This window comes from Saccostrea echinata, unplaced genomic scaffold, assembly GCF_033153115.1.
Source record: "Saccostrea echinata isolate AGI-Se365-2 ecotype Australia unplaced genomic scaffold, CSIRO_AGI_Sech_v1 ptg000033l, whole genome shotgun sequence".
Lineage (NCBI taxonomy): Eukaryota > Metazoa > Mollusca > Bivalvia > Ostreida > Ostreidae > Saccostrea > Saccostrea echinata.
In genome coordinates, this window is record NW_026889782.1 from 16,792,861 (window position 1) to 16,864,949 (window position 72,089).

Below are 72,089 nucleotides of genomic sequence, written 5' to 3' on the forward strand. Positions count from 1 at the left end.
AGGACAAACACTTATGAGATCTTTACCATTTTTAGAATATACATAAGGGAATGTTCCTTAACTTGAAAAGTGCTGTTGCTTTAATGAAAATGAGGGCATTACTACATAAATACATTAAATACTTTGTAAAGGTTACACATATTTCAATTTGAGCCCAATTACTTGAAACCTACACTAATAAAATGAGAATTCTATTTAAAGCAGCAGCACTTTCCAGAAACTACAAGAAACATAGAAACATTTTATCACTCAAATCTTTGATATGAAATTTGGTATGCTCTGGCGATATTGAAACTCCAAAGAACTGGAGAATATAAATTTTCAAAACCTTTTAAACATCAATTGCATCAAAGCATATGACTTTTGTACGCTTTATATAAATATTCTTAACGATAAATTGAAGAGTAGGCTCTTTGACAACACATATAACTACTCTCTTTGTAAAAGTAGAACACTACAAGTATTTTTTTAAATATCTTTTGACTGGTTACCTTGAAAAATACTTTGTTAAAAATCATCCTGAATCCACAAACAAGTCTCTGAAGCTGGCATTAAAAAGGATGCTGGAGATATTCATTGCCAATAACTACGTATATATAGTTTTAGAGAGCACACTAATGCCTGCCACATCTGTTTCATATTTGGATTTTTTACTTACCATAAAATAAAGACGGTTAACTTATAACTAAAATGTATGACAAACAGGATGAATTCAATTTTTAATATCGGGACTCTTCCTTGGGGATGCTCACTCCTCCATGGCACCTGAACTGTTGTAAACATTGGGTAAAGTGAAATATTATTCAGTTGCCTATTAGAAAAGGTAAAAAAAATAAAATTTAAAGATGTCATTAAAAATATTTAAAGTATTTAAAATCAATTAATTTTTTTTTTTTATAGTTTTTCATCAGAATTAAGTATAAATTATCTGAAAAGACTCTCTATCTACCGATTCAGATTTTAGGCTGTTGCAGGAAACAAACAAAATAAATATATAAATTGTTTAAATAATCTATGTACCAAATATAAATTAGTACGGAAATACAACAAAATAATTTATTTTGATTGTTTTCAATAAATTCAAGAATATAAATTCAATAAATTTTGCCTGCAATATATAGTAGTAATTATATCTCATAATGTTGCTGGACGAGTCCACCTATAAATAATTATTCGATTTATGTTTTAGTGCTTCAGCTACAGAAGAAGGACGTTTACGCAATGACAGGGAAACATCAGGACGTTATCCTTGTTTAGCATCCCATGGGGCGAATATGTAAGAATGCACATATTTTTATTGAAATCTTTCAGCGCTAAAAAATACCCATTATGATTGCTAATTTATCATACCAAAACATAAATAAATACATCTCACAAAATTGTTAAAATCATTGACTTGTGACACTTACAATGTTTTTGAAACTTTTAAGCATATCAAATTTCCTTGAATGGAATGTTATTTTGATAATTTAGGATAGTAAATAACGTGTATTTTTTTCCCATTTTTTAAGGATATTTCATTCGATATTAAGTTACAGTTTTTAATTCCATTTTCAAAATATATATAAGTATGCAGATCAGTAAAAAAAAAAAGCAAGCAAGCAAACAAACAAACATTTAGTTTCCTCTCTATCTTTAATATATGTATGGAAGGCAAATTGAATGACCCTCGGGAACACAAGGATATGTTTATAAAACTTGTGTTAATCAGATGCGCCGAAGTGGTTTATGTGAAATACTTCAGGAAATTGTAATTGACTGTCAACCGTCACGTGATCAATAAGTCATGTGATATCTTACCGAACACGTTTATATAAAGCTGAGAGAATCCTCGATCTAAATTGGCTATTCTTAGGTATATTTCTTATAAGTTAATAACAAAACTGACCTCGAAATGAAATATTATGTTTTAAACTTATTTTAAAGCTTCGGAAAGCCTTAACATTGCTGCGTTGTCATAATCATTGACTTGTGAAACTTACAATATTTTGAAACTTTTAAGCATATTAAACTTCCTTGATCTAATGTTATTTGCATATTAAGGATAGTAAATAATGTGTAATTATACATATTTTTAGGATATTTTATGCAAAATTTAGTTGCAATTTTTAATTCCATTTTCAAAATATTTGATCTAGAATATTAGTATGCAGATTAATAAAAAAAGCAAGCAAACAGATATTTAGTTTTCTCTCTATCCTTAATACATTCATTGAAGGCGAATTAGACGTCCCTCCATACAATCTAGACCTTAAAATTATCTGTTAATATTTAAATTTCTGAAAATATTGTTTTAGTTAATGACCACTGTATACATTTCAGTTTCTTCTATCATTTTTACTATATTTAAACAATTCTAAAATACATAAATAAAAAAAAATTTAAACAAGCCTATTTAATATCTTTTTTTCTCGTAGAAAATATATTCAATACTGCATTTGTTCAGAAAAGAAAAAAATGTACTATTTATCAACAAGACGGAGGGAGTTACTAAATAGAAAAAGTGAATGAAGATTTACGACGTACTAGATTAGAATGCACAACGTCTGTAAATTATGAAGCTTTTTGGTGAACTATGCCTGCGTGAGGCGTGGTAGTTCATGACCGCATCAATCACTAAAACGATTTTCCCCCCTAATTGAACATTTTTGCTTATCTACACTCTTAATTTCGAACAAAAAAAATAAAGTTCACAAGAGAAAGACCAAATTGCTCCTCGAACATTTGTGCTTTGTGTTTAGAAACAAAAACTTAAAATCGAAATAAAAATTACCAGACCACGATAAATGATTATATACTATGTGTGGTATTGCCTTACGGCACATGCATGATAACGTCAAAATGTCTAAAGCGACGTCACATTTTATCTTTGCTTCAAATGGTTAGTTAAGCCCACTTAAATTACGGAAATTGATCTGAAGCGTACACAAAAGTTTCCCTTTATTCCTCCCTAAACGGTCGAGGGACCAATCTTGCAAACATATAAGACCGAATGAAAACTTGAACATACATATAGTAAGTTATGAAAGACCTCTCGCTTTCACTGAACAAAATAAGCAGTCTTTTTATCGCCTGTCTGCAATGATAGCTTCTTTGTTATTGCAAACAACTTAAAAAAAATCTGATATATTTGTAACTTAAAAAAAAAAAAATTAAAAAAAAGAAAGAAAGAGAAAAGGGAAAATTTCGGAAATTTTTGTTTGCGTTTGCCCCTTCTGGAAATCACATTGTAGAATTCCAAATTAAGTCTTTTAAAAGACGTAATATTTTTGAAAATGTCCCAAAAACTATGCATCCGGTATATGTTCCTCATATTTTGCATGTACACTGATGTTAATGTAGGCTACACAATGGGATAAAACTACACAATTTCTGTCATATATTTTTTACAAAAAAAAGTGGTTTCTTTATAAACATCATCACATATTTTAAAACATGCATCTTCACTAAGGAACAATGATCACATAAATCATATCATTTCATGCAAATAATTCTTCGATTCATGTTTTAGTACCGCAGCTACAGAAGAAGGACATTTACGCAATGACAGGGAAACATCAGGACTTTATCCTTGTTTAGCATCTCATGGGGCGAATATGTAAGAATGCAGATATTTTCATTAAAACCTTTCAGCGCTTAAAATACCCATTCTGATATAAAATTTATCACACCACATCATAACTCAATGCATCTCTCAAAATTGACCAATCATTGACTTTTAATGTGACTTACAATGTTTCTGAAACTTTTTGGCATATTAAAGTATCTTGAGTACAATGTTATTTGCATAATTTAAGATTGTAAATAGTATGTTATTATACACATTTTTAAGATATCTTATGCGACTGTTAGTTGCAGTTTTTAATTTCATTTTTAAAATATTTCATCTAGAATATAAGTTTACAGATTAGTAAAATAACAAACAAACAAACAGACACACATTTAGGTTCCTCTCTACTTTCGGACCAATACAGACCTTAAAATTGTCTGTTTATGTTCAAATTTCTTAAAATATCATTCTACTTTATGACTTATATATACGTTTTATTTTATTTTTATCATTTTTCACTAGATTCAAGAAATCATTAAATAAATAAATAAAGAAAGTAAAAACAAGTCTTCTTTATATCACATTTTTCATTAAAAAGTTTAGATAAGCCCTACCCAAATTCCGGAAATTTTAATGACGCACCAACTTTTTATTCCTCCATAAGTCGAATGACCAATCCTGCAAACTTATGGAACCTTATGAAAACTTGTATTTATAAGTTACGTTAGGTACTCTCGCATTCACTGAACTAAATAGGCAGTGTTTTGTCGACAGTCTGCAACGATTTTTTTATTATTGCAAATAGCTGTTTGTCTGTATGTTTTGATCTACGGGGGGAATCGAACAAAGAGCTTCCGCTTAAAATGATATCAATTCCATTTGTATTGTAATGTTTATTTATGTTTTTACAGTTTGTTATCTTTTGTTACTATTTACAATTTCTTAAGGCATCATTACTCAATTAACATAATGCTCTCCGGTGTTTTGTAACGTCATCAAACGTCGCCATTTCTGGTGTTTTGCGTTACCACATTTCCATTTCAAAATTGGAAAACTGCCAAAAGATAAACAAATTCAGGAAATTTTCTAAATGACAACACAATACGTACTGATTTAAAATATGATAATTTCTTATCCCAAACTTTTCTATGTAACACATTTATTTCGAAACAATACTCGCATATTCCCTGATAAAGCCGCGATTTTTTGGTTGTGCGCTGTACCCGCCTGATGCACATTCAAGTATGATAAAATCCTTATTTTATCTTATTATTTATTAAAATTATTCAGATGTATTTTAATATGATAAATAAACATTTTCTGAAAATTTCAGTTCACTGAGTGCATTCTTTTTTGATAAAAATGTGACATAACTATTTTACCGGACAAACCCCTTGTAAGTCTACATTTCTCAAATTTGTATTTTAAACCTAACATTTATTATTTGTTTCTTTGAAAGTTACTTCCGAAGTTGGCTAAAACAACATTTTGTCTGTTGAAGTACCGATTCTTCCATGAATTTTGACCTAGAAGTCCTTAAGACAGGCATGCTTAAAATAAAATAACAATATTTTGAAAGGTTGTGATGTAAGAAATAATTTAAGATGGATTTCTCCACGGGCACCCCTGCTATAGGGTCGAAAATTACCAAAAAAAATTAAGAAGAAGAATATATGCTTTTGACAACTTGGTTTACTCGATACAGGTATTTTTGCCTGCAATGAGCTGCGATTGATTTCTATATATTGTATATATTCCTTAGAATTCAATAAATTTGGTGTATTACAATTTGGATTCATTCCGTCTTTGCCACCAGTATTTGTCTGGGTTATAACGCTGGAAAGTAAACGAATTATCTATATTAATTGAACTTAATAAATTTAGAATTGCATGCATAAACTTTTTATTCAATGTTCTAAATTCAGATCTCGAGTTTTGATTCAGCAGGGCTACACATCATTAACTGCAATTCCTAGGATTTGATTTATAAAATTTGTATACAATGCCATACTTTATCATATCCACGAAAATGTGTTGTAAATTAAAAAAAAAAACACATTAAGAAAAGAATACACACCATTGATATTACATTTATGTACACTGAAAAGTGGAGAAAATATCAAATAGCATTTTCAAGATAGCAAACTTAATCTGCGTTGACAATATTATGCTACAAAGTCATTACCTATGAAATCGAATCCCCAAATTTTTCATGCTTTAATAAAATGACTTAGGAGAGACAAATTACTGAATGAATGAAGCCTTAAGTCATTGATCGGAACAGAAATTGCCAAGCATTTTACACGTACAGTCCTAGAAACGTTCTGTTTTCCGATGAGCACGATGAGCAAATGCTGAGCAAAAGCTGCGCAGCACAGTTAAGGCTACAAAAAGGGGGTGGAGCCTAATTTGTACGGGAAATGTTAACTTTGACATCATAAAAATCAAAATTTCTTTAAATACTATAAAATGAAATAATTTGCTATTTGAAACTATCGGAGCCCATCAAACTATATCAATACTTACTATAACACACTGTTTGTCGTTAGTTAAATCCCACATAGCAAGGTATAAACAAATCACTGATCGCGATGCACTTGTCGATGTGACGTCATTTCGTAAAACTTGACGCAGTTTGTATGCAGTGAGAGGCAGATCAAGTAATATTTTCACAACGAAAAATGTATTCCATTATTAAATAAAATATTATTTGAAAATATTTAAGAGGCCATTAACTTGGATGCAATGTCGTCTTTATGATTTTATTCATATATATTCCGTACATTTCCTATATAATTGATACTGCCGTATATTTGTATGCAAGTACATCGGAGGGTAATGTAAGGGTCATAATAAACCGATCTAGTGCAAGGGCATACACTCAATTGATCTCAGTAAGCTTTTACATATAGACTTTAGAAGTATTTAGGTATCCGAAAAGTGCTACGATCCTGGTGAAATCTTGAAAATGAATTAATTATATCTATATTTAATGCCGTTGACCAGCAAAAAATACAGCATGCAGTCATACAAATATGATTTTAACAGTAAAATATCTGAATCTATAGAGGATCGCAGCACTTTTCAGAAACTACAATGTGTGTTGAAAATATCTATACATTAAATTTAGAATTTTAACTTGATTATGCCCTTGCACTAGTGAAATTTATTGGTGACCTCGATACTACAAGTATATGTGCTATATCACGTGACTGCCGCATCGAGTGACAAGTCTAAATATAAAATCTTATCGTCCTCAATATGTAGTTATTAACTATAATTACATTTGTCCAATATTAATAAAGTACCTAAAAGAATCGCCATCCTGATTAAGAATATATTTTTTATCACAAAAAAGTGCCGATATTTCCATTGCGCACCTTAACTGTACTGCGTGAACGAACGCAGAGCGAACGATGATTGAACGGTGTGTGAACGCTTAGCACAACTTCATGCACGGTTAGTGAACGCTGAACGGCGAGCGAGCACAGAATGGGAACGGAACGCAAACGCAAGTGAACGGTAAACGCAAGGTGAACAATTTTCCTTATATTGTACATATTATATTCTATCCTATTTCCAAATGAATAAGTATTAAATATAAAATCTTATAAATAAATTAATTGTGTAGTGTCGATGTACTTAACTACATTAAAATTGTTTTCTCTTAAATATCATAATAATTTTTTCCATGCACACTTCCAGATCAAATAATAAATATAGATTCTCGCAATATCATGAGAAAGACGATGTATATATATTTGAACATGTATATATAGAGGTATGTTAAGGTTGCACCCAGATATTTTACTTGCCTATACAATATGACGTCATAGTAAGCTTATGGCGTGAATTATAGATAGCGATTTCTTAATATCTTTATCTGAAGTTTAATTTCAGGTCCTAGAAATGACTGGAAACATATAAAACATAATAGGAACAAAATCTTTCCTTTTTTGATGGTATAAATAGCTAAGTAATTGTCACCGGGTTGAATACTGAACGAGTGACGTCATAACTGTTGATCAAAAAAATGAAAACTAAAAAGAATTCATGTAAACAAATGTATGAAATTGGAGCTTAAAAGTATATCATGTTTGATACATAAGGAATAAAAGATTAAAAATCAGGTACGTTAATTTATTCTTACCATTTCTGTCTTATAATGAAGGAAATGCCGATCAGTCCTTCATCTGTCGTTTTCTTAAGCAAAGATGCAAAAGTTCAACAATATGTGACATTCTTTGATACATAATTTGAAGGTCACCTGAGTCACTCAGGTGACCTATTACTATCCATTTTTGTCTGTATTTGTGTGTGCGTTTACATTTGAACTTTTTCAGCTTCTTCTCTGAAACCTCTGGACCAAATTCAACCACTTTTGGCATGTACACGGATGTTAGTGTAGGCTACACAATGGGATAAAACTATTCAATTTTTGTCTTTTTTTAATATAAAAAGCATCACATGTCTTAAAACTTTATCTTCATTAAGGAACAATGATCACATAAATCATATCGTTGACATTATTTCTTTCATGCAAATAATTCTTTGATTCATGTTTTAGTACCGTGACAACTGAAGAAGGACCTTTACGCAATGGCAAGAAAACATCAGGACTTTATTCTCGTTTAGCATCCCATATGTGAGAATGCAATTATTTTCATTTTTTCTATTATTTTTCAAAGTAAAATTAATTGCATCTTCAATCATTGTGCTAATGATTGACTTTAAAGACATATGTGATACTTTCAATGTTTTTGAAACATTTTGGCATATCAAACTACCTTGAATCCATTGGTATATGCATAATTTAAGATACTAAATCATGTGTAATAATTATTTTATATATATTTAGGATATTTTATGCGACATCAAGTTGGTATTTTAAATTCCATTTTCAAAATATTTTACCTCGAATATTAGTAGGCAGATCAGTAACAAGAAAATAAAATTTACGCAGGTGTGTTAAGAAAACTCTCAGATATTATGACTTGACTAAATAAATCATCAAACTGTAATTTCTTTAAAAATTCTAAATTTCCTAGATATGATATGAATGCTTCCTTATTTCTGAAAATGTCGCTTAAGTTAATGCCCGCTGTATAATTTTTTTTTTTGGGATGATGTTTCACTAGATTAAAGCAATGCCTAAATAAATATCAAAAAAAAGCCCGTTTAATAACGTTTTATCGCTGAAAATATAATCAATACTACACTAATTCAGAATACAAGAATTTGTACTATTTATCAGCAAGAAGGAGGTTCTTCATGGAATAGTTTCAGTTGAGATTTACGAGGTCTTTCTCAAGAATGCATAATACTGTATATCATAACATTTTTTCTTCTTCTTTGTAGCTCTTCTCTTGAAAAAAAGGAACCCAGCATCAAAATGGTCCATGACATTTTCAATCGAGTAGAAAATCTTCTCCGTTCAAGGGAATTTCAACCTTTTGCTTCTGAAATATTTAAATACTCCCCAAATTTAATGCATGAGCTTCAAAAACGCCGACTGGACTTAAAAAAAGAACTGTGTATAATCATTGCAGGTACAAAATGCATTCTGGGGAGGGGGTATCATAATTTATCTTTAATATCAATTATATAATTAACGAATTTGTTGTAAATTTGTATATAATGTTACATATTTATGACATCAAACTACATACGGATGTTTAAAAAAATTGCTGTGATGTCATTCTTGTGTTCCTGCAGTCTCAAAATTTACCGTTTGGCAGTCCGATATTAGTAAGCAGTCTGTTGTTAAGTTTAATATCAGACTGTGTCAATACTGATATCCCTCAAAATTGGACTGTTACTGAACAAAAGAAATTCAAGTGCGATTATTTAGCAAATACCACTGTTTGATCTTAGTTATGTGTACATACTTTTTTTAAACAGAGAGTTATTTACTGATCATAAAGAATTCGAAAACTAAAAAAAAAAGACTCATTCTGAATTAGGAGGGGATAAAAGAAGATTCAAACACGATCTCTCTGAACTCTTAATAAACATGTTTGATTTCAAGTGATGTTTTCATCCAGTGTTAAAAATTCAGAAATTCTCTTATTCTGGGTTGAAACCAATGAATATTTATTTTTATACAACAGAGTTGACTGGTAAATCTCTCATTTTAATTATAGAAGAATTCTACTTCTGGTTATATAAAAAAAATATCCATTAGATATTCAATCCTTTCTAACACAGGCTGTATATATTTTTCCATAGTAAATCTTCATAAAAGTTCTGCCCCTCCCCCATCCCGCAACACACACATACACATTTTCTGTTGCTGTAAGGTCAAAAAAACTGGCAAATTTCAGTACTTTTTTTTTTTTTTTTTAGAAAAGTGTATCCAAAAGTAGAAAAAAGGTTCAACACCCTTTCTTATATAGGATTTTCGGGTTTAAGCGGTTTACCTTGTTTTGGTAGTTGTTGCTTGTCAGATAATTTTTTGGAGGCCCCCTTTAAAAAGCGTTGCTACGGGCCTGTAAAGTTATTCCCAATGCAAATAATTAAAAAATGATATACATTCAGCACCAGCTTTATTTTCTCTTTTTTCAATTCATATCAAAGTTCTAATCTGTATTTTCCTTTCTATTCACTAGATGATCTGTATCATTATTCAATGCACAGCTTCAAGCTCTATGCATACAACTGAAGATATTTTAATCCTGCTCTCCATTTCCAAGGAATTATATTACTTCAAATATCCATAATTGTGTAACTGATTAAAAAAATACTGAGTAGTTTTCATTCAAGTATGCGTTCTTGTAAGAATTTCTTCATCGGCCATTATCACTTTTGTCTTTTGTTAAAATATCAGACTGTCTTAGGTAAATCAAATTGTCATTTAAAGAGCAATGTTTTAAGTATGATATATGCCTCATACAGTTCTGTATGAAAAAAAAAATATCAGACAGTTTTCGGCCCTGAAGGACCTCAAACTGTCTGATGTTATTTCATACAGAACTGTATTTGGTATATATCCATTATGTAATACGGTTGTTAATTTGATTTAGGTGAGACAAGTGGAGGAAAATCAACACTTGTCAATCGACTGGTCGGTAGAAAAATATTCAAGCCTAGTATCGACGAGTCAACTGCAACAATTTGTAGAATTCGTAATTCTAACGATCCTAAGAAAATATCATGCAAAGTTGTAGGAAAAAATGATCAAGTAATAGACGAAAGGAGTTTTGAATCCGGACAAGACGAGAAGATAAGGAAATTCACTGAGGAGAATGTCGACAAAAATGCACAGCTTGCATCAATGGAAATTGATCACGTTGATGTCGGTCTTTATTTTCCTTTCCTGAAGGTTAGGGGATAATGGAATACATCTGAGTGTTTAGATTTTTCGCCTATACAGTGGAATTAACAATTTGTTTCTGTATCTGTACTAAGTTCATTAATATGCACTATTATACAGATTTAATATTATTCTTTGGAGTGTCATCCCTTGTAAAGGTAAACCCAAATAACTCCAAATAAAAGTAGAAAAGTGAATTAAATGTTATTTCTTAATGTAAAATCTATATTCTCTACCTCCAACGCCCTCAGAAATGTGTCACAAAATTACCTGTGATGATATACAAAAAGGAAAGTTTAAAATTTAAACAATTTATTTTAGGGAAATACTCTGATTGTTGATACACCTGGAATTGGTGGGAGTCGGGAGCTCTCAGACAAAATGATGAAGTATCTACCCAATGCGGTTGCTTTCATATTTGTCTCCAATGTTGCAAACGCTGGTGGGGTGCAGAGAGATAGGGTAGACCAATTCTTGTTTATCTCAAAATCTAAAAAAAGTACTCTATTCCTTCATGCTTTTCAAATATATAGGTTATGAAATTTTAACGTGTTGATTAGCAAAGATACTTTGAACCACTCATTAATTTATTTTCCTCTAACATTGAGTAGAATACGCTCGGTTTGATCGGCCAGATTGGCCAAATGTTTTATATCTCATTATTTCTGTTATCTTCACAAGATTAACAGCGTTGTATGTTTGACATAAAAAAATGAAGTAATTTAAGAAGGGATTCTTGTCTGGTTTCTGACCAGACAGAAAGTATATTTGCTTATATGTTTTATATACTTAGATGTAAGGGATTTAAAAGATCATATTTTTCTTTTCTCATCATAATTGTACAACTTTAAATAGAAATTGTAAACTGAGTTGAGATTTAGCAGGGACTATATATTTGGCACAACGGCAGCGTGTGAAAATATCTCCTTTTCTGCTTCTCAAAATTTCTATAGAACAATGAATTTATTTAAGGTGTTTGGCTTCTGACAACAAAAATAATTAAAAATTTAATTTTTCTTTTTTAATTGTAAGAATAAACATAATTAATTATTTTAAGCCAAAAAAATGCATATGTATATGATTTGGTTTACAAGCTATAGGCGTTTATGCCAAAGGGAGGTAAATCTCTCATTTTAGTAAAGAAAAAGACCAAAAATGCGTCCAACGTATTTAATATTCCCTTTAACCTAAAAAATATTTTCAAATCATTTTGACTTTTTGTTATCTTTTAAAAGTAGTCATAAGGAAAATAAATATTGATGAAATAATGATGGTAGTCAACCGAAGATAAAATTAATTCTTTAAAAAAATGCACACACCCCTGTGCAAAAATTCGCTTATTTTTCCTTTTGGGGGCTTGTAAAATAAGCTTGGAAAATGAATTAGAAATAATTAAAAAGTTAATTTTTTTCTAGTTAATTATTTCTTAGTTGTAGTGCTTTGAAACAATGTAAAATATTGTATATCTACATGAGTTACTTTAAAAGATATTTTCATTTGAATTTCCTCTGACCGAATTTTCCTCAAATTTTGAACAGAGGAAATTCGGATTGATAATATTTGCTTCCTACATTATTTAGCCTGTTATTTTTGATGAATTTTCTATTTGCATGAATGTATGATTGTATTAAAACTCATTCTTTCTCTTAAAAAAAGGACATTAAAATATATTAGTGAACGACTATATTTGATATTGAGGGGGAAAGAGGGGGGGAGGGGGGGGGGGTATCGAGTCAGATTATTTTCGTGCCCTCTCAAGACAGAATATTTATTTGCAAGAAGACCGGATACAGATTATTAAATTTCATTCTTGGAAAAATTCTGAAAACTCTACTTCTTTGGGTTTTAATCTTTCATATTACAAAGCTGGTCTCACAGTATATAAACTTCCCAGATTAACAAAACTTAAATCTACAGTATGTAATGATGCTTTCACACAAGTTTCATCTTCTCTTGCCCAGTGGTTCTTGAGAAAATTTTTTAAAGATGCTACCAAATTCTTAATTATCTTCCCTTGAAAGAGGGCGTGGCACTCCTGTGAACAAACTTAAATCCCCTTACCCCAAGGATGCTTTGTGGCAAGTTTGGTTGAAATTGGTCCAGTGGTTCTTGAGAAGAAATCAAAAATGTGAAAAGTTTACAGTCATTGTGATAGTTATCGGTATTTCAAATTGTTACCGGTACATGTAACATACAAAAATTTAATGGCACTGCTGTATACTGTAAACATAAAGGTTTTTTATCGTCTTTGACAGAAAGCTGCTTCCGCTATATCAAGAACATCACAAACTTTATGACGTGTATATTTATTGGTACACAATCAGAAATGTGCCAAAATCAAACCTAGCTTGACCTGTTGAAAAATTAATCACCACCAAGTATAGTGCATGCACAATATACATTTGCAGTATGTCCTTTCATATTCATTTGTGCATATTTCAATTTATGCACATAGCTTTCTTCAATAAATATCAATGAACAGAATTTAAATTCTCATGTATGGTCAATAAATCATTGTCAATTCAGTTTCTAAATTGGATTTATTTTGAATGGAAAGAAAATGTTTTGTTCAACTACAAACTACCAATAACACTAGACATTGAAACATGTTTCATATACAACAGTACATTGCATAATTATACCCCCGCTCCGAAGGAGAGGGAGTATATACTGTTTTATCCTTGTGTGTCTGTCTGTCCATATCAAATTTTTGTCGCAGTTTTCTCAGCAACCACTTATAGCAGATACTTGAAGTTTTAACACTCACTTTGTTTAGGCATGCCATATAGTAAGATTTATTTTGTACGAATCCAATTTCAACTTCCTGTTTATCTGTGCGTCTGTCAATACCATGCATAACAAATTTTCGTCACAGTTTTCTCAGCAACTACTCATCGGAGATGTTTGAAATCTTAGCACACTCTTTGTTTAGGCATGCCATTTGGTGGGATTCATTTTTGTACGAATCCAGTGTCAACTTCCTGTTTATTCCTGTGTCTGTCCATAGCTGAACTTGTGTATATTCACATCAGAGGGTATATTCACATCAGTGCTCAGAGCGGGGGTATTACTAGTGAGCATTGGCTCACCTACTTCTTTACTTTATCTATTCTTAATAACTTATTATGACTGTATACTTTTTTGGAAGTGAGGACCAGTCCTTTGGATGAGACAGTATAAACTAAGGTTTAATGTTGCAGTAGATGCTGCCACAGAAAGATCCCTCATTGCTCAATGGCCTCAAGTGCAGAATACAGGTCTATATTTGCAGACATCGGTCGACAACTGGTTGGTCCAAACATGAGTGAAAAATTTTCAAAGGGACGTAAAAAAAACCCTCACTAGTTCAAATAGTCTCAAGAGCAGAGTACAGGTCTATATTTGCATCCTGACATCAACAACTCGTGGGGTTCCAATTTGAGTGAAAAATTCTCAAAGGGACGTAAAACAAACAAACAAACAATAACATACAAAGAACATCATACATTCACAAACAAATAACTGCATTACTGCTCAGACCTGAAATAATCTGCAACAGAATCAATGATTTTTTTAGATTTTGTCACACGCACACTATTATCAGCTATCTCTGACAGCACATCCTGCACTCCCTCCCTACCATTTCTCTGATATGCAAGTTGTAAGTGGGATAAGGAGAGTCCACTGCCGGCAATCTTATTTCCCATTCCATTCGAAATTACCTTTTGGTCCAATAAAGGCCTTAGTGTACTCATTAGATGCTTTGTTGTGTTCTTGTGATGAAACACGGCAACGGCAGAGTTCAAGGTGAAGGATGCAGCAACTTTGACTTCATGGGAGGGTCCTGTATGATCGACCAATCTCTTCAAGGCTATGACATCCTGTAATGAGTCATGCGCACTGTATTTGTCTTGTAGAATTTCTGCAAAGAGGTGTAACTGCGAGTATGACGAAAGGTTTGGATGTGACATTTTGAAAAGAGGAATTGTATCAATGAAGCCAGTGACTGCAGATGAAAATGTCTCCAAAATGTTTAGTTTACTCAAAATGTTGAAGAGCACAGGAAGGTCAAACACTTTAGAGTTATGCCCAACTAGAACAACATCTGGACCCGACATCTTCATGAAGTCCATAAACTGGATCAGAGCATCTTTAATGCTGACTGTCTCAACTTCCTCATGATTGTGGTACATTTTATTGTTGACTACTTGTATTCCAGTTATTTCTGTAGCTTTTGATGTCATTGGTTTTTTTGGAATGATGTACTTGTTGAATACCTCATCATTTCTAACTGCAGATAACTGCACAATATGAGAATCCCTTGCTGAAAATAAAAACAAGTATATTCAAGTTTTTGAAATTCAAAACATAAAATATCCAAACAAATCCATTGATATATGCACTATTTCAAAAATTTTGAAACAATGAAATACTAGTGCCCCTCTTACCCAAGCCTTAACTCCTGTCGAAAATGCTTGAACTCTTTCAGAGTATGCATTTTCTTTAAATTCAGTGTTGTCAGATTAGGAAAAGTAAAGTTTTGAAAGAACGATATAAAACATGCTCAACTACCAATACCAGAATCATAGAGGTTTAAAAACTTCTTTTATGCCATTTCAAAATATGCATTTGCTTTTATTCAATATTAGCAACAGAAAATATATAATTTTTGAAAAACATATATTACCTCTGTATAAATTATGTGCATTTAGTTTCATTGGTTTTTGTCCCACCCACAGGCCTCTGAGGTGCAAGAGTCATAACATTTAAATTCCTCTTTACTCTGAAGATGCTTTATACCAAACATCGGGGGGGGGGGGGGGGGGGGGGAGCCATATAGTTTTCAGGAAGTTAAAAATGTTTATTAGTTTACACATGGCAGACAGTGGACAGGGACCAATTACAAAAGGTCATATGAGTGTCTCAAATCTTCGAAATTAATCATGTTTTCATACATTCCTTTTGCATATGCTTCCCATACATCTGGTGGATATCAATCAGGAAATAAATTTTGAGATTACATGGGTGTGATATCACAATTGTTTATGACTGAAAGTGTTGTCATGGAGTTTTGCTGCTAAGGCTCGGAGATAGAATATCATATTCAATCATTTCCAACCGCAAAACATGATAGATCCTTCTTTTATAGAATTGTTTACTTGATCGTGATTCCCATATCTTGTGATAAACACTTCTTGGTGGTTTTTGTGACAAACAGATTAGAAATTTTCTTGCTGTTTACAAAATGCTGGGTTTATTCCTTCGACATGCATATAGAAGAAATACTGGAAGAGTGCCATAACCATCAGCATTGACTAGACATTCAAAACTCATTTAGGTTCTTACCGAGTCCAGTAGTTTCCAAGTCGAAATAGATCTCTTCAGCATTTAACAACTGACTTGAAGGAAGATGATCATACTTTGGAATTGTTTTTGGAGCTGGAATTTCATCAATGTCCGAGGCATGGTGGAGATCACATCCTGTCAAATAACTGACGCCTTCCCTTGTCTCTTTTGTAGAAAGACTTTGAATTCTGTAAAGAAGTTGTATATTGTAAAACAAATAATTCCAAATTGAGGTCTTACAAGAGGCCTAGCAAAATAAACACTCACCTGATGTACAGCCAATAAAAAAAATTTACTTAGTAAAGACTGGTTGCACAGTTCTGATAGAACGTTTCAAGCTATTCTAAACCACAATTTTGTACATTACAGGGTGAAAGAAATTTCAGTGACCACTTGGCAAAGCAAATAAATATGAAGCATAACCATTCATCTCAATGAAGATTTTGCTTGTCCCATATGACTCACTTTTCCAATATAAAATAGATATTCAACAATATAGTGAAAAATATACCTCCAAATGAATTGGAAAAAAATATTTATCAAACCACTGGTTGATTCATTCCAGAAAATGTCCTCTTCATTAATTTTATACTTATATCAAACTTTTTATGACAATTTGCAACCAGAAGAGACTCACTATTTATAACAAGCATAAATCTTTGGTGATTCAGAAAACAATAGATCTTAGTAAGATGCAAGAGTTTTTTTCAATTCTCACTTTAAATATATACTTATCAGCAGGGACATCCACTTGTCCTTGGTTGGTTTTCACTTTTCAGTTAGACAAGAGTTTTGTTACACTCTGACAAATGACAATAAAAGTATACTAGTACCTCTTGGCTTTCAATTCTCTCCTTCTCCTTTTAAATTTCTGTGTCATTGAAATGGCCTTCTGTCGTTTTCTTTGGAGATCCCTCAGAATGCACTGTCTTCGAGTATAGTAGCCAGGAGAGAGGCCTAATTTCTTGTTCACCTTTAATAAGGATATAAGAATCCATTATGTACAACTAAATATGCAATACATTCATTAATCTGCTTTTGATTAAAATTTGCAGAATTTTAAAATCTAAGAGATTAATATTCTCACATAACAAAAGTACACACAGTAGAAATATTGTTAGGAATATATGTAATGCAAACAACATACATTATAAAACAAATGGATCATGGGCCTTGATGGTCACCTTTACTACGGCTACTTTGGCCCCGCCCCAAGCTCTAACTTGGGACTAAACTCGCTCCTTTTTTTACCATTGGCCTTGCTGTTTTTCACTTGATTCCCCCCCCCCCCTTTGTAGTACTTATTGTGGCCCCACCCTACCCCAAGGGGTCATGATTTGAACAATTTAGAATCTACACTACCCCAGAATGCTTCCACATTAAGTTTCAGCTTTTCTGGCCCAGTGGTTCTTGAAAAGATTTTTAAAGATTTTTACTACATATTTCAATGTAAATCTTGGATTCCCTATTGTGGCCCCGCCCTACCCCCCAGGTGTCATGATTTCAACAATTTAGAATCTACACTACCCCAGAATGCTTCCAAATAAGTTTCAGCCTTTCTGGCCCAGTGGTTCTTGAGAAGAAGATATTTAAAGATTTTTACTATATATTTCAATGTAAAACTTGGATTCCCTATTGTGGCCCAGCCCTACCCCTGGGGGTCATGATTTGAACAATCTAGAAACAACACTACCCCAGAATGCTTCCAAATAAGTTTCAGCCTTTCTGGCATAGTGGTTCTTGAGAAGAAGATATTTAAAGATTTTTACTATATATTTCAATGTAAAACTTGGATTCCCTATTGTGGACCTGCCCTACCCCGGGGGTCATGATTTGAACAATTTAGAATTTACACTACCCCAGGATGCTTCCACATAAGTTTCAGCTTTTCTGGCCCAGTGGTTCTTGAGAAGATTTTTTAATGACCCCACCCAATTTTTGTATTTTCTTGATTATCTCCCCTTTTAAGAGAACTTGGCCCTTCATTTTAACAATTTAAGCTCTTCTTCACCCAAGGATGCTTTGTACCAAGTTTGGTTAAAATTGGCCCAGTGGTTCTTGAGAAGAAGTTGAAAACGTGAAAAGTTTACAGATGGACGGAGAGACGGATGACGGACAACGGGTGATCAGAAAAGCTCACTTGAGCTAAAAATTAACATACCTTTATAAGATATCTGTGACCTTCATTTTTCTGAGCTACACACGCAGCAACTCTATATCTGAGGCTTGAAGAGGAGCTGTAATGATGGGTCTTTGGGGCTTTTGCAAACACCATTCTGTTAAAACTCTCATTTGATTGCGTGCTTCCTAAACATGAAAGACGATCAGAATGACTTGCATATGAACTGAAAACTTCTTTGAGATCATCCTGAAGGAACCTATCTTTGAGCGGTTTTCCATGTGGAAGAGACTTGTAGCGCAGGTTAGGGTTGTTGATGAACTTGCACCACCGTGCGGAGCAGTGTTTGTGATCTCCAAAGATGTGGTATGGTATTGATGAGAGGTCTTCTTGGATTTGAAGAGCATTTCCTTTTCCCTGTGCTATGGAGTAACTGAAGCACTTTTGAATATACTTTATAACAGACAAAGTTAGAGATGAATGTTCTTTCTTCAAGGTAAACAAAGAGTTTGTAAACAGTTTCTTCAGATGATTTTTATCAGACAACTTCTTGATATTAGCATTGACATTAGTTTTTAATCTTGCTATTGTGGTGGTATCCTCATCTCCTATGATTCCGTCAATGGTTATTCCTTTACTTTTCTGTAAATCTTCTACCATCTCAATAACCATATCTGCCTCCATGGCCTTTGAACTTCCCTCCCAGTTCTTTGAGCACTCATGGGCTGCTGGATTCTTGTTGGTTGTTTCAGCTACACTGCATACTCTGCAATTCTTTGACCTCACAGAATATGACAATACTTTGCCAGAGAGAGGGCCAACCATGGAACAATGACCTAAAAAAGTACATATTTTGAAGTAAAAGAAAAATTTAACACCCAATTTCAAAACAATGCCAATGGGTTATCACACTTTAGAAGATAATCTATACAAAAGTTTTTCCTTTCTTTATTCCTCTGAATAAAATTCACCTAATATTGCTAATGAGAGTGCTTGCATATTGATTTGACTCATTAAGGCTCTTCCTTAATGAGTTTTTTCCTATAAATTCCCATGTAAAAATTATATCCCTTTTTGTGGCTCCATCTTACCCCCTTGGGGCCATAGTTCAAACAAAATTGAATATGCTTTACCTGAGCATGCTTGTACCTATACATGACTACTAATGGCTGTTCTTTGGAAGAATATTTTAAAATTTCAATGTACAGTTGAACTTTGGGATACATGTATCTTTTTCTTTCTTTCTATCATATAAATCCCCGATATCTTAACCGTGTATTCATGGTACAGGTGTGGATTTAAAACACTCTTTTTGAGGTAAACTAAATAAATATCGAAGGCATGGTGCCTGAAGATTTCTTGAATATCAATAGATAATCAATAGATAATCAGGGTCATATTGACATCGCTGCAATATGCCATACACATATTCGAATTTCTAGAGAGGGAGAGAGAGATGTCAACAATGATGCCGATCGATAGCCCCACCTCCTATAAATTTGATTACGTGACCTAAAAACCACTCCGGGTACATGCCAAATTCCGGAAGACGACACTAATGTATCGTTGCTTCAATTTTGATTCATGGCAAAAGGCCTTGCTTTTGTACAAATGTTCTACCTAATATAACCATGTATACGTAACTCTTTCTATTGCTTGCAATATATTTTCGATTCACTTCATTTACAGCTTGGTAGAGGAATTGCAAAAAGATCCAAAGGGCGTTAACTCCACCCATTCTTTACTGCATCTGTTTGCATACATATTTATTGGAATCATGTCCTGAGCAAAATTAATGCATAATTCATGGGGGACGCAGGCCAAAATAAATCACTCTATGCATTAATATTTGTTTCATTTTCCTAAAATTTGTCTATTTTTACCTGACAAACTATCATATGTCTTTCCACTTCCCCGTTTTTGCCATCCAGCATCTACAGCAACAACTAGTCCCTTTTCATTCATCTCTCTGAAAGATAGTTAAATAACAGACATCAGTTATTAGCCTGTGAACCTGTCTCCTTTAGAACACCTCCCTAATATGCATAACAATCTGCATATTTACCAGCACTAATTATGCAGTAGATGACTAAAACTAACATTTATAAGTATATCTAGTAACTGCGAAGCAGTATATAAAAAGTCATAAACTGTTCCAACCCAAGTTATACCAGTATATGTAGCTATTAAATTCACTCCTTATAATTTAATTTTTTAAATCAATAAGACAATTTCTCCTTCAGAAATGCCTTCGAATTGCACATATTTTAAAAGTAACACCAAGCGGATTGATACGTTTTTGACGTACATTAAGTCATTGTGACGTAGGCAACACAGGTTATGCCATAAAAACTAAAATTTTTTATCCAATCAAATAATGCGTTACAACCAAAATTAAATTTTTTATAAATATTTTGACTCCATGCTGTGGACCAAAATGTAGACTAAAGGAGTTATATGATTTATTCAAAGTTTAATCAACACAACATTGGGATGCTTCAATATAAATATGATCAACATGGTCCTGCTGGGTTTTTTTTCCTTTACACATGCATTATGTAAAATTTGACTGCTCTGATTTTGGCTCAACTCTAACCCCAGTGCTAATAATTTTTTTTTAAAAATCTACTCTTCACATCTTAGATATGTGTTAGTAATTTATAGGATTTAGTGTGATCTTGCAACTCTATCTTATGTACTCCTTTATAAAACTCTAATCCGCTATTGTAGTCTCAACCTAATTTTAAAAAAAAAAACCATTTTTCCTATATATTCTTGAATAAAATTTGATCACCTTTTGTAAAAACCCTAGTCCTGGGGGGTCATGATTTTTACACTATGTAATGAAGCTAGCTTTCACATAAATTTCCTCTTTCCTGGCCAAGTGGTTCTTAAAGAAGACTTTTAAAACATAACATTAAATTTTCTCTAATTATTAATTATCTCCCTTTTAAAGAAAACATGACTCTTCATTTGAACAAACTTGAATCCTGACCTTTCATTTGCACAAACTTGAATCCCTTTACCCAAAGATGCTTTGTGGCAAGTACGGTCGAAATTGGTTTGTGTGGAGAAGTCGAAAATGTGAGAAGTTAACAGATGACCACTACACATGGTTGCTGGACACCCTTTGATCAGAAAAGCTCAATTGAGCCTTTGGCTCAGTTGAGCTAAAAAGTGAGATTTTAAACTGAATTTATATTGTATACACACTCATTCATCATTCCCAGTTCCTTCTGCAAAGCATTAGACATAGACTCTGCAGCAACATCTTGGACAGCTCTGCCGATCTCTTTCTGTCTATTGTCTAGCATGGCATGACTAACAGGTGGTATATTCAGCTCAGAAAGGAGACTGTTAACTTGAGTTACACCAATGCCAACATGTACCATTGCTGTAAATAAAAATTCAAAAATGAAAAAAAAAATATCAATCTAATTAAAACAAGAGGCTCTTGAACCACAACACTCACCCGAGTCTCATTTTTCTCTGTATTCCCAGGAAATAAAAAAAAAAGATCCATACTGTACTCAAACCCCCAAGGGGTAATGGCTACCAAACTTAAATTGATCTACATAACATTGGGATGATTCAATATCAATATGATTAATACGGTTATATGGCTTTGCTCTTCTACAGAGAAGATGATTTTTAATTTTTAAAGATTTTTTCCATGTACTATTGCATTATGTAAAATCTGTTAAGTCCAGTGGTTCAGAGAACAAATCTAAACAAGAAGTCTGTGAGCCAATGCTCACTAGTAATACCCCTGCTCTGATGTAAATATATGTTCTCATGTAGAAACACAGATATAGAGAATTTACGGATATAGTGAAGTTTTTTGGAATCCCCAGCAAAATTCCTAACAAATCCTAAGAAAATATTACAGCTATAACAAACTCTGATATAACGAATTTACAGATATAGCAAACTGATTTTGTGTCCCGTAGAGATTAAAAATAATAAAAATTACATCTTTTATAATGAATTTTTATAATGAATTGCAAATTCAATATATATACTTTAACAAATTCGTAATACAGATATAACGAATTACGGATATAGCGAAGTAATTTCACAGGTCCCTTGGACTTTGCTATAACTGAGTTTACTGTATATACACAAGTTCAGTTGCGACAGAAATTTGGTATGGACAGACGCATGGATAAACAGGAAGTAGACATCTGATTCGTATAAAAATGAATCTTACCATATGGCATGCGAAAACAAGAGCACCGCTAAGCGGAGCATCCCCTCACAGAGGAACTTCACCAGTAATGGTAATGTCTCCATACGAGAGAATAATTCTCAAGAGGGACGTTAAGAAAGATACAATCACCTAGTTATCAAGGGCACCCACTATTACTATATAAAGTTTACAATAAGGTAAAGTACATAAAATGTATTGCAACACTAATTAATTTTTTAACAAAAGTCAAAGTTGATATTATCTTGGGGGGGGGGGGGGGGGGGATGGGGGATCCATTTTTAACAAAAATTAAAAGTGCATATCATATTGGTGGGGAGAGGTGGGGGCATAACATGCATACGTAATTGGGCAGTTTCCCTTATTCCTAGCAGAAACATATCACGTATGCTCTAAGTTTCAGTAATTTACCTATGCAATATGCATAAAATCTGAGAATACCTGTGGAAGCAATATTTTTTCGTAATGAAAAATAACAATATGTCAGTGTTGAGAGGTCAATGAAACTTGCGAAATGTCTTTATAGCTTTCAGAAGAAATAAGGATAAATTCTATATTGTAAACAGACACATGTGGAAATTTAATAATGAAACTGCAACGTTCATCAAATTATTTCAATTACTCAGTGTCAGAGATGACACTTTTAATTCAGACAGATTGTCTCAAGATACGCACAATAATATGACAATATAAATATGCAAATACATAGTAGAACTTACTGAAGCGAGTCTATCGAAGCGATCCGAATTTACCAGTTTGATTAACAGGAAGTGAGTATTGTCAAGTCGTACATAAAATTTCAGGGCTTGAAGGTACGCAATATTTAAAGAAATATTTCACTGATTAACTTGAAAATGAATAGGATTTGTCCTTTCACAATCCCACATAAGTATGTGGAAGCTGAGATTTGATAGTACAAAGGTTCTCCTTAAATCTTGCCAACAAGCTGTAATGGACACACTAACACACACACAAACACACACATATATGCACAGTAGCGATGCTATATCCTCTCCGCAACTAGCTGCGCGAGGGGATAACAAAGAGTGTGCTAAAAACACAAGGGTAAAACAGTTTACCCCCCTCTCCTTTGGAGCAGGGGTATAATTTTGTAAAGTTAACAGACAGACAGATAAATGGAAAAACTTAGATCAGAAAGCTCAAATGAGCCTCTGGCTTCAATAAGTTAAAAATGGCTTCCCAACAAGTTTTTATTCTGAACTAAACATTATATATATATATATATATAAATTCTTTCAAGTTCATGCAAAACAAGTGGCACTTATGAAATCTTTGAACAATGGGGAAAAACCTATACGTACAAAAATGAGCTAAAATTTAATTAGGCTCTTGTGACCTGACAAAAATTAATATATGTGTATCTGATGTAGGGGATGTGTAAGTGAAACTTCTCACCTGCTGATAGTTTTGTATTTACATCCCACACTTTTCCATGTTTTTTCCCCGTTTTTACATGGTTAATATGATTACACTTTGTATTGCTGCAACAGACCTGAAATGTGAATGTAAAACCAATGAATCCCCAGTTACAGGTCACTGTAATAAATTCATTCACCGTTAATGAATATCAAATGCTGGGGAAAAAAAGAATTTCAATATGCATTATTTCAAATATGATAAAAAAAAATATTGTAAAACCTTTCAAAACTTTTAATAAGGACATGGAATAATGCCTATTTTACATTGAGAAAAATCCATGAAAAAAAACCTTTCAAGCTTTCAAAGTTGTTTTCTAACTAACTGGACATAAATTTATGAGTTTATACCTTTAACAAAGAAGCTAAACCATGTGTCAGTACAGAAATTGTGTGTGAAAGTTGCAATGGTAAGCCACATTTACAACATCCCTGCAAGCCCTCAGCTAACACTCCAAGTTCTACCACTCTCCTTCCCTCCTTCCAATCCTCAGATGTAGTCACTTCTCCCCCATCCACCACCTCCTCTCTTTCCAGTATATTTAAATTTGGCAATTCTATTAATAAAGAATGAATAAATAAAAATTATCACCAGGATACACATAACGTTCTTTACTATCTACACATGCTGACATTTAGTTGACTACTTTTGATACACTTACAACAGTTCATAGTGCCGATATACAGCATATTTTTGACATTTAAGAGGTAAGTATATGCTATTTAGCATGTGCATATATGCATAACAAAATTCATGCATTCATGGTGTTGGGATAGTTAACTTGACAGGGTTGTGCATCCAAGTTCTTCTGTTTTGTTCCATTTTACTAAGAAGTAACACAATATAAACAATTTATTTCTATTATTATGGTTTTGGGCCAGTCTTTTTAAAATTTACTGGCCCAATGTGACAGTGAAAGTACTAGACTGCTGAGTTAAAAAATTGACCAGTAAAAATTTAAGCGATAGCCTGAGTGGCCAGTGAAAAAAAAAAGTAATCATTTTTAGTCCTGGACCTGTTATAAGATAAATAAACCATCCTGATCAGTGGCGGATCCAGGAATTGCATAACAGCGGGGCGCAGTAGAAGGCAGGGGGTCTGGGGGACTGCATTGACCCCCCAGTGGGTCTAGGGCAAAGCCCTGGTAGGGGCCTGGAAGCTGATGAATTCTTACAAATAAGAGATGTTTTTTCCTTGATTTTAGGATAATGGACATAAAAGTTCTACATACAAAAAATTCAAAAGGGGGGGGGGGGCTGGCCCTGTATCCGCCTTTGCTGATAGAGATTTCCAAAGTTTCTCCAAATATGTTGTTGAAATCCATTTTATTTGTTTTCAATCTCTTATTTGCTATGACATCTCAACCACACATACATGATGACACAGCCTATTCACACTGTGTTATGAAAATACAAACAATTAATGAATAAAGGTAAAGGGAAAATCAAAGAAAATGTAACAACAGAAAATTCAATGTTTTGTAGTTGTATATGGAATTTATTTCAATCATGAGACAGGATTTTTTTTTAAAAATAGATTTTCATTTGTGTTTTCAAAGACACTTGTGAAAATATAAAAAAAAATCCTATCCCACTAGTGAAATAAATTCCATATTCAGCTACAAAACATTAATCATCCGCTATGTATCATGATACACTGGAACTGCATCTCAGTATTGTGATAAATATTGTGAGATTTCACCTTTCATACATTTTTGCATAATTTGTGTCAGACTGTTTTGTAATGTAACTTTCCATCACAATGTGAAGAGATCAAATGAGTATATTATTTCATCAAGCTTTAACATTTTATAATCTTTGAACCACAGCAATGAACAGCAAAAGTAAATTAAAAAAATATATATCTTATATATATTTATTACATGTAGGTTAAACTATAAAAAAAATTAACATATAGGCCTATGACTTAAAATGTTATAAGGACTAGAACGGCGCACTGTAATGGACATCATGTGCCTTCCTTTAATATTTCTAAGATAGATCTAACATAGATGCAGATGTGCAAACTGGTTTTTTTTTTTTTTAGATATGATACACGTATGTATACAAACCTTGATCATGATCAATGTTAACAGGAGTTGCACTGGCGGAGTAATTGTGGTCTCTAAGAATAGCTCCCCTAATCCATCGGGTCAATTGCCCTGCAGATACTTTTTCATATCTCTCCTTCTTCGTTTTCGAAACGAACCCATGGCGTCTGTACTTTGGTTTCACCATCTTAACCAAAGTTTACGCGCCGAACGTTACTCCACGTCTGCTTTTTACTTACATTATCGTAATCCGTCTCACATGTCTTAATTTTCCGCGAAATATAAAATAGTTATTATATGTTTTCTTCTGGCACAAAAATCAATATTATGTTACTTTCTACGGATAATTATTATAATTACTTAAAATAAACTATTATTTTTCTGTCATACTGAATTCTTTATTAAAACGACATTCAGACCAATTTCCGGCAGTTCGAGTTGCGCGGTGTATTCAAATTCGTCAGAAGCGAAACACCTTAAAAAAAATTTAAACAATCAAAGATCTTAAGAAAATTACAAATGTAAGTAAAAGTAATAATAATGGAGCAAAGTTTTAAAATATATCAAATAAATATGATTTTGCAAACAAATTCTAATTTTGTTATCTTTTAAATGCTTCCAATCTAAATACAGAATTGAGCAAAAATCCTTAAATAGTGTTTTTTCTCTCTTAGTAAACGGTCAAAACTTTTTGTTTTTGTATCAATTTGTATCTTTATATGACTACTTTACCATATGTGAAAATCAGAAAAATTTAAACATACGAAGCATATAAAAATAACTAATATATCCTAAAAATTTAGGAAAAACAGAGGAAATTTTGATTAGTCAATATATATATCTTGTTAAATTATTTATATCAATTTGGTAGTATCAACTTATAGATCCTATATGGTAATATCTTTTTATGCCAAAAAAAAAATCTTTTGAAATAGAAGTACACATGGCATAATTGGCAACAGTAATTTTTTTATTCTTAAGGTCAAGGAAAAAGACAATGACATTGACCTGACCTTGGTTTTAAAATAAAACGGTCAAATTTAATCTAATTGATACCATCACTTAATGATAATGTCTTCTTGAATCTATGAAAATTTTATTAATTTTTAAATACAAGAAATATGAGAAGAATCCCTCTTTAACTAAATTGTAAAGTATAAAGAAGTAGACATTTTGAAGGACATATACTTTATTTTGACGTACATGTAAATAATTTTGAAATCACTGAATGTATATCTTTCTGTTTTTTTCTCTCTCCACTTCTCATGGATATTGATATAATCTTAATATCATGTAAATCTTATACGGTACCAATTTTGATGCACCAGATGCGCATTTCGAAAAATAATGTCTGTTCAGTGATGTTCGTGCCGAAACATTGGAAACCCAAAATATTTTTTTTATTAAAAAACGTTGAAAAGCTAAAAAAGGTGCCAAAATCTGTAAATTTATGTTTTTCTTCTAATTCACAAATATTTAAACTAGTTTTTCCTTCCCTTTGAATTTTTGCCATTTTTTCGGAAATACAGCTCGTCAAAATTATTCAAGAAGTGGTGCGGCTTCATGATGAAAAGGATATCACTTGTTTAGATCCAAGGAATGCCTTATTTATCTCAAACAAATGGGATGCGGTACCGCAAGACGAAAGGGATGAAGGATGGAGCAAAGTTCAAAGGGAGTTAAAAAAGCACTGGCCACATTTGACTTCTGAAAATATTTTCAGAACAAGCCTTATGAGTGTAAGAATAGAATAATGCTTTGAACTTTAATGTATTGTGTTAAACATGGAGACAGCTATTATATTTAGGTATTTATTTTATATGCATTACAAATTGATTACATTTTAATATCGAGATTAAAAGCAAAAGGTAGATTATGCAATCATGGAGAGGAATTTAATATTAAAAATGGCGATGATATAAGCACATAAAAATTGTGATGTAAACTTTTCATGAAAGAGGTTGATTTATTGTCTGTCGTTTTTCCTCGTTATATAAATTTAACGTGAAAAAAAATATATGCGTTAAGAAATAATGCACTAACATTTTTTTCTTTGTAATGTTTTAGACTAAAGATAAGGAACCAGACTTTGATGCAGAATTTGAACGATTCAAAGAAAGACTCGCTAAAGTCGTTGAAAGAAGTCAATATACTCGCCAAATTAAACATTTAACGTAAGCAATATTTCAATTTGTCATTTTGTGCGTGTATATATTTGTGTGGGTCCTCTAGGATTACTTCATTTGTATTTTATTTTACTTAATGAAAATTACAGGAGTCCTTGTCACATCAAGTAATGATTGCATAGGAATTTCGTTAAAAATATCATTGATTTGTAAAATGTTAACCTATCTACATTTTAACGGGAAATTTGATTATTACACAGGGTAAAAAAACTCGATTTGTTTTCGCTGTCCTTCGTCGTTATTGATCTTACCGCAGCAAAAGAAATAGAAATGCTTGACATAAGTAACATTTACATGTACTACACCTAACTATAGTTTACTATAGTGTCATGTTTACACTTTGGTTAATCAATATACTTTTTTACCATGAAAAGTTTTTAAATAAATATGTGTTATTTTGTCTAAATATATCACAAATCTCCTTAATAAAGATTTCTGAAGGAAACACTAAAACCCATCGAGGTAAATGTGAAATGCTGTTTAAATGCTACGTCAATGTCAAAGGAAACACGTATTCACACTATGGAAAGACTCAAGTTCGATATTTCGCAGCTCCAAAAGGACACGGAGCAGGTAAGGTTGATTTTCTTTAAATATAAATATGCATTTTTTAATTCACGCTATGAATTTCACCGATCTTCAAATAAAACAAAAGAATGTTAATCGTTAAAAATATAAAGTCAAATTTAGTGGTCTTGTATGTAACAGCAGTCAATACAGGTAGATAGCGTGAAAAAATAATGCAATCAAGGGCAGATATCCAAAAAACAAAACAAAACAAAACAAAACAAAACACACACATCAAAACTGATGGTAAAGCAAACATTGACCCTTGAAAAACATCGGGATGGGTTCAAATGTCATGAACAAAAAATTGATCGGTCATACCCGCCATGAGCCTTTGACTTAATTTAAAAAAACGGATTAATTCTATACAAATCAATGTTACATATTATGCTAATGGATAAATAGCACACAGTTGAATCTACATTAATAATGTAATTCAAATACAGTAAAAATAATAAATCCCTAAAACGTGATGAAATCGTAAGTCTTCTTAAATGGGCCCCTGAAAAACATCGGGATTGGTTCAAGTGTCATGAACAAAAAACAATTGGTCGGTCATACCCGCCATGAGCCTTTGACTTAATTTAGACAACGGATTAATTCTGTACGAATCAATGTTACATTTTATCTTAATGGATAAATAGCACACAGTTGAATTTACACAAATAATGTAATTCAAATACAGTCACAATAATAAATCCCTAAAATGTTATGAAATCGTAGGTCTTCTTTGATGCCATAACATTGGTCCGATTGGTGTAATATTTCTATTTCATTCTATAATCATAAGATAACCTCAAAAAAATTCCACATTCACACCGGTCATTCAATTTTTTAATAAGGTAACTTGGGTTTGTTCTGCTCCCAATCTGCATTGTTTTAATGGACTTTGAGCATAAATACTGTTCGTTATCTCCATATTTCATCATATTAATTTTCAATAACCTGCTATAGTTTAGAAGTTTTTAGCGAGCAGAACATACTACACAGTTATCGACTTACGTGTAGTTCGATATACGGTTACAGTATAAGGACGAACTCATCACTGCTAATATTGTAAGCTAGAAAATGTTTGGTGCTTATCACCGCTACAATTTATCAATAACACGATTGGCAATTAAAACTTATTACTGCTGCACATTTAAATCTGCTTGCGATGGCCCAGAATTTGAGCTACATATTTAATATAAAGCACTATCAATGTAGTTGAAGCATAAATAAGAATATGAGCTCTCTTCAATGTCATTCATTTAGCCTGAAAGAGAAATACAATTAGACTTCAAAAACTCTGCAACATGTGTCTTTTAAAACTAAAATGGGTAAAATTATTAATAATGAAGTAAAAAAATATCTTTTCTGTCCAAAAGTCTGATGTTAACCTCCCCCTGCTGAATGTGAGATAAAGGTGTTATACATTTACATATTTAACACTATATATGTACAATATATACGGCTCTGGCTAACGAAAAAGGCATTTTAGCGGTAATATATACTTCTTTTTACATTTGCAAATATTTTCCTCAGATTAACCTATGGAAGAGCACATCTGTTTAATTCTGTGTAAAATAAGTAGGGGGTCAAAGGTCTGGTGGTACTGAATCATACGGCTGGATGATACCATGCCTACGGAACTTCTAACTTGAGAGCTATAACGGAGAAAAAGAATGGAAATATGATATTTTTTTTTTAATCTACAGATCTAGATGCCAATTATATATTCTTTTGGTGTAACATATAATTTGAATAAAAGCCTTATTTAGTGACCAAAACATACCGTTTAAATTTTTAAACCCGAAATTCCTTTCGAAATTTGTAAATTAAAACTTTTCTCTTCGTCAACTAAACATATGAAAGAATCATAAGAAAGTAAGAAAATCCTCAATACCAGCACTGTAACTGTAGTTATACTCCAAGACTTTTGACTGCGACATCAGTGAATATTTTCAAATGTTGGAATTAGGCAAACTTTCGTGACCTCATTAATCAATGTCAATTCTACGTTAATAACAAGGCTAAAATGATTCGCTGGGAAATGCACTTGGTTTGCATGTGAAAAAGTCTATTAAGAAGCCGGAATGTTTCTCAGTAGATTTTATTATGTGACCAACCAAGTTCATTTCCAGAGAACTTTTTCACCATGTTATTTATTTCTTTAAAAAAAATGTTGGGGTAAATGTATATTTTGTTGTGAAAATGAATGTATAGCAGTAGTGCCTATTAAATGTTGCAGGAATGTGATGTTCCCCCCTCCCCCCTTTTTTTATCATTAAATATATATCTATCTGAAAATCGTAAGTATGATACTGTTTCACAATGCAGTTTAAAAGAAATTTATATAAACCTTATTAAAAACATTACAACAAATCATCTTCTTGCAGAGAAAAGTGCATCTTAAAAACCTGATATCTAACACAATGTTAGATTTGAGTCAGACTCTCCTCGAAGAATTGAAATCAGAGAAGGGTAAACATAGGATCCTGAATCCACCAGATAAAAAAGAAATTACTTCTGTTCACGTCTTGAAAGTGGCAAAGAAAGTGAAGAAAAGAATTTTAACATACATTACTAAATGGAATAGGGGGGAAACCGTCATTAAAAAATTGGAAATTGTGCATAAGGCAATTGAAGACAATTTTTCAAACATTCATGAAATAATCACGAATATTGAAAGTGAATTGAAAGGATCAGAGAAAGTATCAATGCACGAAAAACACAATGCTTTGGAACCCGACACTCCTATTTTAGTTGGAATTGTAGCATCTGCCCCAATTTGGATTCCAATCTTGGCTGCTGCTGGTACTCTCTGTGTCGTCGCAGGATTCATTCTATCCCCAATAGTGGCAAGACAAGTAAGTCAATGGAACAACCAAGAAAAGAAAATGAATGTCATTGATAAGGCATACGACGATTTCGTTAAGCAGTACACCATAGCAGATATAAAACCAGAATTAGACAGCACATTTGGAGTACACTACAATCAGTTATTAGATAGACTATTTACTGAAACAACCGAAAAACAAATTTCATATTTAATTGGAATAATTATGGGACTTGAGGAGGAATGTGCTTTTTTTCACAATAAGAAAGCCGAGCTTGAAAAACTATGTAATGAAATTGATAGAATTAAAATATCTCTGTACTCTCTATCATGGAAACACTGAACACTAAGTTTAAAGAAAGAAGAGTAAAATTTAATTTTCTTTGGTTTAGTAGTTTTAGACAAGTTGTGGAATAATTAAATCATACACTATGATTTGATATTTACCAGAAAAAAATGTTAATATTGACCAATGCGAAGCCGATTATATGCTGTTATGAACCTGTTGCGTTTATATACTAGTAGATTATATAGGGTGTATACGTAAACTATAAAATATTCTACTACAGTGATTGCCGAGCTCAAAGACATGCCGCGGACATTATTTTCCAATAAATGTCGAACATCATCAAACAATTATCAAATCAGAAACACCTCAAACCTTCGCTGCAGAAATGTAGCTCTCCGAAAAAAATATATTGTCAGTCCGGAGAGCTACAGTGCCACCCACTGAAAAAAGTTTATATTTATTGCGCAGGAAAAAGTGCGCCGTTTCTCGATTTCTTCCCACGTGTTTTCTCAATCTGTCACCTCGATACTACTAAACGTGTGCTCTTAACATAGTCTTTTACTATTTCCACAACAAATCATTCCTTACAACCGTGTTAATAGCCCTCCTGAGCCTGAAATTTAGACCATCGAAAACTCGCCTATTTATACTGCCATTTTGGGTGGCAAGATAATTCGATCCAAAGCGCTTTGTGCAAATGTTAACTATGAGAGTCAGGCCACAAAAGGGGGCAGAGCCTAATTTGTACGGGAAATGTTATCTATGACATCATACAAAACCAACAATCCTTAAAAATACTACAAAATGAAATGATTTGCTATTTTAAACTATAGGAAACCATCAAACTACATCTAAACTTACTATAACAGGCTGTTTGGTCTTTATTCAAATTCCACATAGCAAGGTATAAACAAGTCACTGATCGCGATGCACTTGTTGATGTGACGTCATTTCGTAAAACCTGACGCAGTTTGTATGCAGTGAGAGGCGGATCAAGAGATATTTTCACAGCGAATATGTATTCTATAATTAAATAAAATATTATTTAAAGATATTTAAGAGGCCATTAACTTGGACGCAATGTCTTCTTTATGATTTTATTCATATATATTCCGTATATTTCCTATTTAATTGATACTGCCGTATATTTGTATGCAAGTACATCGGAGGGTAATGTAAGGGTCTTAATAAAAAAATATAGTGCAAGGGCATACACTCAATGGATCACAGTAAGCTTTTACATATAAACTCTAGAAGTATTAAGGTATCTGAAAAGTGCTACGATCCTGATGAAATCTTGAAAATGAATTATTTATATCTGTATTTAATGCCGTTGACCAGCAAAAACTACAGAATGCGGTCATATAAATATGATTTTAACAATGAAATAGCAGAATCTATAGATGATCGCAGCACTTTTCAGAAACTTCGATACGTGTTGAAAATATTTATTCTCTAAATTTAGAACTTTAACTTGATTATGCCCTTGCACTAGTGAAATTTATAGGTGACCTCTATATTGCCAGTATATGTGCTATATCACGTGACTGCCGCATCAAGTGACAAGCCTAAATATAAAATCTTATCGTCCTCAATATGTACAGTAGTTATTAACCATAGTTACATTTGTTGGATATCAATAAAGTACTGAAAAGAATCGCCATCCTGATTAAGAATATATTTTTAATTACAAAAATTGTCGATATTTCCATTGCGCACCTTAACTGTACTGCGTGCAGCGTGTTCTGCCTGAAACAGCTGATGAATGTCCGGTTTTATAGCTAAATGGAGCTGTTCTACAAACCTCCTTACAATAAATATACTCCGTGATTTTACGGATAAAGTAATAACATACACACTGATTATGTTATTTTGCATTCATTGAATTAATCAATATATATTTCAAACAAATTTGTAAAGAATTAAAGGATATTTTATACCTAACGAAAGCTCAAATCGTCTGCATTCCATTGAAATCGATACACAAATAAACAAATAAAGTAACCCTCTGGTGTTAAATTGAACAGCTGAATTGCGACATATTGACTTAATTCGGTTCTTTATAGAGGAAACGATCAGCCGTATTTTAAAGCTGCTAGTAGATAGAAATTAAGTTCTTGTTGTCGTGAATGATGCAGGTTAACCTCATCGGTCTCGAAAAGTTAGAAATATAAAAGCTCAGCTTAATCCTCGGCTTTTACATTTCAAACAACTTCTCTCGACCTCGGAGGTTATCCTCCAACATTCACGAAAACGCGGACTTTATTTCTTATATAATACAATTCAATACAATTGTTTTTTTTATATTATATTAGTTGTATGAAATAATACAAAGCTTGGGTAATTTATATTATCTATATTATAAATATTGTTTTAATAACATTTTTTTATTGATTATACGATGATTTCCAATTTGTAATATTGAAGATATTTTAGAAAAGAAATTGAGTTGCCTATTAATTTTCAAGTATTTTTTTTCTGCAATGATAGCAACCGTTAGTCAGTGTAAAACAAACAAAGACGTTCGGTTATGTAGATTTGTTATTTCATCAATCATCTGTATAAAGATTGTGATAGTATATATGAAATATTGTATTTTTGAAAATAACTTAATAGCGATTCTCTGTAACCACTTAAACTTCTTTGCCACGCATGGTCACCGATTTGGATGAAACTTTGCCCATTATAACAACTTGACACCAGAAACATATATCAAATAAAATTTCGTTGCTATGTGTCTTGGTTGCCATGGTAACAGCCAGAAAATTTGAAAAAAATTGAGATTTTCAGCTACTTTGAATCTTTATTACACCTAAATAAAGACCAAGAAAAACAAACAAACCATTCTCCCAAAAACATGACACCTTATTGCCACTTATGCTATAAAGAAACTATTAAGAATTTATCTGTTGGTAAGTGGTAACCATGGGTACATTTGGAATACATTTTAGATGCTGAAAAATGCTGAAAAACGCTCAAAATTCACAAATGATAGATGTTACATGATCAAACTTAATCAACAATCTAAGAAAAACAATAAAAAATACTTGACCTTAAGTAATTAGGTATTGGCAATATTATTCTAAAAATAACTTTCATGGTTGCCATGGTAACACAGTGTAACCATGCAAAATCTGTTGCTATGATTGGATTAATGCAACTATCTTGAGGAAAAACAATAAAATTCATGACTAGCACATATACATCCTTATGACCTTGCAACACCAACAACATAAAGAAAATTGGGATTAATTGTTACTTTGCAGTGTAACCATGGAAACAACGAACCAGTTGTTCAAAGTGATATTTCTTTGCTGCTTTAGGAATTTACTTACCTTTTAATCAAGAAACATATTATTTGACTCACCTTGAATAGTACTTATCTAGTAGAACTAAAGTTGAATATCAGATATTGATAAAGTTTGTTGAAAAATACAACACTGTTGCTATGGTTACCAAGAAGGGAAAATGTTCGATTTTCTTAATTTCATATCAATATTAAATCCTATCTGCCAGCTTTTTGCATCCAGTTAGAGATTGGATGGTAGTCAAAATTAAAAGTCAGGTTCATTGTTCATATATATCAATCATAAAAGTTTTGGGAATCTACATACAAAGGTACGTATCCAAGGAAACAGAATATTTTTCAGATTTTTAAGCATATTTTTTCGGCTCATTTCCATAGCAACGCTCTATTTAAAGAATTGAATATGAATTTTTTGAAATGTGAAAATTAGGGTCACACCAACGCCTTTAAAAATTGATCATTAGTTATATAGAAATATGCTTTTTTTAAAAAATAGGATAAGATTAAAACACTAAAAGAGTAAATTTAAAATCCCTTCTTGGTATTAAAACCATGGCAACCATTGTCAAACTATAAGAAATATCATATTTCGTCCTTGGTATACGTTACAAGGATCTCTTGTCTATTATTTGCTTTAATTTCAACCTATAATTGTTTTTATTCTTAAGAGTATGACTTTATAAAATTAAATGAACAAAATTATTACTTTTGAATACTTTGTTTCCATAGTAACGTATGTAATAATTCATTTACCAAACATGTTTATCACGCATTTAAGACATCAGGCCTTCAACTTTCAGAAACAGTCATTGCCACTTGTTTGCTTTGCTGCAAACCTTAACTGTGGGACTCTGAACATGTTAAAAAATGCCATTTTTCAAACGTTAGGACATGTTGCTATGGTAACCATGACACGTAGCAACCAATTTTTGCCTGATTTGAGTTTACGGTATCAAAGACTTTTATCATAGAGAGTTTGGAGAAATTCTGAGACTATGCGTGCCACAGCTCCTATATAAAAGTTCAAGTCATTATAGAGAATGGCTCTTAACATTTATAGAAGAGCCATTAGGTTAATCTTTGATCTTTCCTAAGATATATGTCGCACAAATAGCTTTATCAAAACCGGATTTGTTTAAATTCATTGATTTTTTTTTACAGCAGTTTTAATTAGAAACTATTCCTTAGATGTAAATATGGAGAAAATAATTTTTATCAATACTTATATGTTTATAATAATGATAACGAAACTTTTATAACTTCTGCTCATTGCATAAGCTGATTTTTCAGATTGCATGTATTGTATGTATATTATGCATTGGTATTTCATTATTATTTCTGTTCAATAAAAATCTTCAAAGTTAATCGTTTGTAATCCTTTAAGTATTCTAATAAGTAAAAACAAGATAACTAAAACTTACAAAGATTCTTTGAAAATCACTGATTAACTTGAGTGATAAAGGTCTACATAAGGTACAGTGATCGATTTCAAAATTCCAGAAACAATACAAATTTGTGAGCAGGGAATAAAACTAGGAAAATTCCAGAGGGGGGATCAGTTGCCTATGAGGAGAAAGCATCCTCTGTTGAATGGTCACAACCGCTGAAAGCTCTTTGTATTGATCTTCGTAATGATCAGATAGACAGATCATCCTGTAGTCAAATTAATTACAAAGACTAACAATTGGTATGAAGCACCTCAGGAAAAGTACGACACCTACATGTAGGATTTACGAAATGCTGACTTTAAACGAGATTATTGAAATCCCTCAAATACTCCTTATCTAGCTGTAGCCTGCCTCGTTTAAAAATTGATGGTGCTCAGAGCATGTTTTTGAGTGTCGAATAAGTTGGGAGACGAAAACACCAGATGCAAGTGACAGCGGAATATTACTACGTAAAAAAGGAAAATTAACAACGAAAAAGTTGAATTCATCTCATTTGTAACAGAATTTAGCTGTTGGACAGCCTTTATTGTCTATAGCCAATAAAACATTAAAAAATGAAACATATTTACTTTTGATTCCTTTATGTCTAGTTCACTGAGATATATAGATTATATATAGATATATAGATTATATATAGATATATAGATTATATATTGATATATAGATTATATATAGATATATAGATTATATATAGATATATAGATAATATATTGATATATAGATTATATATAGATATATAGATTATATATAGATATATAGATTATATATAGATATATAGATTATATATAGATATATAGATTATATATAGATATATAGATTATATATAGATATATAGATTATATATAGATATATAGATTATATATAGATATATAGATTATATATAGATATATAGATTATATATTGATATATAGATTATATATAGATATATAGATTATATATAGATATATAGATATATAGATTATATATAGATTTATAGATATATAGATTATATATAGATATATAGATTATATATAGATATATAGATTATATATAGATATATAGATTATATATAGATATATAGATATATAAATTATATATAGATATATAGATATATAGATTAAACAAAACGTCGTCAATTGTCTCAATGTCGAGTAGAAGACCAAAGCAAGTGTTTTCTTATATAAAACTTTTGAATACTCATAGGAAAATAAAAGGTTGGTTTGTCGGTAAATAATTCAGTCTATCGAAATTCCAACATTTTTTTGAAAGAACTAGTCTCCGAAGACTACATAAATTCTAGCACCATTTAAATATCAACTTCAGTGTACTTGTGTGTGGAATGGGAGTGACTTTTCACGAAGTATTTTTATTGATGACCAAAGACATGAAAATTCCCAAGATTCATTTTTATCGAAGAAGCAGTTGTCAATACTGATCAGGCATTTCATCGTTGATTCAACGTTGGAACTTGGATGCATATGAAAGATGAGGCAACGTCGATGCTTCAACGTTGATTTTGATAAGCCAAGTGTCATAGGTGGGGTATAAAAAAATCGCACATACAGTTTTAAAACATCCGAAACTCTATCGCAATTATTAATTTTTTAATTACTCACAAAAACAAAACAAAAATTTTAGATCGTACAATTAATTTCTTAGGTCAAACATGGCAAGAAAAGAAAAATAAAAGCCTTTGGATGGGATGGTGGGTAAAAACAAACCAAGATGACTGGCGAATGTATGTTGACGACGCAATGCACCCTGGAAGAATGAAGGCGTGCGCAAAATTAGCATCTGGTCAGTTGCTGATAAGAAATTATCAGATTACAGGAATGTTAATTGAACAAAGAAAAAAATCAAGAGTTGTTCCTCTTGCCATGTCAGATATTTTACATAAATTAATTTAATGCTGTAAATTAAATTTGTAGACTATTATAGTCTACTTCTCGCATCAAAACTGTAGGAGGAGTAGAGTTTTGAAAGAACAAATTTGTTTCTACACTATGTAATGAAATTTTCACTTAAGATTCAACTTTTCTTGCCCAGTGGTTCTTGAGAAGATTTTTTTTCGTATACAGTAAAACATGCTTGTGGCGAAACACGCTTATAATGAATTGAAGGTTAAAGCGAAATGATTTTATTTCCCATGACTTTAAAATATATATTGTAAACTTGATGGATATAAGCAATAACATTAACAAAGCAAAATCGTCCGTCCAAGGCGCTTAGTTATAAGCGTGTTTTAATGTACATTCCCATGTTTACAAAACTTTAATCCCCTATTGTGGCCCAATCCTACTCCCGACAGTCATGATTTGGACGAAGTTAAATCTACACTAAGTAATGAATTTTCACAATTTTAAACTTTTCTGGCCCAGTGGTTCTTTAGAAGAAGATTTTTGAAATACCATTAAATTTTCACTCATTCTTATCTCCCCTTAAAAGAAGGTTGACCCTTCATTTGAACAATTGTTTTACAGAAGAAAGAATATTTTACATGAGAAATAAAACTCTTCGTGTTTCTAAATATTTCATCACACCTCTGGTATGTTTCTTGTTATTTTAACTAAGGCAGAGTGATTCATTCCTTACCGTTCAATTTTGTACAAACGTATGCATGATAATTATACCCTGAAGGGTATGTTTACCTGTCTTCAACAAGTTATGTGATTGTTCACAGTGAGTACTTTTCAAGCATAATTAATCGAGTTCATTAATGCCTGATGAAAATACTGATCTTGAGCAAATTGATAGGAGTTCCATGTGAAATTTGTAACAAACCATGATAAAAGACTTCTGGTTGTGTCCTATTGTAATCATAGCTATAGATCAAAGACAAGACAGTGAGTAAACTTTTTTTTACATTTCTGGAATATCATTTTTGCTGCAGTATGAATTAGTGTAAAATCCTAAAAAGTCATCAATTAAAAAAAGTCTTATAATTGGATTTTAATTTACACTCAAGTAGATGTTAGATTGATTGATTTATTGATTGTATGTTGTTTTACGTCCAAATCGAGAATTTTAACTCATGTAGAGACTTCACCGGTGAAGGGCTTCAAATTAAGACCTTTACTCGGCACTTAGGGCCATTGAGCAGTGAGGGTTCTTTAACGTGCCAACGCCTACCGTGACACGGGGATCGGTTTTTTAGGTCTCATTCGAAAGACCGCTTGGCGAAGGAAAGTTGCTACCTATCTTTTATCGACTTAGGTCAGTCGCGGCCGTGATTCGTACACACGACCTTCCGATCACGCAGCGAGCGGTCTACCGACTGAGCTACCGTGACGGTTAGTAGATGTTAGAAAGAGAGAAAGAGGAGAGGGAGAGATTACCCTCAGGTATATAGCAGGGATGGGGTAATCGTAATCGAGTAATCGACTGTAATGATTACTTTTTTTTCAAGTAATCGATAGCAATCTGTAATCGAAGAGATTTTCGATTACTTGTAATCGTAATTTAATCGATTACAGCTAAAATTTTCAATGCAATTATAATTACTTTTTCGATTTCTCTCGATTATTCTATACATAAATGGATGTTATTTTAGAGAATTATTTCCAGTCAGTCACACATAAATATCAAATATAAACCACCTAGTGTAATGTTTGGATTTCCTAACTTTTATTATCATAAGTTTAATAATTTTCTCAATAAAATTTGCATTATAGGTCTTTTGGTCTAGAATTAAATAATTCAGACTGAGAAGTGTCTTTCAACCATTTATTAATAAAATATACAGATTTTTTCGTGTGTATTTTACATTTAACCACTGTCCTCTTGCTGCATGTCCTTCTTCATATTTCAGATGTTGAAAAACTTTGTATTGTAATAGAAAATTATAAATAGCAAAAACAGATTCAAGTCCTGTATTAAATGTAAATAATTTGGTAAATAAACTACATTGTATTTGAAAAAAAAGAAGATGGAAATAGTTAATATTCATATCTGAAAATGTTTAAACAACTTCAAACTTGTGTTTTAGTAACTTTAAAATTTGCAAAATCATCTTCATGTTTTCATTCACAATTATAAGGCTGCTTTTATATCATTGAGAAGTTATAAGTGTCTGTAAGAGAGGGAGTGTGTCACTGTGTTTGCTTATCTTAATTGGCTAATAATTGACTGAGACATCCCTGATTTGCAGATAATGAGGTGTAAACTGTGAACTACCTACCATTGAAGACAAACAATATTATTAAACAATTAATAGCTCTCAAAACACTAATTTCAATACAGAATGAAATTGTCTGAAAAAGACACGTACAGGAATGTTTAATGTGTACTGTCAATATACGGGCAGCCCAAATACTTCTAATGAAGTAATTCACAATAAAATATTAAATAACTTTTGCAACAAGTTAATACGAGGGTTGTTCGGAAAGTTTGTGGACTACCATCATAACTTTTTTACTTAACGTCATATTATATCCAAATTTGGAAGGCATATTTCAACAATAAATTCAAATGATGTGTATTAAAAAAAATAAAATATCGTGGTTTATTTCAAACTTATTTAGACTTAAAAAATGCGAAAATCGGATCACGGAGCAGGTCAAAATTTTGTAATTTACATCAAGACACTAAATAATGTCTAAACTCATATCTTCTGTAAAATGACACAAAAAAGGAAAAATTCTACACATTCAATTTAAAAATTGTTTCTTCGTTTCTGATTCCAAATTATGACTTAATATTTTACTTCGTTGAAAAGAAATCAGTTTCAGAAATTAGGAAGTCCTCATTGAAAAAGGCAAAAGAGATGACGTCGTAGAACGTCACGGAGCAGCACTTAACCACACAATTTTGTGTTGTACTCTGGAAAACTCTAGAAAAAAAACTCTGAAAATGCCGGAGAAAGTAGGAAATATGTCAAAAGCGAGCCATGCATGTGTGTGTGCATGGTACAAGTTGTATTTGAATGATAGACTTCTCTGCTTAGACGATGGGTATCTGTGAGAAAACGGATTATCTGTAAGAAAAAAATCTTATCAAAAACATTGAAAAGTTAGTAACGTCATCGTAAGATGTTTGACGCTTCACAGATGCTGATTTTGTGAAAGCACACTTATTTATGCAGTGAAAAAAGTATAACATGACAAAATGATGCTACTGGAACAATTGTTAGCAAAATAGATTTCAAGTGATAAAGAAACGTTTTTAATGAGTGCTCTGGTATTGGGCAATACTCTGTGAAATGTATAGGGATAGTATTTTTGAGAACCTCATGTCGGTATGTTTTTGACTTTACTGTATTGTTGAGTTTGCTCCATGTTTACAAAATGTGTTGATTTTAAAAATAAATAACATGAATTCTATTTAATCACATGTAATGAAACTTATCATTTAAACAAAATAAATATTTTTACATATGATAATGTATTCATCTTAAATTTCTTGAAGATAGTATACCGAAGATTGGCATAGTCCACGAACTTTCCGAACAACCCTCGTAAATATGGAGGTTCAGATCCAAGGTTGAAAGGAATAATTAATTCCTTGGCATTTTTTATTGTAGGAGTCTTGTCTCCACTTTCCATAGTAGAGAATCCCTCATTTGGGCATTTAGTGAGAATGTTAGCCAGAATAAAACCTTAAAAGAATCTGCACTGAAACTGCAGGAACACATTCAAACTTCAGTGGATAACGTCAACATTTACCATTTAAATATTGCTTTGATATTTGAAGGGATAAAAACTTGGAAGTAATCGATTATTAATCGATTGCATCTTCCAAAGTAATCGATTACAGGACAAAAATGAGTGTAATCGATTAATAATCGATTACACAAAATTCCTCTAAGTAATCGATTATTAATCGATTACATTAGTAATCGTGCCCATTCCTGGTATATAGCCCCATGCAAAACTTTAATATATTTGTGATAGCAAATTCTCAGGAGATACAATATTTGAAAAGCAATTCTCTTTCATGCATTGTTTCAGAAAACTGAAAGCTGAAAATTTAAAATTCATACCCATGTCAACATAGTGCAACTTTTATCTATATTGAAAACAAATGTACATTAAAAAAAATACGATTCAGAAAGGTAAATCAAAGCGTTTTGAATAGCAAAACCAAGCCACACGAGTATAGCTAATTCAATTACAGAGCTTTATCGATTTTAAGAGATTGGGCAAGACCTGTTTTAAATTTCAATCGTTCTTAAAATATTTATATCACCATTCCTGAGTCAAGGGACAGCTAGGCATATGACCAAAAAGTCCATGATTTATTGATTTAAGAAAGACACATGTATGTTGTGAGAAGATAGTATACTAAATAATAGTGACAAGTGGTAAACGACCGAGTTAATATTCACACATTTTAGGAGTTTTCAACATTTAAGGCCATGCAGACATAACTCCTTCCCCCTTTCCCCCTTCCCAGCTCCCGGCGGCTCGTTTATGTATACAAATTATTTATAACTTGTTTTGGTATACACAAATTGTGAATAATACAAAAATGCACATGTACACAAAGTATAATGGCGGGTCTCTGAATGATTTTTTTTTCTAATTGTAGGGGGGTGGGCTGACCGTAGGGGGTCTTGAATAAAACGTCAAGCATATTATCACTGACACACTTTTGACGCAGGTCAAATTGTGATCATTTACAGTTTCAGGGTGAGGATCGCTTCAAGGGGTCATAACCCTTTATACCATTTAATAGCCATTCTCTGTAACCACTTAAACTTTTGTGGCACGCATAGTCACAGATTTTTTTCAAATTTGGCTAGAATTTACCACCTCATAAACTACTCCAAAAAATATTGTTAGATCATATGAATGTTGAGTAGTTACCATGGAAACGGTGTCTAAAGTTGATTTTTTCTGAAAAAATGCAATTTTTGGGAATGGCAATCAATGAAATGCGGCTTCTTCAATCCATGTTACTCACAGAAATAAAAAGTACGACATCTGATTTTAAAAGGTATTTAAAAACATTGTTGGTATTCAGTCTATAAATATAAGAAATCTATGATTAAAATAGCAGACATTCATTTAAAAATTGAATTATCTCCCTTTGATAATTGTGAGCTCTTTAGTGCGAGAGATAAAAAAAATCATTGGACAAAACTGACTGGAAGTTGTTAACATTATCAACATGTATCCTGGATTTCAAGTAAAATCAACTGGTTTTTTTCTATTTATTTAATATGCATACAAATTTTAACCGCTTTGTTTATTTCCTGCATGCAAAAGAATAATTTTGATGAGTGAACAGTGGCGAAATGTAAAAGACCACATGGTACAGGAAATCAGCTCTGTGCATATTCATGATATTGAAGCCCGAAGCCTCAAGGTCTTAGGAGTTTCAAAATGGGGATAAAAGATAAACTTGAGATATCAGAATTACATTTATTGGTTGTAAGAAGAGGTACAATGTCCTAGTCAGAGTGATATACATGTATTATAATGAATACAGCCTTGGAAAGTCAGTGCCTTTTTAAAACAAATGTGAAAAAAAACTGAATTATAATGTGAGAGAACTAGGCTATTGATTTTACCTAAATAATTAAAGTCAAGCTACATTTACATGTTTGTACAGAACTGGAAGTTGAAGTTGAATATTGAATGATGTATGTAAGTTGATGTCTGTCATTAAAGGGATGACCATTTGATGCGGGGGGGGGGGTTTACAGATTTTAGAAACTAAAGTCCGTTCTTGAAAATGTTGGAAATAAATAATCTGTCCTCAACTGGCAGGAAAATAAATAATCCATCTTTGATAAGTGCTACAACCTCCAACCCAAAGGCACTTGTTTCGGTAATAATTTTTAACCCATATTATAATAAGTATTATTATTATAAAAAATAATAAAAAAAAGTATTCCCAAAACAAATGCCTACGCCCCCCCCCTCATTCCCTTGGGGCGGGGTCGATTGTTTATTTTATTTTCAGACTTTTTTCAGTGAAGCAAAAAATGCATAATCTGTCCTGGATCATATTGGAAATAAATAATCTGTCCTTCAATTCCATGAAAATAAATGATCTGACTCGGAAAAAATTTGCCCCCCCCCCTTCTGAATCAAACGGTCGTCCCTTAACCCATAGTCAACGCAGTCATATTATGCAGTTTTAAACAGAATTTATGTCATTCATAATTTACAATTTTATATGATGAGTGTTTTCACTTGATAGGATTTGCTACATTTGAAATATAAACTGATACTCTTTACACCCTCATTCTAAAATTAAAGAGCGTAAAAGTATATTTTATCTCTATTTAAAGGCTACATGTAGAAAAAAAAATCCACACCTAAAAACCCTGTATTTGTGAGGGATGTAACAGAAAACTCAATCTTTTTAATACTACTGTTTGCCTTTTTCTGTATCTGATTCAGAAAAAAAGAGAGAAAAGTTATCTGTGTATATTTCAGATTTGAACTTCTTATTCAGTGACTTTGAAAATATTTACAAAGAAATTGATAATGTTCCTGATCCAAGTATTTTCTTTAAGGGAATTAATGATCTTTATCCAAAAAAAAAAAAAGAATAAAAAAAAATTTTTAAGGTCAGTAATGAAAATGTTTTGTTTTGTAATTGATTCCTTTCGACCAGTGAAAATTATACTTTCAATTTTTTTAAAGGGGGGGGGGGGTGTGTTTGCATAGAAATGCAAATTGTCTGAATCATATTTAAAGTTATCATTTTTATCAAGTTTATCATTTCTCTAGACTAAGATAAATGTAGATTGAACCTTGTAGCAGTAAAATTAATAGTAAATCTGTGTAGCTGTATTTTATTAATAATGAAAACATAAATAAATTTCTGACAAGCCCCCCACCCCCACCCCACCCCTTTCTACCAAAAGAAAAAAAATCATAAAATTAAACACAAAAAATCTATACTCGGGAATGGGGGCGGGTTGGGGTTAATCACTTATGAATGAACCGCTTTCTTTCATATTTATATATAACGTTTCTTAATGTTTCACAACGGATCCGTGTTTTTCTTACAAATGCCTCTTACCCATTTATTTGGGGTAAGTGCTTTTACATTGTCCCTGGAAGGGATGGAGTAAGTCCTGGTCATTGGTTACTTTATCATGTTCATTTTAAAAAATGAAAACCGTAGGAAGGAGGCAGGGACAGATTATTTTCAATATTTTCAAGGACTCAAGTTTAGAAATTATGTTTACAATACAAACCATAAGGTGTACAATTCTATCAAGCTTACCAACCAACTCAAACTTAGCAACCGACATAAATTCGAGAAAACACAAAATCAGATTATCTGAGCAGGTCCAGCAGATTTTTACAAAAGATTATTATTGATTAAATATTGGAAGTAGCAGATCTATTACTTAAATCCAGGCATATTTGGGTTAAAATATTTATCATCTCAATGTCTCTTAATTTTCAAGTTTTTAAGAATAATACATGATAGATTTTTACTGTATTGCAAAGTAAAATGGATTTAGGCTTTTTCTGTCAACTCCTCTGAAAAAAAAGTCACAGGAAAACACATTCTGACTGTCACTGGAAAAGTGTGGAGTGTTGAATAGGGTCTAAAAATGTACATTTTAGAACAAGGACTTAGTCTACCAAAACAACAAAAGAGTGTATTTACATGCACGTAGCACAATGCTCTACGTACAAGTCACTCAATATGGTACGTGTATAGGCTTTCAATATTTTGAGTTGGCTACTTTTTTTTCAATAAATGAAACCATTCTCATAGCATTTTAACATTATGCATCAAGCTAAAGGTGAGAATGTAATACCAATTTCAGTAAAATGCATTGTATATAAAACAGGATACGACATTCACAATATCCGAGTTTAAATGCTATACTAACAAGCTAATTCAGAGAAGCTGTGTCCCCTGCTTAAGGAAAAAAAGAGCATGTACGGATCTTGAGGGGTGGGGTCGGAGGATGGTGGGGTTGGGGGAACGGGATACTCTAAGAGTTGCGGGCGGGACCAAAGGGAATTATGATATAAAATTTCATTGCAAAAGCTTAAAAACTTCTTGAGATATCGCACGGAAATGAAAAGTTTACACACAAACAGAATGTATAAATTTTTTACCTTGACCTTTGACCTTTTGAACTCGAAATCAATAGTGGTCTTCTTTAGGCCATAGGGAGTTTCAGTGTAAAATTTCATTGCAAAAGCTCGAAGTTTTTGAGATATTGCGCGGAAATAAAGTGTTAAAACAGACAGAATTATGATTCATGACCTTCACCTTTGACCTTAAAATCAATGGGGGTCTTCCTTAGGTCACAGGGAGTTGTTATATAAACTTTCATTGCAAAGGCTCAAAGGCTTCACGCGACATCGTGCAGAAACAAAAGTGTTGCAGAAAGACAGACTGACAGACGGATGGACGTCAGACAGACCTAAATAAATATCCCCCACTTTAAGTGAAAGTAGGGGATAAAAAGGCAAATTTTATATACCATTGTGTCCTTGAACTTTGACCTTCTGTCCGTATTTACCAATTCATGTGATGCTAGTTACATGTATTGTCCACCAGAACTGTAATTTTGTTTATTCATAATTACGTTGTTTAAAACACAAGTATTAGTTATGGCATTGAAAAAATGTGCTTAGTTTCCTTACTTTTCCATCTAAATCGAGCCATATTGACCTTGAACTTTGACCTTTTGTTATGAAAATTGATTTTTTTTCTTTGTTTTTGCTATTGTGTACTATATGTACAAATTTGGTTTTAATCCATTTTAAAATACTCAGGTATTTATATGGAAATTGATAGTAGATACCTATTGCCCTTGTCTGGAATTCTTAAAAAAGCATTAGTTTGTAACCATGGTAACATGAAAACAAGATATGAATACCAAGTGGTTCTTTATGGTTTATATTACAACTATATATGGGCTTTCAAACCAATGTATTTATTTTTTCCAATATGTCCGCAAAAATTTATACCAGGCTTTTCAAAAGAGCCTAAAATCTACAATTTTTCCTTAGAAAAATCATACTTAAAAAGGGGGGACATTTTTTCTATGAGGTTAGGTTACTCAAATACCAGAAATTATCTAAAGAACTATAAAAATGATGTATTTTGACAAAAAGATAAAGTCATGTAAATATCTTTTTGTATTTAAAGACTTTTAATTAGTCAAAAATGGTCATTTTTTATCAAAATTTAGCATTTTGTAGGCCATGAAAAATGTATGTTGGTTGCCATGGTAACCATTGACCATAGCAACCATTTTATTATGAATTTTAGTTTCATACATCAATATAGGAATGTGTGCCAAGTTTCATAAAAATCCAAGACCTAGCGTGCCACACTCCCTATATAAGAGTTTAAATGCTTACAGAGAATGGCTATTAATGCATAATGACTCAAGGGACAACATTATATATGATTAAGGGGAGAATTTCTCAACCATTTTCAAGATATATGATCATTTGAAGTTTTAGGGGTTGGAAATGACCTCCGGATAAATAATAATAATAATAAGTAGAAGAATACCCACTTCCGACCCAGCCCGGGGTTGAACTCTCGACCTAGAGAATCTGTCACATCTAGCAGTACAGGAACAGCGCGCTAGACCGCTCAGCCATATACATATATGTATGCAAGTCAAAAACTTGCTTTCGATGCCGATGGAATTCTCGCGGTGCCGCCCTACACTACACGGTCAATGAGAACGAAGGTGAGATACAGTTATTTGGACATTAGTTTTATCAGAGGATCGTTACCAATTCGGTGAAATGGAATTAATTTTATTGATAAAGCACATTTTACAACAAATCTTAAACTAATATAACTGCCCCAAGTGAAGAAATATTAATATAGAAAGCACAAAGAAATTCACTTTTATAAGGATATTCCCAGCCCGAGGTTAAACTCTCGACCTACTAAATCTGTCTCCTAACAGTACAGGAACATCGTGCTAGACTGCTCGGCCATCTAGGCAAGTCCAAAAATTGAGAAATTGAAATATTTTGACTGAATTTCCCTGAAGAAGAATTATTTAAGTGTAGCATCAGCTTATATTTTAAGTACAGTTCTGTGTAAAAATCATGCAAAATAGGCATTTAGGTGATATATGAGGGTTCTCAGAATTTGATGATTTTCCACACATAGTTTTCTTTTGCCCTATGAAACATGTATGCAAAAGGAAAAATGTTTTGATTCACGGTTACCATGGAAACATGGGTAGAGAAATTTCCCTAGCAACCAGCCAATTTTCAGCTTCGATGGACTAAAAAATCTCATATCTTTCAGGCTCAAAATATATGTAAATACTAAAAGAATTCCTTTTTCATTGCTGTTATTCTCAAGATAATGATCTTAACAGTTTTCACAATCAAAAATATAGAAATAAGATTTAAAGATATATCTGTGATAGATGAGGGAATATATGCATGTTTTTCCTTTTTTGCTGACTCAGCATTTTCCTTGATTTTGGAATTATTCAATGCCTAATTACTCCAGTGATGGACCTCATACAGACATCCTGTGTCTATAACATTAAAGCAGAGGATTTTGTCTTTCAGAATTTGAATTCAGAAGCGTATAATTTTTTGACATTCCTATCCGTTGCCTAGCAACAAAAATGGATGTTTTGATGAATAAAAAGAGAAAAAATGTAAAATGCTAAAGTCATAAATCACATAATTTGTTATCTTTGAATAGATCATAGAATAATAATTTTAGCATCTTCACATACCCTTTGTTAAAGATTTTTCAAAGCATGCTGTAAAATAGGCATGCAGGTGATATTTCAATTGTTTTGATACTCAGAGTCAAGATTACAGGACATTGACGTGTATAAAGCTAATACCACGTAATACAATTATAGATGTTTTACTAATCGCTCAATTATAGATATTTTAGTTATCTCATAAGATTTTCTTTTTCACAAAAAAAGAAGATAATCCTTGTAAAATGATGTTAATATATTTCTATTTAAATCGACGATGCGTCAATTGATGACGTCGCACTGTTAACGTTGAAATGCTGAAAGAGAGTTTTTTGTAAATCTATACAAAATATGAAATCTTGGAATGATATTTGCTACGTCTTTGAAAACATATGTGACAATTTGTTGAAGATTCATTTTATACAAACTTTTGGTTTTGAAGTTGTACATGTTGTAAAGACCGATGAATCATTAAATGTAACCCTGCTCTGTAATCATTCTGTGTATGGTGACAGTGCTAAACCAGCTATTTGTAGAATCATGGTAAGTTATAAAGTATAATGTAAGAAAGTATTAATGAAAGTGGTTAGACTTTCCTGAATGATGAAATGAATCATGCAACGCCATCTTCACTGATAGGCCTAATATGTTTCCTGTGAGAAAATGTTGGTGGTGTGGGGGGTGGGGATAACATTCATATTTACAGTAGTCAGTTTAAAAAAAGAATAAAATTTCGTTGAGGTAAAACGAGAGCTTTCTTGTTTTTAACAAAATGTTTTCTCATTATCATTTATGTTAAAACGTAAGGACTTTCAAAAATAAAAGTTTCGAAAATTTTATGCTTGAAGCATGGGATTGGGTCAAAACTGGAAGTGCTATTTATAAAGCATACGCAAGGATAAAACATAACTTTATCTTATGGGTAGTATCCACCACAAGTATGACATTAAACGTAATTAGTTTAATCCCACACATGTGGTGGATACTACCTATAAGATGAACTTATAATGTATTAAAATTGGCTATCCCTGGTACTTCGGTATAAGCATGTTTTACTATATATAGAAAAGTTTAAAAACAGCACAGTCATGATTAGCCATTTTAGTTCAAAAGCATCCTAAGTGCAAATTTTAAGTTTGTCGAAATCAAATGTCCCCGGGCTTAGGGTGAGGATCACGATAGAAGATCAAATGTATAGGGAAAATCTTATAAAGCTATGATTAGGTAAATAGATATGGGAGCATCTTTAGATAGTTAGGCCTTTGTTTTGTCAAACATTTGGACCAATATTTTATTTAAAGTTTTCAATACTGAACTGTGTTCTAATTTTTAAGCCCAAGTGCTAAGGTAAGTAGTGTAGCCAATGGGCCTCTTGATACAAAAGTTATAGACATTAGACTTAGTTTCTAATTGTCAATAGACAAGGCTATAATTATAGGCAATGCCTGCTGCCTAATATATTTATGTAGATAATATTAAAATATGCTCAAATGAAAAATTTCTAGTAATTTACTTTTTTTAAATGTTTGGCTGTAGAGCTGATTTCTAGTTTGTCTTATAATATTGATGACTGACAAATCAATTCAAGTTTATTGCTGACTGACCCACTTTTATGAAAAAACTTGTATTAGTACCTTGAATGTAAAAAATCCTTTTATTCACTGCTCAGTTCAATAATAAAAATTTCAAATCTTTTTTCTGCTATGCCTGCAGATAATTATAGCTGAAGTTTATTATGTTTTTTTTTATATCAATGACCAAGATTAGGTTTGACAATCATGATAAAGATAGATATATATATAGCCCTCAGACTTTAGAAATTCACAGATCGTCTTTTGTTTGTCTCTTCATATTTTATTTTCTAGTTTCGCATTGATTGAACTACTTCAATAAGGTCACCTGTACAGAAGTTTCAATGTGAAAGGTGAAGATAACGAACAGTGATCGACCTCATAAAATCTATAAACATTACAAATATGTGAAGAGGGCATAAAACACGGACCCCTGGAAATTCCAGAGGATGGACTAGGTGCCTAGGAGGAGTAAGCATCCCCTGTTGACCGGTCACACCTGCCGTAAGCCCTATGTATTTATTGGGATGACGGAACTTTCCGCAGTCAATTCAGTATAAAAACAAAGACCTAACAATTGGTATGAAACAAGTCATCCAAATGCGACCCAATGATAGGTTATATTTGCTAACAAGATCATTATAACTCTTCGTAGATTACATTGGTTGTTATGTTCACAGAATCGTTGCCATGGGTTAATCAAGTTAAAAAAAACTTTAATAAGATGCTTATTGCATTGTAAAATTTGCCTACTCACAATTTTACAACATGCTTTGAAGAATCCTTGATAAAATCTTTCTCCCTGGAAAACTTGCTCCAGAGTAGGATTTCGCCCCGGAAAATGACTCTAGAGTAGGATTTGCCCCACAGAAATCCCACATCAGATTCAATTTTCTGGTATAAGCATAGCAAAAATGTAGGGAAAATTAACTATGCCAAAATGTGAACATTCATTCTATAAAATACTTTAATAAAAAAAAAAAAGAATTTATTTCACTCATGAAATATTAATTAAAGAAATGCATTAATATTTTTTCAAAACATGAAAACCCGTGCTTGTATATTTCTTTTTTTTTAAATTTAGCTATGAAGGAAAATGAAGAAATAAAGCTGAAATGATATAAATAAAAATGTTTATACCTATTACCATGGTAACATTCTTAGTATGAATTTTTAAATCTTGATTGCGAATGTATATATTTATGTATATTTTGCACAAGCAATGATTTTACATGTCAATGTCCTGTAATCTTGACTCTGAGTATCAAAACAATTGAAATTCCTACAGAGAATGACTCTTAACTCTACATAGGATACATTGGTTGCTATGTGCTCAGAATCGTTGCCATGGAAAAATCAAGTGAAAAATAGAATTTTATAAGATGTTAATTGCATCGTAATATTTGCCTAATCACAATTTTACAGCATGCTTTGAAAAATCTTTAACAAAGGGTATGTGAAGATGCTAAAATTATTATTCTATGATCTATTCAAAGATAACAAATTATGTGATTTATGACTTTAGCATTTTACATTTTTTCTCTTTTTATTCATCAAAACATCCATTTTTGTTGCTAGGCAACGGATAGGAATGTCAAAAAATTATACGCTTCTGAATTCAAATTCTGAAAGACAAAATCCTCTGCTTTAATGTTATAGACACAGGATGTCTGTATGAGGTCCATCACTGGAGTAATTAGGCATTGAATAATTCCAAAATCAAGGAAAATGCTGAGTCAGCAAAAAAGGAAAAACATGCATATATTCCCTCATCTATCACAGATATATCTTTAAATCTTATTTCTATATTTTTGATTGTGAAAACTGTTAAGATCATTATCTTGAGAATAACAGCAATGAAAAAGAAATTCTTTTAGTATTGACATTTAATTTGAGCCTGAAAGATATGAGATTTTTTAGTCCATCGAAGCTGAAAATTGGCTGGTTGCTAGGGAAATTTCTCTACCCATGTTTCCATGGTAACCGTGAATCAAAACATTTTTCCTTTTGCATACATGTTTCATAGGGCAAAAGAAAACTATGTGTGGAAAATCATCAAATTCTGAGAACCCTCATATATCACCCTTTGCATGATTTTTACACAGAACTGTACTTAAAACCACACAAATACATATCACTTTAAACAATATTTGTTCGACATTCAGTAAATCTTATCTGTTCTTCATATTTAAAGTGGTTGAGCCTAAGCCATTATTGATGTCGATATTGCATTTTTCACTTTTTTTTATTGATAAGTCAATATTTTCTTAATTTGTTTGTCCGTGTGTGTGTCCGTGTTATGTTGTCGTCCTGGAGGTACCTTTTTTAAAAATTAAATTATGTAAAAATAAAGATATTACTACCAATTGCTGAAGTGGGATCTCATAAGACTTATTTCACTTAATTCGTATTTCTAATTGAAATTGTATTGCACTAGACCTTATCTAAAACATACCAAAATAAAATACTTATAAACTGGTAGGATCCTATTTACACCAAGACAATGTCCACAGAAAAGCCCCTTTCTGTCAATTAAGGTAGTCATTGTAAAAATACTTCATTTTAGTGATTTTTTTTTCCTGAAGGTTAATACTTGTGGCAAACAAAATGAAGCCGCTTGTATTTAATTTTGTTTTTATTTTTAAGATATTTAAGATATTTATTTAACTATCTACTACTTTATATACTTCTGATTCAACAAGAAAAATTGTAAAACAAGATTTAGCAAATAACTTTACTATTTGACCCCTTCGACGACCCCACAAAAGAGAGCAAAAAGTTTGAAATTTTTTTAATGTTCCGTTAAAATTGCAGAATTTTCAAAACATGCAGTAAGTGCTATTCTATACATATATTCTTTTTTTTCTTATTGTGTATTTAAATTCTTTTAAAGCTTCCATTTTGATTATGTAGAACAAGTAGACCATGAAGACGTAATTTTAAAAATGAATTACCGCCTTGCCTTTTCATACGTTCTACATTTTATGGAATTTAATAAAGCATTGCTACTCTCATACAGCTAATACCAGGCGTATTTTTGCAATTTTTGTTATCTAAAAAATGCATTGTATTAAAACTATGTTGCTTCTATCGAAAGAATCATGAATTAAAGGTAGGATTTTACATAACATACATGTAATTTGTTGTTCCGGATTATAAAACCCATAGTCAAAAACAATGTAAAAACCTTTATCCTAACATGCATACAATAGTGTGTATAAGATTGCTTGACATAAATGAGTACATGAAAAGAGTATACGGAACTTAAAGGAAAACTAAAGCAATCATTATGTTTCTTTTATACTTAACATTACACATTTCAAAGTAATATTTGAAAACCTGCATTGCCAATATAATTTGGAAGAGTAATTCGATATACGATAATATTACTTTTATCATCCGTTGAAAATCAAATATAAAAGATAAAGAAAATTGTATAATAAATCAGAATGTTCATAAATTATGTAAGTCGTTATTTTAACTAGGAGATCCAAAGCATTCTATCATTAAGATTGTGTAAATGATAAAATAAGGTGAAATTTTATGAATTATACGATTTCAATAAGTAAGCAGATGAAACATGACAATTTTAATATTTCAGATGTGAATAGGGAACTTAACAATGTGATGCACAATTTGATCAAGACACGGTATATTTTCGTTTTTATACAGGAGCGTGTTCTTGCTTTGATATGCAGAATTATAACTGGGTCATAAAATCAGACCGTCTTTGCAAGATAATTGAGCAGTGGAATTCAGTCATCAGCGGCACCGAATCAACCACAATTAAAAGATAAATGCCTGTCCAATAGATTAATCCAATTTTTCATATCTAATGAGGTCATTCAGGTCATCTAATTATTTTTAGTCCAGCGAAATGCTCCACTCATTGATTATAACTTATTTAACTTAATTTTATTTATATAACTTATTTTACTTAATTTATTTCTATGGAATAGGGAATTTTAAATCGGATATGTCAGTCAGCCCGATCGAGCAATATGACAAAATGAAAACCTATTTTAAAAGAATAAAATCAGAATTAGAATATATTTACATGTTCCCTGACCTCGGATAAACAGCATTATTTCTGTGAAAGATGTAAGTTAAGCTTTTCTATTGGCGTTTTAAAATTTAAATGTTTTATAAACGACACATGGACAACCAATTCTGTGCATAGTAACTCTAACGTAGTATGCTGTGTCAACATTTGTGAGTTCTTTTGTGTACAAAAGAAGCTGGATAGTTTGACAGATAATGGCTATTTAAATAATAGTTATAATTTATGCATGGGAAGGAACATCTTATGATATTTCATAGATATATATAGAGAACTATGAATAAATGGACGGATTTCCAAATGGAAAATTGCTCATATTAATGTCAACTACTCAAATAATGACGTTTAAAATGACGTTATAATAAAGTAGCCAGTCAGACAACTTGTTTTTGAATATCACCATGGAGACTGTTCAGTGTGCATTGATGAACTGTATGCTTTCAAATCTAATTACACGTTTCTGTAAGATTTAAGAGTACCGGTGTTCATCATTTCACCAACAAGTAAACAATGTCACTATGATTTGTTTATTAAATTATATTAGCAAGCTATGGCTGCTTTTATTTAGAGTTTCTATGCCCTGTTCACACGGAGAGTTTAATTCGCAATAAATTAATGCGAATTAAAATAATCCGAATTGAACTAATACAAATTTAATTGTTCACATGACAGCTTATGCAAAGTAAACTAATGCGAATTAAAATTTTAATTCTACAATAAGGCTATTCAGTAAGGCTATTATGACGTCATATGCAAATCAGGTCTCATTGTGCAGAGCAGGTATACATTTGACATAATATCATAGTGTCTCTACACCTTTTAGTGATGAACATAATTTTCCTTTGTTTTCCACTCAAAAATAGCACAAATACCTATATCTGGCCACCGACATGTGGCCTGTGACTTAAATCTTATAGATCATTCAATTGTACGCCTATGTGCCACTGACACTGAATCATTTTTACAACAACTCTTGTAGTTTCTTACACTTTTTATTAATCCCTTTATAACGTCAGAAATAAAATAAAGCTTTTATTATCTAGCAGCTTCTTAGAATTTTAGTGGATTCCTTTATACTGTCAGAAATAAAAAAAAATATGTTTATATATTCTTGCAGTTTTATTATAGTTTAGCTGTTTAGTTCAATATAGATAATCATTGACATATTCCCTTATTGTCTTTAAATAACTTAACCTTCATCTAAATGTCTTTCTTTCTCTCTCTGTTTCTCTCTCTCTCTCTGGATTGTCATTTTTATAAACAACTTTTCAACTTAAAACGAATTGGTCTTTTACTCTTTACACACTATGAACTGTTATAACAAAGCTTATTAAACAGTGCGTGCAGTATCAGTGCTACATGTTTTGCAAAACAAACGAAAAAAGAGAGAATGTAATGATAATATCATGAACGAAGTTGAATAATTCATGCGTTTGATGAACGTTTTCTGTTGGGTGAACATTTACAAAATAGTGACTATGGATCTTCAGTATGGAGCGCATTAGGCACTAAAAACTAGTGTTGTCAACGAGAACCTGGTTAACAGTGTACTGTCGAACGATGCCAGTATCGGTTAGTAAAACTGCTACCCAGTCGTCGGATGTATAGCCATTTTACTGGTTATATAAGCAGAAAAGAAATGTAGTTTTATTTTTAAAGTATACTTAAAGATACATAGGTCGAACTAATGTTCCTATCTCCTACACTTAAGTGTTAGAATGCTATTTTTTCAATATTTCTTGTCATCAATTTCATTTACCGTTAGTCTCGATATATTCACAAACACGGTCGATTTGTTTTGATTAGTTTTCACGGTTTATTAGGTCACCTGAGTCACTCAGGTGACCTATTGCTATCCGTTCTCGTCCGTCGGCGTGCGTCGTGCGTTAACATTTGAACATTTTTAGCTTCTTCTCTGAAACCGCTTAACCAATTTCAACCAAATTTGGCATATAGCATCTATGGGTGACGGGGAACAAAAATTGTGAATTTCATGGTCCCTGCCCCCCTGGGGCCTGAGGGGTGGGGCTAAAACCACCAAAAATAATGCAATCTTTAAAAATATTCTTCTTTACTCCTGGACATCAAGCAGTCAAACTGTTGGCATCATTGTAATAAGCATTGAGCCCTCTACCAAAATTGTGAAATTCATGGCCCCAGGGTCAGGGGTTCTGGCCCCAGGGTGGGGCTATATAGATCATATAGTGAAAGTGCATTATTTCTTTGAAAATCTTCTTCTCTGCTCCTGGGTATTAAATAAGGTAATTAAGTACATAGTTTTGAAGAGCAAGAGTGCCTCTTCCAAAATTGTGAAATTCATGGCCCCAGGGTCAGGGGTTCTGGTGTTGGGGCGGGGCTCTATTGATTATATAGTGAAAATGCATTAATTCTTTGAAAATCTTCTTCTCTGCTCCTGGGTATTAAATAAAGTAACTAAGTACATAGTTATGATGAGCAAGAGTGCCTCTTCCAAAATTTTTTAATTCATGGCCCCAGGGTCAGGGGCTCTGGTGTTAGGGCGGGGCTCTATAGATTATATAGTGAAAATGCATTTATTCTTTGAAAATCTTCTTCTCTGCTCCTGGGTATTAAATAAAGTAACTAAGTATATAGTTATGATGAGCAAGAGTGCCTCTTCCAAAATTGTGAAATTCATGGCCCCAGGGTCAGGGGTTCTGGCCCCAGGGTGGGGCTATATAGATCATATAGTGAAAGTGCATTATTTCTTTGAAAATCTTCTTCTCTGCTCCTGGGTATTAAATAAGGTAACTAAGAACATAGTTATGACGAGCAAGAGTGCCTCTTCAAGAATTGTGAAATTCATGGCCCCAGGGTCAGGGGTTCTGGTGTTAGGGCGGGGCTCTATTGATTATATAGTGAAAATGCATTAATTCTTTGAAAATCTTCTCTGCTCCTGGGTATTAAATAAAGTAACTAAGTACATAGTTATGATGAGCAAGAGTGCCTCTTCCAAAATTGTGAATGTCATGGCCCCAGGGTCAGGGGTTCTGGTGTTAGGGCGGGGCTCTATCAACTATCTAGTGAAAATGCATTAATTCTTTGATAATCTTCTCTGCTCCTGGGTATTAAATTAAGTAACTAAGTACATAGTTATGATGAGCAAGAGAGCGTCTTCCCACATTGTGAATTTCATGGCCCCAGGGTCAGGGGTTCTGGTGTTAGGGCGGGGCTCTATCGACTATATAGTGAAAATGCATTAATTCTTTGAAAATCTTCTCCTCTGCTCCTGGGCATTAAGGTGATAAACTAAGTACATAGTTATGATGAGGAGTTGGGCCCCTTCCAGAATTGTGAAAGCCATGGCCCCTGGGTCAGGGGTTCTGGTGTTAGGGCAGGGCTGTATTGATTATATAGTGAAAATGCATTAATTCTTTGAAAATCTTCTTCTCTGCTCCTGGGTATTATTTAAACAAACTAAGTGCATGGTTATGATGCATAAGGATGCCTTTTCAAAAATTGTGAATTTCATGGCCCCAGGGTCAGGGGTTCTGGTGTTAGGGTGGGGCTCTATTGATTATATAGTGAAAATGAATTGATTCTTTGAAAATCTTCTTCTCTGCTACTGGAGATTATTTAAACAAACTAAGTGCATGGTTATGATGCATAAGGATGCCTTTTTAAAAATTGTGAATTTCATGGCCCCAGTGTCAGGGGTTCCGGTTTTAGGGGGGGGGGGCTCTATCGACTATATAGTGAAAATGCATTGATTCTATGAAAATCTTCTTCTTTGCTACTGGAGATTATTTAAACAAACCTAGTGCATGATTATGATAGGCAAGGATGCCTCTTCCAAAATTTTTAAATACATGGCCTCAGTTTTTGGGGTTATTGAGGAGGGGGGAGGGGGGCTCTATTGATTATATAGTGAAAATGCATTAATTCTATTAATTAATCATTAACTAATCCTTTATGCTCCTTAGTGTTGAGCTGATAAATAAATTGCTTAGCTATGATGAAGATGCGAGCTTCGAACAGAATTTTTAAATCTTGTGGTCCTAGGGTCAGGGGTTCTGGCATAACGAGGAAGGGGGGGGGGGCTTTTGATAATATAGTGGAAAAGTGTTAATTCTTTGAAGTCCATAGTTATGATGATGAGGGTAACTCTTCCAAATTTGTAAATTTCTTGACCTTTGGTCTTTGGTTCTGGTGTTAGGGTAAGGCTTTGTTGAATTTGTAGTGAAAATGCATTGTACCTGTGAAATTCTTCTCTGCTTCTGGGCATATCGAAAGCAAACTGAGTAAAAGTTTAAATGATATAAGTAAGCGTATTTCTACCAGATTTTTGAACATCTGGACAATTCGTCTAAGCATTTTGGTCCTGGGCAGGGCTCTATTAATTTGTATTCTACTGAGAGAAGTTATTCCCCTTTTCCATTTATCTTTGATAATTAATCACTGTAAATAATGTTTTTGAAAGGTTAATAGAATAAGATAATTATGCAAGAATGTTTATTGTATAATTCAAAAAGTACTTTCTTAGTTTTAATAATCAGGTAGACCTGTAAGTAATAGATAAATAAAAACGAGACAAAAATAACTTATCTTATTAAAAGTTCTTCAAAGACCATAAGAGAGGTCAATGCTAGAGGTCTTAATATGGGTTTAAAAATAGTACAGAAGCACTAATAGTTTGTTAATAGTCTGCATGGTGATAATATTAAGTGGGGGACAGATTAGAACTTAAGTAATGAGTTGATACTGAATACTAGACTAATTATTTTGTTGATCCTGATCTTCCTACTTCTCTTGCTTTAGGGCAACAAAGCTTCATCCCTCAGTGTATTTAACTTCTAAATTGTTGTATTATACTCAGGTGACCGTTAAGGACCTTGGGCCTCTTGTTTAATTAATGATTTTGAATGCAAAGGGGAATACTACTTTTGAAGACCTAAATAAATTATTACTTATTAATAATCTGATTTAACAAGATGTTGTCCCATACAATGAAGGCCTGGAAATATTTTTAAAGATATGCCGATTTTATACCCGTAAAGTGGACTGAATATTGAATACCTATCGCTAAGAGAAATGTTGAGAGGTGTATGAAAAATTATCCGAGTACTCCATAGGAAAGTAGTCCCGTAACCGAAATAACGCTTTTATTTTTCCCTTATCCAAAAATTCATTTCTTTTAAGAGATAAAACAATGATTTACCGGTATCTTAGATTTGACAATTTTGGGGAGGAGGCGGTGCCCCCTTAAACCCCCCACTGATAATTATTCATTTTTTCTTGAATGCTTGAGCCATAAATTTCGAGGAGACTCAATCGAAACACTGATATTATGAGAGCTGAGCAGTTGCTTTAGTTTGTATGTAGTTGGAGACTTTAAGCCCTGAAAAGGGACCTCATTCTAGAAATTGCCGATCCCCGATTATCAATCGTACGATAATGTGCGTGAATAGTGTAATAATGTGTATAACCAGGACAATACAGTTCTTGGGGGCTCTATTATGGGTTTACAAATTTCAAAATAAGTTCAATATAATTCATTACAGATTACAATTAACATAATCTTGTAGCATTAAAATTTGGCCTCCATTGTAAAATAAGTTCCAAAATTGTGATGGTATTAGGCTTCAGTTCATCAGAAGGCCACAGGCACCTGGCGAATGGATGGTGCACCCACCCACTTCCCCGCCCCTCACTTCTGAGAATTTTTATTAGACACGATAACTTATCAAAAATACATGACACATGAATTCTTCGCCTACCATACCTATATTCCGATATCTGAGATCATTTTCCGTTTTTGTTAAGTTTTAGGTGTTGCCCCTTTACGATACTGTATATTCATAAATATACGCGAGGAATTAATTACTGCGTAATTCCGCGAGAAGCACACTAGCAAAATAAATTTACTCTCTTTCTCTCTTTTTCTTTCTCTCTCTCTCTCTTTTTTTTTTTTTTTTTTTTTTTTTTTTTTTTTTTTTTGAGTGCTGAAAGTCAAGTACAATATCTTGATCAACCGTCCACTGGCAAATTATTGATCTTGCGATCTGGCGTCTAAAAGCAATTTTGCGATATTTAAATGTCTTCGCGTAAAATAAGGAATCTAGAGTATATAAAAATACTAAAGGTAAGAAACAAACAGGATGGCCGTTTCGAAGGAGATTTTAACATTAATACAGCATTTCAAATGGAATTTATGCAAGTGGCAGATCAGGGAGATTACAGTCTAAAAGGCCTCTTCTGTTCACTTCCGGTCAAAATATTTTATTTGTCCTAATCTTGTGTTTATTTGCCAGACTTCCTTCCACTTGCAGCGAATTAGGAGGGTCATTAATCAGAAATGCGGAATAAAGCATATCATATCATTTAGTAGTATGATATCATACAAAATACTAACATACTGATACTTTTAGAGAATACTTTTTGTTTTGAGCCATTAAAAATGCAGTATCTAATGCATCTAGTAACTAATTTGGTTGGTCAGATTATATCCATTTTATTTGTATTAGTTATTTCATTTTTGCACAACATTGTTTTCACACTTTTTATCCATAGTCGCTAATAGTTGTAGAGGTTCACCCAACCGAAAATGTCCGATAGGAAGAACAGATAATCTTTATTCTTCTTGTTAATGCTATTAGCTCATTTCGTTAAAAAAATGTTAATGTTTGTTATCATAATACTAGGTATGTGAAATCAATATGTACATGGCATTTATTTTGTTGATTTTCAATAAAATAAATGTTTTAAGATGTTGTTTCATTTTCAAATATAAAAAAAAATACAAATTTAAAATAAAAAGTATAATTAAGAAAAATTAAAAAATAATTCTTTACTTCATTATTATATGTAGTAGTTAACAATTCCAAACGAGAACTAGATGTTATCATGAGACAGTAATACCCGCACTAAGGTGTTTGCCTCTAAATGCACACTCCTTCATATTGGGCTTACCAAGGAAAAAGTCAAAATAATTCTATAAGAACTGCGAACGATAGCATTCAATTTGTTCTCCCGCTTACTTTCAGGTCAATTTTCAAAAAAAAAAAAAAAAAAAAATGAATGATTTTTCATATTTATATTAATATTTATATGAATTTTCATAAAACATTACTTTTTCGGGAAAACAAAGAGAAATAACTCTATAATTTGGGTAAAACTTTTGTTTTTCACTATAGAAATCATTAGAAAACGGAAAATATTTTATATCCCTCCCCTCCCCGTGAAACAATAAAATCCTTTATACAGGTAATATGGACTGTCATTTCACAAATTCATGCCAAAGCTTTTTGTGTTTCACGGGGGGGGGGGGGCATACTTTATGTTTACAGATGAAAAAACTACAAAAATTCTTATTTTTTCACCAATTTCAAAGGGTTTTACACCTAAAATATTGTATTTTAGTAATAATATATGTTTAACTTTATATGCGTAAAACATTGGAAAAGATTGAAAATATCATCTACCCCCCCCCCCCCTTTATTTTAAGAGCTGGAATTAGGGGTAATTAACTATTTAACATTGGCATTAGAATTAACAATTGAACAATTGAATTCTTTACACTCAACAAAGATTTCACGGTCAAATTGCCATTAGTATTGAATGAAATGGGTGTAAAATGTACGCGGGAATCGAGAGTTAGCGTGCATAGTTCTTCACACAGTACATGTACATGTATTCGTCAATTCAAGCATAAAATGCTCAGTTGACCATGTGGCCTATGAGCCTCCTATTGGTATTTCCTTTACTTAATTCATTACCAGTCTGAAATGACAGAATTTAATTTATGATGTAAATTAGGTTTAGATAAAAGAGTGGGGGGGGGGGGGGGCATAAATTTTTGGCCCGTAATTGGAACATTTAAATTTATTTTCTCAACAACAAATAATATTATTTTAGTAAAAGCGTTTTTGATGAAAATATCGAAATGTGCAAACTTTTTTTTAGTATTTGATTAGGCAAAAACCTCCTTGAAAAGCCATACCCAATCAATTGTGTCACTACTCCCCCAACATAAACACACACACACACACACACACACACACACACACACAAATTAACTGTTTTTGGAAATAGGCCTAGATGGCAAAGTTACGTTAAAACATCGTTTGTTATGATATTTTAAAATTTGTTCTTGTACTGTACATGTATGTGAACACCTTTTTTAAAATTTCTACATCACACTGGGCTTGCGTCACCCTACTAGTACTAGTTTCACCATTATCATTTTCACATTGCACATGATGCAGTGTGGTGTACACGTCATTACATGTGTGTCAGTAGAAATTAATTCATTTTGTGTTTTAATTGGATTATATTTCATGAAGTTGACAGGACCTATGACAGTCGGTAAGTACAATTTAAGTATTGACTGGGGTTAAATAACCGAAATGCAAATGGTTAGGTTAAAGTATAAAAAGGATAAAAAATCATCGGATGCCACAGTAGACGAATTTAACATTCCGAGGAGTTATCTCCCGTTGTCGACATTGCATTCAGTTACAGGCAAAGATCCAGGAAATTTTTCCGGGAAAAACACCCAAACAAACAACAAAATTAACACAATGATGGTGGGGTCCATGTTTTTAAAGGGGGAGGGCGTCCAAAGTCATTTTTTATTTGCTTCTGTAAATCAGTATATAGTCCTATTTAAATAACTCTGCAAATTCCAGGGGTGGGGGGGTGGGGTCCAATCTCCCTAGCCGCTCACTGTCCCTGAAATGACAAATGATCCTGTGACTCCAAAATAGTAGAAAAATTTTCCATTTGACTATACATAATTTTGTTTCTTGTGTTATTATGTTGTGTACATCTAATGGTTTAAGGTTATGAACCTTTGGAGGTCATCCGCACTCTCTTAATGAACTGGAAATGTTCACAATGGACTACATCAAATTAAATAAAGTGCATCAATGATAAGATTGCTTGACATTTCATTCATGAATTTGGGTCAACCCATGTACCCTCCTAGAATTAGGAATAAAAATCATTCAAAGAGATGGACCATTAAACTATTTGTATATATTCCCATTTTTTGTCAAAACAAAGTATAAGTTACATGAACAAACAGGGGTCTGGGAAGGGGAAGGGGCGAGGGGACGGAGTTATCTCTTTACGTCTTAATTGTTGAAAACTCCTAAAATGAATGTTACCCTCAAATCCGACTCGTACGTCTTCATTATTTCTAAGTGGTGACAGGTGTCTCCATTTGAGTGAAAAATTCCTGAGAGGGACATTTAACAACAAACAAACATTAATGACTTAAAAAACACAATATTCATGTACATGTTTATTAGTCAACGGATATACTTCTGGTCATATCTCTAGTTCTCCCTTGAATCAGAAATGAATGATATAAATATTTTAAGGATGATTAAGCGTTGAAAAGGTTGTGCATCTTAAAATTGACTAAGCCCTGTGGTTGAATTAGCTATACCAGTTTAGCTTATTTTTCTACTCAAAGCTCCTTGATTAACAATTTTTAAGCATACTGTTTTCTGAAATGTGCAGTTTTTTTTCAACATGGATACAAGTCGTATATTTTCAGCTTCTGAAAGCAATGCATGAAAAAAAAACTGCTTTTCAAATACAGTAAATCTTTCCAAGTACTTGTGATCATAAGTTTTTAGCTCACTTGAGTTTTTCTGGTTTTATGATCACATGTGATGATTAGGCTACTGTGTAAAATGTAAGAGGAGTTCAGGGAACCAGGGGCTTTTTGCATAAAAAACGTCATTTTTCGACCCCCATTTGACCCCCAGGGTGAAAATGAAAATTCCGAAACCTTACTGCACATCTACATGACACCACCAACCATCTCCCAAAAGATAATTAGGTTACTGTGTAAAATATAATAGGAGTTCAGGGAATCAGGGGCTTTTTGCATTAAAAAAAAAACGTCATTTTTCGACCCCCATTTGACCCCCAGGGTGAAAATAAAAATTCCGAAACCTTACTGCACATCTACATGACACCAACAACCATCTCCCAAAAGATGATTATGCCACTGTTTCAAATGTAAGAGGAGTTCAGGGAACCAGGGGCTTTTTGCATAAAAAAACGTCATTTTTCGATTCCCATTTGACCCCCAGGGTAAAAATGAAAATTCCGAACCCTTACTGCAGATCTACATGACACCACCAACCATCTCCCAAAAGATGATTAGGCTACTGTGTAAAATGTAAGAGGAGTTTGAGAAAGAGTGTGACAGACGGACGGACGGACGGACCCGAACTTTCTTTAGAAAGTGGGGGTATAATTAATAATAACTAGATGCGATCTCGTTGTGAGCAACGAGTAGGTCTTCCGTCCGATTTCTGATGAAACAAAGTAAGATTTTGACTTGGGTAGGTTAATTTGAGAAGAACGCCTAACTATTACAGGGATAGATAGTATGTTTTCCAAAATAAGCATTGAAACACATAAGAGATGAGATCTATGAATTACAATTTCCAGTTCTTTTTCTTTGACTTCCGGTGTGACCAGAAGCACTCCAAACGACCTTAAATTCAATATTAAGGTAATTATCCCTAAAGGTCTCGATGAAAAATACTCATTTTTTGGATAACTTCCCGTTTGGAAGATCCACACAGGATGAAACAGTTAACTGAAAGTTGACTGAAAGTCTACTGAAAAGAGACTGAATGGCAGGGCTCTACCGTTCAGTGACCTTCCAGTCACCATTTATTTAAATGAATGGTAGGATTCATCCTGTGCCAACTTCCGGAGGAAATAGTCTAACTTGAAACACTTTTTTAGACTCCACCATGGGTATTTCAGAAAGGAAAAAATAAAAGAAATACATATTTTTAAATTACTTCCTGTGAGGCAAGTGACGGCAACAGAATTGAAAAAAATCTGTCACATCTATAAGTCACGACCTATCGATCTAAGAGTTTCAAGGGTCAATCTTAGTCATAACGTTCGACCGGAAATGACATCATCGACGACGATAATTTTCAACAAGGTTCAGACCAAGATCTATAAGATCTGGATGATTCATGAAAATCGACAGAATAATTCTCGAAGACCTCGCGTGTACAAAATAAGTAAGAAAAAAAAGAATAATAATAGGAAAACACGACACAGAATGAAAACACTGGAGAGGAAAAATCTTAATTTAAAAAAAGGCTTTCCAATCAAAGCTTGACATAAACTTGTTTACAAACCGAGTGATTTTTTAGGACCTTTGATTGTTAATCTAGAATGTCATTTTAATGAATACCTGATTTTTTTAACTCAAGAAGTTTCTTTTCATTTTGTTAAATGGTCTGTAGTTAATTCCATGTCCAATTGACTGTTTTGACTTAGATTACAGTCCCCCTCTTTCCCCCTTCTCTCTCTCCCTTTCACTGTATCTTTGTCTGGGTTAGTTGTTAAATTCATTCCATGGTAAGTTTACCTGTACTCTAGCTTACACCCACGTAACTGATATCGGAGAACACCGGTTAATCAGTGCATGAATAAGGTTGTTATCCAGCATTTTGTATACTAAAATTCATGTTATATTGTGTTTTGTTGTATATTTAATCGAAAACCTTCTTCTACTTGTCCTAAGCAAATTGGTTTATTCATCTATGGATAAGATTAAGTTTGGTAAAGCAATATTTAAGCAATTCTCCAAAAAAGTGTTATATGCAGTAATATTGGGAAAAGTTGATTTAATATTTTGTAACATGGAATTGCGCATCGCATTCACTTTTCTGTTTCTTAATAAAGTTATTGTTTCAGAATGAGCAATCTTCTCTTTTCATTACAAAAAATTATCAGATCTTAGCAGCGAATATAGTAGAGAATTCCTTAAGTGATAAATAATGACATGATATAAATGACTGTTTATAAGAACATTGCATCAATCTGCGTTTGTGTGTGTGTGTTTTGTTTTGTTTTGTTTTTTTTTTGTCATTGACTCACTGATTGGATGTAAATCTTCAATTCAAACAAAAAAAAAAAGGTAAAACTAGGTGAAATATAAATCTTATTTTAAAGAAGGTAATTCGCTGCCACATGTAGATTAAGGGCAGTATTTTTTGTGATCAATAAAAGGTACAAACTGCATATTAACTAAAATTAAAATTGTCGACATTGAAACCTTTGTAAAAGTCTATAGACCCGTGATTATCTTTCTAAAGTTTACTGTGGTATTATTATTATAAACTGCACCTGAAAAAAAGAAAAAAAAAGAAAATATATATATCTATACATTTGGGTTATTCTCATGATTCTCCAAATGTTTCAACAATTGGACAATGCTCATCCCATTATGTTACTCATTATCTTTTTCATTTCCTTTAACAAAATATTAATGAAGTTTCCACCAACTTGAAATTAAAGAGATTATCAACTTCTTAAAAATATTTCCAGTAATGGGGTTGATAGGTGGCAATAAGTTACGTATTGTATAAGGTTTTCCTATCTTGAAGTTGATACCTAACATTGTTCTATTCCAACTTTTCTGTCTTAGATTGTAAAAAAAAATTTCATGTACAATGTCTTACATAGAAACAGATTTAAGTGTCCCCTTTCCCCTCTTTTTCCCCCACTTTCCAACCAGGTAGCGTATCATATAACGTAAATAATTCGTCGCAGTCTAGCATTTTCCATGGCATTCCTTCAAGTTTTTGTGTTTGTGGCAATTCTAAAGCTTCCCATTTCAAAAGGGCAAGAGAGTGTCATTTTGTACATGTACATTCAATAACGCACAGAATAAGTTTTTGTGTGTCTTGAACAAGGATATAAATTAAACTTAAGAGGACAAAATAATCTACAGGCATCAAAAAGGTATGTCTATGTAATCAAATGCTACTTACTGTAACAGAAAATAAATAAGTAAATAAAAAAATTATTGTCAATTTAACGTTTTGGAATAATGAATGTTTAAAGCTTGAAAGAACAATATCATTTTATACTTCGAGTTGATATAACATAACATTAATGGTCGTCCAAGAAAATGATACCTTTAGTTTTCTTGGCTAGATAACGCCGTGGTTAATCATTTATTTAGAATTTTATTTTAAAGAAAGAAGGAATTGAGATCATACAGAAATAAATGTGAAGTTAACAACAGTAACCAATTAAACATCACAGATCAGGTACAGGAATACAGACCTCTTGAACACACCAACGTTGACGTTGAAACGTCGACTGAAAAAAGGTTACAATGCAGGTTGATAATCCAAAAATACAACCCTAATAAATACTACACGAAAACTCGTTTAAAAATTGAATTTTTGTTACAGTTCAGAGACAATTCCAGTGTATTAAAATAGTTTCTACTGAACACTGGCCCAAAGGAAGCAATTTCATTTTTTCGGAGGGGAGGGGGGGCAAATGTGCTAAACATTTTTAATTTTTTTGGGAACTAACTGACAAACAGAAAGGAAACAAGCTATCAGAAGAAATTATTGAGGGGTCACATTCCTAAAATAGCTTTGTTCTTATAATATTTAGGCAGGTACTTTTTATACCCGCACTTTCTAAAGAAAGTTCGGGTATATTGTTGTTACTCATGTCTGTCCGTCCGTCCGTCCGTCTGTCCGTCCGTCCGTCCGTCTGTCACACTCTTATTTCTCAAACTCCTCTTACATTTTACACAGTAGCCTAATCATCTTTTGGGAGATGGTTGGTGGTGTCATGTAGATGTGCAGTAAAGTTTCAGAATTTTCATTTTCACCTTTGGGGTCAAATGGGGGTCGAAAAATGACGTTTTTTTATGCAAAAAGCCCCTGGTTCCCTGAACTCCTCTTACATTTTACCCAGTAGCCTAATCATATTTTGGGAGATGGTTGGTGGTGTCCTCTAGATGTGCAGTAAGGTTTCGGAATTTTCATTTTCACCCTGGGGGTCAAATGGGGGTCGAAAAATGACGTTTTTTATGCAAAAAGCCCCTGGTTCCCAGAACTCCTCTTACATTTTACACAGTAGCCTAATCATCTTTTGGGATATGGTTGGTGGTGTCATGTAGATGTGCAGTAAGGTTTTGGAATTTTCATTTTCACCCTGGGGGTCAAATGGGGGTCGAAAAATGACGTTTTTTATGCAAAAGCCCCTGGTTCCCTGAACTCCTCTTACATTTTACACAGTAGCCTAATCATCTTTTGGGGGATGGTTGGTGGTGTCCTGCAGATGTGCAGTAAGGTTTTGGAATTTTCGTTTTCACCTTGGGGGTCAAATGGGGGTCGAAAAATGACGTTTTTTATGCAAAAAGCCCCTGGTTTACAGAACTCCTCTTACATTTTACACAGTAACCTAATCATCTTCTGGGATATGGTTGGTGGTGTCATGCAGATGTGCAGTAAAGTTTTGGAATTTTCATTTTCACCCTGGGGGTCAAATGGGGGTCGACGTTTTTTATGCCAAAACTCCTGGTTCCCTGAACTCTTACATTTTACACAGTAGCCTAATCATCTTTTGGGAGATGGTTGGTGGTGTCCTATGCATGTGCAGTAAGGTTTCGGAATTCTTATTTTCCCCCTGGGGGTCAAATGGAGGTCAATTTTTTTTAAAAAAATATTTAACATGTTTAAACATCCTAGTTCCCAGAACTTCCCTTATATTTTATGCACTAGCCTTAAATCATGATCATTTGGAAGATGATTGAATTTGTCCTGTGGATGTGTAAAATGGTTTAAAAATTTGCATTTCCATGTGGATAGCAAATAGGGGCAGGAAAAAAATGGCCCCTCCCTAACCCATGGGGTCATGATTTGTACAAACTTGAATCTACACTTCTTGGGAATGTTTCCATATTAATCATGCTTTTGTTGTTCTTAAAAAGAAGAATTTTGAAGATTTTTTTCCTTTTAAATCTCTGTAAAACTTTGATCCCTTATTGTGGCCTGACCCTATCCTCGGAGGTCATGATTTGAAAACTAGAAATATGTCCATAGGACAAAAATGCCCTGCCGAATGTATATTACTAATGCAACATGAAAATTTGTATGAGTGTATGAAGTTTGATGAGAATATCTTGAACAGTTTCTTTAAAATTGAAACTAAAATCTATAAAAAAAAAATGGATATAGATGATAAATTCTCACCAAATTATGTATAAGTGCATGCTTACATAAAAATATCTTAGATTGTTTCTTTAAAACTAAGCAAAATACAAATTAAAGAGAAGGGAGGTCAAGGTCACATGAAAGTGCAAGGTGAAAAGTTTTTGATGCAGTTGAATAGCTCTCACTAATACATATCAGCATATTAGGTTTGATAAAAATATCTTGAATGATTTATTTAAAACTGAGCTTAACACTTATTTGAGAAAAGAGAGGTCAAGGTCAAAGGAAAGGTTGAGGTCAAAATGCTGATGCAGTTGAAAAGCTTATATCAGTATGTATTTACTATTAGCATAGAAGTTCAATAAAAATATTAGAAATGATTTATTTAAAACGTAGATAAACACTAATTTAAAAAAGTGAGATCAAGGTCAAAGGAAAAGTCAAGGTCAAAAAAGTTGATGCAATTGATATCTCTCAGCAGTATATATCAGCATATGAAGTTTGATAAATATATCTTGAATTGTTTATTCAAAACTGATCTAGACACTAATTTAAGAAAAGTAAGGTCAAGGTCAAAGGAAAAGTCAAGGTCAAAAATTTTGATGCAGTTGAAAAGCTTACATCAGTATGTATCAGCATATGACGTTTTATTGAAGTCGGACATGACAAACACTATACGCCTCGGCCATATTCATGGCAGGGCATAAAAAACTTGAATCTACACTATATGAGAATGTTTCCATATCAAAATGACTAACAAGCAAATTCAAAGAATTGTGGTCCCCTGCTTTCCGTGTCCTAGTGGATGGGATGCCATTATTTATGATATATTGTTTCAAATATGCAGGCCTTATCATATGTCATTCAAAAGTAATCACCAAAGTTAAAATTTTTGAAAATTAGGTAAAACATCAAGGTCAAGGGGTAAAAAAATCATAGTATGCTTGGAAACATCTTGTTACAGGTAATGTACATGTCAAATATAAAAGTCCTATCTCTTCTCAATCAAAAGTTATAAGGAAATATAACATTTTTGAAAAGTAGGTTAAATTTCAAGGTCAATGTCACAGAGTCAAAAGTCATGATATATTTAGAAAGGTCTTGTCACAGGTAATATACATGTATAATATGAACGCCCTATCTTTTCTCTTTCAAAATGATCATTTAAAATAATGTTAAATTTTTTGAAAAGTAGGTCAAACTTCAAGGTCAAGGTCATGGGTTCAAAGATCATGGTGTGTTTAGAAAGTTCTTGTTGGTAATGTACATGTGAAATATGAAAGCCCTATCTCTTATTATTCAGAAGTTATGACCAAGGTTAAATTTATTGTGACAGACGTACAGACTGACAGACAGACTGACAGACAAATGAGATTTAATGTCCCCTAGGTCCCTTTTGTGAAAACGGACGAAAATAATGCCCTTGCTGTTCATGAGAAGAAGATTTATGATGGAAAAAATCCCCTTCATTTTTCTATGTAAATCATTGGATCCCCATATGTGGCCCCACCCTACCCCAGTGGGTCATAGTTTTAACAAATTTGAAGCTACACTAAGTCTATGTAAAGAAAGTTTCAACTTTTTGGGCCCAGTCAGTGGTTCTTGATAAGACTTTTTTAAAATGATACCACCAAATTTTCACTAATTCTTGATTATCCCCCCTTGAAAGAGGGTGTGACCCTTCACTTGAACAAACTTGAATCCCCTTTACCCGAAGATGCTTTGTGGCAGGGTTGGTTGAAATTGGCCCAGCGGTTCTAGTGAAGAAGACAAAAATGTGAAAAGTTTACAGATGGACAGATGGATGACAAACAAAATGTGATCAGAAAACCAGAAAAACTCAAGTGAGCTAAAAACTGATGATCACAAGTACTTGGAAAGAGTTACAGTATTTGAAAAGCAGTCTTTTTTTTCATGCATTGTTTTCAGAAGCTGAAAAGGTATGACTTGTATCCATGTTGAAAAAACTTCACATTTCAGAAGACAGTATGATTAAAAATAGTTAATCAAGGTGCTTTGAGTAGTAAAATAAGCTAAACTGGTATAGCTAATTCAACCACAGAGCTTAGTGAATTTTAAAATGCACAACCTTTTCAACTCTTAATTATTCTTAAAATATTTATATCATCATTTCTGATTCAAGGGAGAACTAGAGATATGATCAGAAGTATATCCGTTGACTTATAAACATGTACATGTATATTGTGTTTTTTAAGTCATTAATGTTTGTTTGTTGTTAAATGTCCCTCTTGGGAATTTTTCAC

At 32.6% G+C, this 72,089-nt stretch overlaps 3 protein-coding genes and 1 long non-coding RNA gene across 4 annotated transcripts; 2 read left to right on the forward strand and 2 right to left on the reverse strand.

Annotated features, from left to right (window-relative positions):
- Window positions 1-1,195: 1,195 nt before the first annotated feature.
- LOC133198922 (uncharacterized) lies at window positions 1,196-8,195 on the forward strand. The gene is made up of 3 exons (XR_009722668.1): window positions 1,196-1,276; window positions 3,512-3,598; window positions 8,118-8,195. It is a non-coding gene; the product is annotated as an uncharacterized LOC133198922 (long non-coding RNA).
- Window positions 8,196-10,313: 2,118 nt separating this feature from the next.
- LOC133198201 (transmembrane GTPase fzo-1-like) lies at window positions 10,314-28,297 on the forward strand. The gene is made up of 6 exons (XM_061334326.1): window positions 10,314-10,323; window positions 10,573-10,871; window positions 11,184-11,324; window positions 27,530-27,739; window positions 28,068-28,174; window positions 28,276-28,297. Exons 1-6 carry the CDS (start codon window positions 10,314-10,316, stop codon window positions 28,295-28,297), a joined length of 789 nt encoding a protein of 262 aa, XP_061190310.1.
- Window positions 14,156-24,375, reverse strand: LOC133199019 (uncharacterized). The gene is made up of 8 exons (XM_061334911.1): window positions 24,301-24,375; window positions 23,930-24,026; window positions 21,520-21,700; window positions 20,190-20,275; window positions 18,349-19,142; window positions 17,021-17,160; window positions 16,188-16,375; window positions 14,156-15,165 (listed from the first exon to the last, which is right to left on the reverse strand). Exons 3-8 carry the CDS (start codon window positions 21,696-21,698, stop codon window positions 14,369-14,371), a joined length of 2,184 nt encoding a protein of 727 aa, XP_061190895.1. The 5' UTR covers window positions 21,699-21,700; window positions 23,930-24,026; window positions 24,301-24,375; the 3' UTR covers window positions 14,156-14,368.
- On the reverse strand, window positions 24,001-26,201 carry LOC133199133 (uncharacterized). Its single transcript, XM_061335004.1, has 3 exons — window positions 26,022-26,201; window positions 24,375-24,506; window positions 24,001-24,026 (listed from the first exon to the last, which is right to left on the reverse strand). The coding sequence occupies exons 1-3, from the start codon at window positions 26,185-26,187 to the stop codon at window positions 24,001-24,003; spliced, it is 324 nt and encodes a 107-aa protein (XP_061190988.1). The 5' UTR covers window positions 26,188-26,201.
- Window positions 28,298-72,089: the final 43,792 nt, after the last annotated feature.

What these genes read in the sequence shown, in the direction of transcription:
- LOC133198201 (XM_061334326.1), top strand. An exon ending in TTTATTTTCCTTTCCTGAAG is followed by an intron (nt 10,872 to 11,183) that starts GTTAGGGGATAA and finishes AATTTATTTTAG; the next exon opens with GGAAATACTCTGATTGTTGA. An exon ending in CGCCAAATTAAACATTTAAC is followed by an intron (nt 28,175 to 28,275) that starts GTAAGCAATATT and finishes TGAAAATTACAG; the next exon opens with GAGTCCTTGTCACATCAAGT.
- LOC133199133 (XM_061335004.1), bottom strand. Translation starts at nt 26,187, where the DNA reads ATGGTGAAACCAAAGTACAGACGCCATGGGTTCGTTTCGAAAACGAAG. An exon ending in TAACATTGATCATGATCAAG is followed by an intron (nt 24,507 to 26,021) that starts GTTTGTATACAT and finishes CTTTATTAATAG; the next exon opens with AATTGCCAAATTTAAATATA. An exon ending in TGAGGGCTTGCAGGGATGTT is followed by an intron (nt 24,027 to 24,374) that starts GTAAATGTGGCT and finishes TTCACATTTCAG; the next exon opens with GTCTGTTGCAGCAATACAAA.
- LOC133199019 (XM_061334911.1), bottom strand. Translation starts at nt 21,698, where the DNA reads ATGGTACATGTTGGCATTGGTGTAACTCAAGTTAACAGTCTCCTTTCT. An exon ending in GAACTGGGAATGATGAATGA is followed by an intron (nt 20,276 to 21,519) that starts GTGTGTATACAA and finishes ACTATCTTTCAG; the next exon opens with AGAGATGAATGAAAAGGGAC. An exon ending in AGAGAATTGAAAGCCAAGAG is followed by an intron (nt 16,376 to 17,020) that starts GTACTAGTATAC and finishes ACTTCTTTACAG; the next exon opens with AATTCAAAGTCTTTCTACAA.